Below are 71,138 nucleotides of genomic sequence, written 5' to 3'. Positions count from 1 at the left end.
CTTCGAGGCTAACTCAATCAGTGTAAAAAAAAATAATTAAATTGTTCAATAAAATAGGTACGAGTAGAGTAGTTTTTGATTAGAAAACAGAATAGAAGTAGTATAGGAAATAGAACGTGCCTGTCCCCAGAAAGTCTCTTCGAGATTGTTGGCTCTGTCTACCTCGTAAGGGATAAAGATGTGGTGTGAATATGTATGTCCACCCAAAACATAGTCAACCTGTCAACAGACTCCTCTGAATAAATAAAACAAATAAATAAGAAAAAAATAATTGGAAAATAAGAATTTTGTGAGAAATCTCCATCAAGATACAAGACGGCAATGTTTCACTACCTACTTGAGTGGAATATGAGATTTATAGGTAATCTCGATTTACATAAGTCTTGAAAGGAAACAGGTTTCCTTGTTTTGGCTTTGATAAGTCGGTAAGGCTTATCAATCTATACTATAGTTTCGAGAACACGCATCGAGTTGATACTTTTATAAACTTTATTTTCCTTTTAGTTTATACCGTTGTCTCTGACCATTAGGTTTGCAAATGGTTACTGTAACAATAGTTTTTTCGGAGTATGTATTAAGTTGCTAACCAATGCCCACGGTGAGGGAAAACATTGTAAAAAATGTGCATGTGCACATTTAGGCAACTTGGACATGTAACCATGATCCAGTGTGAGTTAGGTACACGTAGTTTCCCCTACAAGTTGTTTGTTGCTTCGTGTAGAACCTGACTTATATTATCCAAGACCGTGGTAATAGTCGGAACTTGGATTCTTCTTTAGAGAAGATGCAAACAGGACTGACTTCAGAAGGATTATGTATACAAGTGTTGAGTCATTACTCATAAAAATTTTCATAATAAAAAATAGTGTCGAATATACTTTAGCTAACGCAATTTTTGTAAGAAGTCGATATGTTACTCATATTTCTACTGATCATTTCAATACTTTTTGTGTGGTCAAATTAATCTTAAAAAAGACGATGTGTCTTTTCATCTTTCATGTCTTTCTTTTCGATTTATTTGACTACTAGCTCTGCACGCGACTCCGTCCGCGTGGAATAGTAATTTTGGGCATCATTGCAGCCCTCAAGGGTGAATAATATTCGCCGTGTTTTTTTCACATTTTTCATTATTTTTTCGCTCCTTACAGCTGCAACGTGATGTTATATAGCCTAAAGCCTTCCTCGATAATTGGTCTATTCAACACAAATAGATTATTTCAATTCGAACCAGCACTTCCTGAGATTAGCGCGTTCAAACAAACAAACTCTTCAGCTTTATAATATTAGTATGGATTTTGACTACAGTTTTGTCTATCAGTCTATGTATTATAATTATTAATAGCTTTTTATATCGATTTAAAAATGACGAAGTTCCATACAAACCTGCACCCCCTATTTCATCCCCTTGGGATAGAATTTCAGGATAAAAAGTAGCCTATATTCAAATCCAGGTTACTAACTATATCTGTGCCGAATTTCATTCAGATCCGTTCGGTAGATTTTGCGTGATGCGCGTACAAACATACAGACAGACAGACGGACAGACAGACAGACAAAAATTAAAAAAAAAAATTGTTTTGGCTTCTATTGACCCTAAAAAGACCCCTTATATTTTTTTTTCTTAAATATCTTCAATGTACAGACAAAGTTCAGTTACAGTTTTATTATATGTTTGGATTAATTCGAACAGTTTGACGTTTATTATCATTTGAATTTGTGAATGGTAAATGTCCATTCAAATTATAATGTGTGCGTAAGTCTTTGTGAATTGTAAGACATATTTTCCATATTCATTTTTATCACATTTCTACTAATTATAAAATCTCTTAAACTAAAAACTTTTCAGTGATATCTATAGTTTACTATTTAGTGATTCTAACTACTAACTAACGGAAATAAGCTGAAGCAACCTTTGACAAACAAAAAAAAAGGAGGATAGTAAAACCGCAGGAATAGTAAAATCTTCATGTCGCACAATTTCTAGCACGCCGCCGTATTAAGTTAGCTTATTAAGCTAGCTAATCAAATAATCTGCGTAAAGAATAATAGGAAAATGACAGGACTTTCAATATGCCCGTATTTTTAACCGAATTAAAAAAGAAGGAGTTTTCAATTCTATCTTAATTTTATATTTATTTGTTTTTTAAATCATTGAACCGATATTGTTGTTTCTTTTTTATGTTAGTTAACAAGTATAGCAACATCGAGATGAAGTGAAACGAAGGGAAACTCATTAAATTTCTAAACATATTCAGACATTTGAATGTGAAATAACAACTAAAAAATATAAGTTTTGATGTCGTTAAATTTGAAATAGATGTCTTTGTTTACCATTTTTGAAACTTGTATTATATAATACACTATTCAATACTCCTGTTTTTATAATTTCAGCCATAAAAAATCACACTATTTTAATTAACTACTCCTTTATGACTTATACTATTGAGCCAAATTTTTCTTTAGGTTTGTTGAAGGTTATATGTAATAACATTCATTTCTCAACTACGATCGTTTAATAATTATTAATCTAGGCGTTTAGCTATTGATCATAATCCAACCTTGTCATAGTTCGTTCTAAAGTAATAATAACATCCCTGTGTATAACAAACTTTGAGTCTATTAGAGAAAATGAGGGGAACTTTCGGAATAGCTTCGAACATGAAAAAAATATAATACCTAACATCCACTTATTTCTTAACGCTCGCATGGGTTTATAAGATTCTCAAAATTACTTACCCACTCGCCAATGTTCTCGTCGGACACTTATGTTTTTTTCAATTTGCACTTCGATAAGGGCCAGGTTTCTTAACTTTGTATTTCTATTGCTAAGATACGTAATTTCATATTTATACAACTTTTTTGGAGTACTTTTCAATAAATAAATAAATGACGACATCCACATATTGACTGACATACCAACTGACATAAAAATTTTAAATTTGGCCTGTAAGTACCCTAGGTGGTGTAAGAGAGGACTATCTGAAATTTCTGCGGATATAAAACCGGTTAGTTCTATTTTTGGGAAAGAGGCGTGATTTTATGTATGTATGTAGTTCTATTTTTCGTTTTCCGTGAGCGAAGCTGCGGACAAACTTATTGTAGTAAAAAAAATCAATTCTTATTCATAACAACAAATATAATCGTGTTTCTAGCAATTTATTTATCAACCAATTAATATAACATTTTGGAATAAGCGAAACTAAAACTACTTATTAAAAAAAAGATGATTACAAACTAAAATTTAATTTACAAATTTTACAGTCCCTGCATAGCATCAACTTGCGGGAGTGTGCCCAAAATGCTGGATGTGCATTGCCATTTTGAATGTCTTTCTTATATTGCAGATTTGTACCTTTCATTTTGGTAAGAAAAAGAAACATCTAAAAATTTATTTTGGTCAAATACATACAAAGCCTTTGAAAGTATAGGTATCTTTTTCAGTGTAATTTTTTTCCTAATATAATCACATCTTTGGACTCTAAAGTTTCGACATTTAACCACAACCGAGTTTTAAGAGATTTAACATGGCATCAGAACGGATTTTTTTTTAAGAAGATTTACGTACGCAGTCACTAAATGCTTGTGTGCTGGCAAGGTTCGGGCATATTTGTCCGGTGCATTAGTGGAATTAGTAATCTCATATTCACGGAGCTAATATATCTACTGACCGCCTAGATCTGGGAATTAATCAGCGCCAGCCGGCGGGTGAACAAGTTACCAACTACGATTTTGCTTCTTTGGTTAAAACTATGAGATTATCTCTATTTGCATAACTCACATGTTTACTTACGTTCATAACCAATAGTTAACTTATTTTTACACAATACCTTTCTTTATTTAGAATAGTAGACTGAGATGGATTTGTGGCTACTTTATTTTTGGTTTGTCCTTTGTATTTCACATGAAAGTATTATTATAAAAAGTCTTAAATTTATTGAAAATCGAGATTGGGATTACTAGAAGTGACAAGTCCTTTTGGTTAAAATTCAGATTTTTTTTACAAAACCATAAAGCATCAAACATTTTTAAATATTGTATGTAATAAACTGAAGGCTGTATCTTTTAAGCTCCATTTTATAATTTTATTAATAATAAACTTTGTTTCCTTTAATTTATTTAATGCTCCATGATTGACAAGCTACACAGATTCCAAAAAGGCAAAGCACGTGTGCTTAGATTCCCTCCTTAGGTCGGTAATCAAGGGGGCTCATTCGATTACCTCGCCTGACTCGCCTACATTCGAATTACGTAGCCGCTTTTTATCTTCAATTACCAATTTCACCTAATCAATGTGAGTAGAAGTAAAACAAGATTTTTTTTATATATTGCAAAGGTAATATTTTGGTCATTTTTGACATTAAGTTCTTTTGATAATAAAAAAAAGTACGTGAAATAAACAAATCAAGAGGATTTATTACATTGAATAAGTTCTGCCTAGAAATAATAGATATTTTAATAAATACCTACCAAAATAATTTCTGGCAAATATCGAGCTGATCCGCAGACTTTTAAAGTTTAATTTTTTATATTTGTTTTTCACATTATTAAGGAATTACATACTATATTTATGTTACTATATATATATTATATTTCTAAACTTTACGGTTACCGCGCGAGGGTTACCCGTTGCCTTTCTCAATCGTTTGCTGAGCGCCTTGTAAAGCAAAGTAAAATTTGTTTAATGCTCTTTCATAGTTTTGATTAGGTAAGGTAATTTAATAAGGCAGACAAAATGCGTACCTAACTGAAAATTCAGTCCGTATTATCGGCTTATTTTGTTTTCTCTGCCGGATGATATGCTGATACGACTGCGATACATGCCGAATCGTAAAACAGGAACTCATTTGTTCCTATTCAGTTAACGAACAATGGCCAATAAGTCCGCTTGTCGGACGGATTCAAACAGCTTACTGGGATTTTAGTTTCCCAACCTATTGTTTGTGTTCATGAAAATCTATCCAATCCCAAAGTAGTTTTGATAGAGAATTCAGCATGATCAACAATTAAAAATTATACATGTATACCCACTGATAATGGATATCTATCTAATTTGGGATATTATTAGGTAACAATACTTACTACCGGAGATCCCATCTCAATCCATCTATCTATGTCTAACCCATAAAGCTCTGAAGTATACGGTAGCGATTTAATCTATCATCCATCCATACATTTAGATTTGTAGTATATACGATGACTAAAGACGACAACTATTACTATTTTACCTAAAATTTTTTAGACCATAACCTATTTAATAAAGAATAAAAATATTTAAAACAAGAAAGTCAATCATTAATATGTAATATCATGGAAATCCTTAATTCGTCAACGAAGTCCAGTTGTAATTTCCCAAGTTCCCAATTATTTCTGTCGAGGGCAGTAATTAAGCAGCATAAAGTGCTTGGGTACCGTAATCCAACCACTTTTGTGATATTTAAACGAGTTTCATTACGCTTCGGTTATAAAAGCAGCGTTATTACGAGAAATGGACTGGAAACATCACGCTCGACTTCAAATGACCGTAATTGTCGACGCTGAAAATAAATATGAGCTTCAAGAATTTGTTTGACTCCCATGGACGTAAAATAAGTAGCCGATGCCATATACTTATCGTACGCTGTCTGTTGTTTAAGCTTTTGTAAATTGTTCAGCGTAATAAATATCACACGGTTTTATAGAGGCGCGACAAAATAAAAATAAATAAGTATGTATAGTAATTTTTTTTTATTGAAGTCATCATTATCATCTACTGGTATTTTTTCTACCAGCTACGCTATCGCTAGGTGTAACCCAGTGTCCATCTATGACTACGATTCAAATAATTAAATTTACTTATATTTTTGCTTGCTAATCCTGTAAAAATCCCTAATTGATCTATCCTAAGCTTACGACAGTAGTGAGGTATAACTTTCAAGCTTGGATCGCCGAATAGTGTAAGATGTAAGGTGATATAGAAATAAACCCCGTTAAAGGCTGTAAGCGTTTTCAAACTGAAAAAATAAAAACGAAAAAGAGCCATAAACTCGTTGCAAATCTAGCATAAAGCAATCGATATTTGAGCAAACTACGATTATCTTCAAGTTTAACAAAACAAACTATTAATGGGTTTGTGGTTTGCTTAAAAATAGGTTCCATTATCGCAGGCTAGATACGATATTAGCGGTACATTTGGTGCGGGCGTATGTGGTCTCATTGAGGCATTAGCTCCGACAATAAACATAAATATTTTTGCCTCGTTATACTGCCCGATCCCAGTAATTAAATTCCACCAAATCGCACAAATCTTCAGCCGCCCTTCGGCCGCACACCGTTACCCTGCCTCCGGCTTCTGTAAACATACTCCTGATCATACAAATACGCATGAAAAGGGGAGGTTTTGTTCGTGTTTTTAAGTCTACAATTTATCGGGTTAATTTGTAAATAGTCGTTTTGACAGGTAACCTTTGTGCGCGACTAAATTGTATTTCAAAAATTTCCCCTGTAAAGTAACGTCGCAAATACGAAAATAGCAACTGTTAAAAAATAAAATCCTAGGCTAGGTATAAAATTTTTATCTTCAAAGAGTAAATGGTAACCATCCGAAGTTCCCTCATTTCTAAAATAAGTAATTTCTGCAAAAAAAAAGAAACGAAAATGTCTAAAAATTCTGCATCGTGCGCTATGAAAAATAATACTTGTGAAATTTAATCACTCTTGAATTCATCTCAGCCCCCCACACGTTCGTTGTAAAAGTTGCCGTCCCCGACTCGTTAGCGTCTTCCTTATTATTTTCCCGACGACTGTAATCTGGCCTTTCAGCTACTTCAAACGACTTGTTCTTTTTCTTATGTGTAATTGAAATATATTGCCGTAATATCCGCCGGACCGGCTGTACCTCTCGAGCACATCAGCTTGAGTTTTCATTACTTGGCGAAGTGATTTTTTTCTTAAGACAGAATAATAATTCATTTTGGTACCCCTGGCCAATGCCACTTGGAAACTTCCTGCAGATAATAAAAGTTGGAATTCGTGCGTATTCTGATTTGTTCAATTTCGTCCGGAGAGTAGATGTTTGAAAGAGCGTTATAGAATTATTAGAGTGCCTATGTAATTGCAAACTTGTCGTCGGTTTGGGTTAACTTATTGATTAAAATTTTAAAAACTTTGAACACAAAGTCTCCTGTAGAAATAGATAGGAATAAATAATACATTATAATATGTGTTTATCCCTTACACACAGACACAGAGCCAACAATTTCGGAAAAACTGAAAAGCCCGTGAATGAGATGAATGATCAGATAAATATGTTGCAAACATAGGTGTAGATTTCGTTTTATTTTTTTGGTTGTCTATCTTACTAAATAATGAAATACGACGCAGTCCAAAAAATGGAAAATTGCGAACACGATTTCACTTGGTACTTTCATGGAGTCTTATTCCGTGCGGACTCTTGTGGCTATCAGTTCGTCCCGTCCACTTCCAGTCCGCATCCTCCGCATTGGTTATTTTCCCACACTCACATTCTGATTTATTGCAGAAAGCGGTACCGGCTATTCGCCGCTAGTCAAAATACCGACTTCTTTACGACCAACCCCATATATTTTATTGCAGATCGATACTGTTAGCTTGGATACCTCCGTAATTTTTATCTACTGATTCTATGTTATATAAAACCTTTGCTATATTTTCATAAAATATATTGCCTTGCCAGTTTTTCATCACTTATTGGTCGTTTTTGGCTCATATGTGTAGAGAATAAATTGCGAAGTAGGAATTTTATATCGTGTGTTTCGTGAGTCAAACGTTGCAGTAATTACTTTAAAAGGGGTTCTTTTAAATAAATGCGGCTGCATTCGATGCAAAGTTAGAGTAGAATATACCTTAATGGCAGGGTAAAACACCCTGTTATTGGCAGTTATCCATGACTGGGCGCACGAACATCACGTGACCGTGTCGCCCCCACTCCGCAAGTTTCGTATTATACTATATGTGGCCGAAGTTTTCCTGCTGCTGACCGAAGCGGAAAAACTGCTTGTAGCTTCCGAAACTGATGCTTTATACTTATGGCAAAATATATTGATATGGCTTATTTTATTGGAACAGATTGGATGATTTAGTTAAAAACCGGAATAATGTTTACATAAATTTACATCGACTAAAGATTATTACATTACACAGATAAACTAATAAAATATTGCTTACGATTTTCAAAAAATAAAAAAGATATTAAGAATATTCTTAATAGATTTTTACTACTACACTATTTAGTGAAAATTCAATAAAAGGGTCATGATAGAAACGTGCCATGGGCAATCATTTCCTTATCGTTTAAAGAACCAACTAGATGTTTTTATATGTAACAGATAGGTCGGAAAGGGGTTGATGGATGAGGCTGGCGGTGACAGGCCCAAACTCGCCGTGACACGCATCCTTAATGCTGACGGAGACATATAGTTCGCAGACCGATCGCCTATCCCGGCAGGGTCGACTCGGAAGGTGTCCATACAGAGTGTCGAATCACTTCGACAACTTGTTTTTATTCCCTTTGCATACGTGACAAGTTTTAGCATCTTTGTTATTTTTTATAAATGTATGTATCCTTGAGTTAGTATCTTAAATACATTATAAAAGCTTTAATACGTTATTAATGAGAATAAGTCTTCTTCCTCCGGGCTTTAGTCCCGGTTGCATCCTCACCACTCTGGAGAGGAGCCCGGGGAATGCCTTTGACCCATGGTCAAAGGCATTGACCCTGAATTGGGTGAGTCAGGTTTTTACACGAAGTAATAAAAACTATCTTTAATTAAAACGATACTTAAATTTATAAAAAGTCATAAAAAGGATATAAAGTGATATATCAAATAAATATTTTAATTTCATGTTTTTGGATTTCTGTAATCAATCATAATAAAGATAACCAAGAGATGACAAAAATATAAGAGGCCAAAAGATAGATTCGACATACAATTTCTCTGTCCTCAACCTATTCTACACTACTACAATCACAATAACCGGAATGGAATATTTGCCATTCTCGGGCAATTCATGCTTTGCTCTCTAGTGTTTAATTGGAGCTATAAATCAAGGGCGCTCATAAAGCTTCTCTTACCCAGTATCCAATATCCAGGTGCGACATCATTTCCATCTATCTTAAATGTATTTTAGTTAAAAAATGTTTAATTATAATCGCAAAAAAAATATTTTCAAAACTATAATGAGCACAAGTAATATTAAATCTTACCACTAAGTTATTAAATATTACATTAAAAAAAATATTCTACCAATTATAAAGGCGATCCCATAAATTATTTCCTATGCCCATTTTTTCAACACATAAATGACTGAATGAGTTTGTGCCTAATTAATATTACACATGTTTATCAATTCGTTGTTTTATCAATACAATTACCTAAATATATCTGTTAATTCAATGTCCTTAACGTTTCATTGTTATCCCTACAGAAGTGAAATTAATATCGACTAATAACTTCATGACTGAAAATTCGTGAACTTGAAAATCATAGTAAGTAAATATCTTTTATTTTGTTTATTTATATGCAAATGGTAAATAACTGTTTTATTTAAATTATGAGGTAACAACGTCGGCACTTGTGTAATTCCTCTTCATTACGCAAAATAAAATAGCCTTTTTCAAAAGTAAGGCCCTTACCAAGTTTTATTGTCTTTACAACTCTGAAAGTAAATTACCCGAACAAATTCGCTTAGCGCTAAATCTGGAGCTTATCAGGGCTTGGTCGAGATCCTTAAATTGAGAAGGATATCGCGCCGAGAGTGGCCTCCAGCCGTCGACACCTTGCCGACTGTTCAGATTAAAAAAGTTTAATTACTGTCTTCTCAATCGATCATGGTCAATTGGTTAGGCCGCCTGTGGTAGAAATGTCTCGGATCGGATTGATATTTAAACATTTTGTAGTTATAAGTAGAACAAATGTAATGTTTTTAGATACCTATTTTTAGTTTACTTTTTAATGCACCGTTAATAGACAGATACAATAAGACCAATGCAACATCCATCAATCCACCATCGTATTTTTGATTATGAAACTAATAAACATGTTATAACCCTAGAATTAAAAAATAAAGTTGCAGTTCCAAATAACATGTAAAAATACACATCTATATGTATATAATTATTCTTAATAAAGATAATTAAAATTAGCGTGATTTGACAGTAAAAACACACAGAAAAAAGAATGCTTAAATATTTTAAAGCATTAAGCTTAAATATAAAAGTACAATAATGTTCAAAACGGATTGTTATGCACGTATACGTGCACACTGTTGATTGTTATGCTAAAAATAATATTGAAAGTGCCAAGTCGTGTTATATTCCGTACGGTCGTTAGCTAAACTATTACTGAATTTAAAAATTAATAAAGCAATACCTATTTATATGTATATTATTGTAAATACATATTATTGTGTATCTGTGGCAATATAAAGTTTCCTTTAAACTACAATACTGGTAAAAGCATCTCCCATGAAGTCAATGTGAAATTGGATTATGATAATATAAAAACTCACAAAAATGTTAAGCTCCAGAATTAAATATTAGGTTATTTTTATTACGATAACTTATACCTGGGTGATTCTCCACTATCGGGAAAATCAATGTCCTGAGCAATTTTTAGAATTGTGTGTGGCTATGTTTTTCAAACGATCATTTAATAAGATAGTACAATAAAAGTTCTTTCTAAGCTACCAATTTGTAAATAAAAAGAGATTCCCGATTTTTACGAAATATCTTTTCAAAAACCCCAAAAACAGTCCCCTGACCTGTCCCCATTCCAGATTTACAGTTTCTACCAAGACTTTTTTCTAATTTTGTCCAAAATATGTAGTATTCACAAATACTGTTCTAATGTATGATAAATGAACATAATAAATATTCTGGAATATATTTAAATTTAAGTTAAATAATAGAAAAATTTTAACTCTAAAGTTTGTCCTAACAATTTGTGAACAGTACCCTGTCATGAATAAAACAAACGAAAAAAAATAATCTAATAGAAGTAACATATTGCGTTAGCGTGGAACGGAACGACATAGTTGTGAAGTTCGTCCGTATAACAAGTTTGTGTGACCAGCCGCCATCTTCCTGTAGTGCGAAGCAAGTGTTGAGGCGAACACGTGCCGCGGCCGGATCAAATAACAGTCCCTTGGGTATGTGTTTTATTTTATCATTTTGAAAGATAAGTTAATGAATTATTCGTAATTATTATGTCATAATCTCTTGTTGAATATGATATTTCGCAATTTTTAAGTAGTACAATGCTATTGCAAATAATCCGAATTTTAGGTTAAATAACCAGTCCCCTGGCGACAGTCCCCTGTATATTTGAGCGACAGGGGACTGTCTTATTACACAGGGGACTGACTTTAGTTATTTTTTTCTCAGGTAAACTTCACAATGCCGCCTCAAAAGAAGACTAGGGAAGAAGTATTAGAAAGGAAGAAAGAATTAGAACGTTTAAGATATCAGCGCCTTAAAAATGATCCCCAAAAGAGAGAAGAAATGAAAGAAAAAGAACGTCTTAAGTATCAAAAGAAAAAAGAAAAAGGCTTAAGAAAACTCGTACGAGACATGACTCCACGTGAACACAGAACTGCAAAAAAAAATTGGAAAAAACATTGTACTGATTATCGGGCTAGGAAAAAGACATTGAAGGAAACAACTAATGCTTTTGTGAGAGACAACACTCCAAGTTCAGAGACTGAGATTTCAGCACCTCCTACAACTGACAATTCTGCAAATAAAAAGAGAAAAAGACATGCGAAGCTATTAAGAGAAAAAGCGAATAGAGACAAAGACAATAAGATACTCGAATATAAAAGAAAAGTCGAAAAGTATAAAAAAAGACTGTCAAGACTCGAAAAAACTATAAACCAAAATAAAGATGAAACACCTAACACGAAAATTAACAGAATGATTGATGATTCTAACTCGAGAAAAGAAATTGTGAAAAAAGCATTGTTCGGCGAGGTGATGAATAAACAATTGAAAGAAAATTATTCACAATTAAAGACCCAAAAAGACAAACAAATATTTTCAAAAGTTGTTGCTGGGACATCAGTACATAAATACAAACTATGGACTACCAAAGACAGTGCTATTAACTATAAAATGACAAAAAAATGGAAACCATCTCCTTCTTTGGAAATGCCTAAACGAACACGAATTGACAAAATTTCGAAGAGATGTGCAAAAGTGATTAGAGAGTTTTATGAGGATGACAGCAATAGCAGACTAGGTGCTGGAAAAAAGGAATTTATTACAAGAAATTCAATCAAGCATCAAAAACGCTATCTACAAGATACAGTGCTGAGCTTGTACAAGAAATTTGTAGCTAGTAATTTCAAAATAAGCTATCAAATGTTCTGTCGTTTGCGTCCTTTCTGGGTTGTCAAGCCAAAAGCTCAAGACCGTGACACTTGTCTTTGTGTCACTCACGCCAACATTGACTTAAAGCTGTCTGGTTTACACGCGGCAAAAATATTGTCGTATAACAGCTATCAGAAGTTACTAGAAAATTTATGCTGTGATCGCTATAATGTGGAGTGTTTGTCAAGAAAATGCCTAGTGTGCAATAACAGAACCCCTGCCTACAATGAGTTTGATGACAACAAACCTATACAATACAAGAAATGGGTATCTGAAAAACAAGAATATTTGGATCCAAAATCTAAAAAGCCTAAGCTAGTGACTAAACACCTTAAAAAGACTTTGACGCTGCGTCCGCGAGAGTTGATACATGAATTGCATGCTGACCTAGACAAGTTCTTTTGCCACCAAAGAAACATTGTACATCAATTCAATGCAATCAAACATTTGAAGGAAAATCTTGGCGAAGAAGATATTTTGATACACATGGACTTCTCCGAAAATTATTGTACCAAATACGGAGAAGAGATTCAACCCTTCCACTTCGGAGGATCTCGAACTCAAATAAGTATTCACACAGTTGTTGTGTATCTCAAAAACTCAATACAATCCTACGCCACCATTTCCAAAAACTTGACGCATTCACCCTCAGCTATTTGGGCGCATTTGCAGCCAATTTTCCGAGCAATACAACCTGGAATTAAATATGTTCATTTCCTTAGTGACGGGCCGGTTACACAATATCGGAACAAAACTATGTTCTTTGTTTTGGCCTCGAGATTATCCAAAGATATTCCAAATCTACAAGGATTTTCGTGGAATTACTCGGAGGCCGGACATGGCAAGGGTGCACCAGATGGTGTTGGTGCTACTTGCAAGAGGACTGCGGATGCTGTTGTAGCTGCTGGAGGTGATGTCGATACCCTGGAACAATTTGTGGAAGTCATCCAAGCTAGATGTCCTGGGATTATTTTCCATACAATAAATGACGAAGATATTCAATCAATTACTGATGCCATTGAAAAGACTTCCAAACTAAAAAGTTTTAATGGAACATTAAAGGTGCACCAGATCACTGGAATATCTACTTCCCCAGCAGTTTTGACAATGAGAAGTTTAAGCTGTTTTTGCCCTAATACCTGTCAACATTATAAAATTGGAACAATTAATTACAACCAGAAAATGAAGCTTCGTGTTCAAGACATTTACACCGAATCTGAAACCTCTTCATCCGAGGATGATAATGCCCTTGATATGTTTGAAATCGAACCTTCATATGCGACCAAGCCACGAACTGATAGTCCTGTGGAAGAAATGGAAGCGGGACCTTCCCGAGATAACAACGACAAGTATAATTGTGGAGACTATGTATTAGTTAAGTTGCAGAGTAAACATACTGAATACCGTTATGTTGCGGTCATAAATAAAATTGATGAAGAAGATGGTGAATTCACTGTCACGTTTTTAAAACTCTGTGATAAAGAAGGACTGACTTTTAAAGTAGACGAAGAAGATGTTTCTGATATAGCCTTTGAGCAAATTATTAAAAAGTTGACTAATCCGGACTTGATCCTAAAAGGGAAAAGAATCTTTTATAAATTTAATACACCGGTTAATATTTTTGAACAGTAATGATGATACATGATAATTATAGGATTTTCAAGAGCTGATCTCTAAGATAACTCACTTAAATTGAGACTGATTTTACTACTTAGAAGGTGTAAAAATTAAAATAAGCATAAAAGCAACTGATGTCAAAGACCAGAAATTGAAATTTTAAGACTGATTTAACTACCTGATACTAGTGTATAAGAGAATAAGTCAATTAACAATGATAATTATATGTTGTTTTGTTTCATTGATCTCAATTTAAAATGCAAAATATTAGTTACTAATTGATAGATGTAAGAAGAAAATGTTGATTATAAACCTATGATTCGAAGAACGTTTAAAACGTTTGCCAAAAAATATTTAAAGCAAAGTGAAAGACTTAGTTAATTTCTTTGAAGTTTATGAGAAGTTTTTTTAGTTTATGTTTATTTGTTCTTAATTGGATGTTCAATTTCTAAAATAAAGTTTATTTGTAATGAAAACTATCTTGCTTTTGTGTAAAAATCATTCCCCTGTCATATGTGTCAGTCCCCTGTCATGATTTTTCATTAAATCGTGGATAATTCCTAAAATATAAAAAAAATGAAGTGGTTGTCAATTATATAGTTTAAAGCTTGAATAAATTTAGCTTTCTATGTAGGAAAAACTATCATTTAGCAAAAAAAAGTATCAGGACAGCTTTGTATGGGCCATTTTCCCATTAGTAGAGAAGTACCCACCTATATGTTTAAATAAAAATTTCTACAATTATGTTAGTACGTCATACCTACAATTTTTTTATGTACCTAAGCGTGTTGTAAGTTGACAATAGTCAAGCAATAAAAATGACTATTTCATATTTAAATATCAAAATCAATTACTAAAAACCAATGGAGCTGATCGTTAACACAGAGATCCAGGGCGGCTTGTCCCTTTCACAGGCCCGAGTCCGCGTCGCCGGCGCCCGAGGGCTGTACCCTCGGATTATTAACAGTTATTGGGCTCAGCGGTATAAGTCCGGATTAAATCTGTGTCAATTTGCATTTTATTATGATGACACAGCCCTTGAGCCTTAACTATTAATACGGGTTTATAAGCTTATTTCAATTCCGTGACGACAATTCCAAAACGACACTGAAACAACTCCAAAGGAATCCCAGTTTTACATTCTGCTTCGCCATAAATTAAGCTGGAGTCTCAATATAAAAAGTAAAAGTAGAAGCAACATTCAACGAGTCGCAGAAGCGGTAATTTATGCGATTCGTTGGGCAACAAGCAAAATAAGATGATGATGTGTTCACAGATGAACATGGATCCTTAATAATATCTAAAAATAATACATCTACCTGAATCACGTTGGAGATTCAAGGTTCAACACAGTTGCTTGTGGCATCTTAAATATGCGATAAGTGCAAATATTATAATCGGCATAAGTACTTAAAAACTAGCTTGTGCCTTAATGATTATCCCAAAATACGTTACTGAGCGTAAAGACACATACTTTCAGAACATTCAATTTCATGAATTATTCGGCTTGTTTGGTTTTGTCTTTGAAGATCATTGTTACCCAGGTAGCGTGTTCGCATAGAAGGCGTATGATCGATCATGTTTCGCGAGACGGTTTAAACGAGACATCGCGCGCTCCATCGCTCAACTAACTCGGCTCTATATAGGCCTTAATTCGATTACTCTGAACGAATCGCAGCCTCGCGGGCTCACTACGAACTGAGATGGAAGATCAAAGGATAATCGAAATAACGTCTCCAAGGCTGACTTAAATGAAATTATGTTCCATGTTATTCGCTTCGTCGAAGTAGGTACACGTATTCGTACTTATTTTATGTGAACAGCTTTCAGAGGTATTAGTTAGAAATTTGATTCATATTATTTCAATCATAAATTATCTTCAAAAAAGTAAGTTTATCAAGACTGACATGTTCGCCCAGTTTCATGCTATTCCACACAAAGTTGAGCAGCGGCGGTTCTGCATTTTAATACTTTAATATGCTGGTATGCCTCAAAGTTTTACTTAAATACAACTTGTACATGCATTTGGCTGCACTGTATTTTAGAAGACAACCAGATGTTACTGATTACATTTTAATAAATTATTATAAGGTCTGGTTACCTCAACAATATATTATTAGAGCTGTATTAACGCTTCATTCGGATTGTCAAGACGATTACGACCGTAGGTAAGTACACACAATTAATTAATTATTAAATAAACTTTGTCTTAAGATTGCTGAGCAGCAGTATAATATTGTGAACATTTACATATATGACAGTCGAATAAAAGTGCACCAGCGGCTTTGCTCTTATTTTATTGAGACTCAAAGGTACAATAGGTGGACTTAATGCTAATAGAATTGTCTAGGTCTACTAGTCAATCCTTAGAAAACAGATAAATAATGTGTTAATTCAAGAATATAAAAATAAACACAAATATTTTATCTATATATACATAAATTAAAACAGTAAAAATATTTTGTCTGTACATTTAGTATTTTTGACTAAAAAAGATAGAGGGACTAGAATGAATAATAGAAAGCAAAAATTTTTTTTTTTAATTTCTTGTCTGTCTGTCTGTCTGTATGTATGTATGATCACGTTTATCTCCGAAAGTACTGAACTGATTTACTTAAAACTTGCTTTGTTTACCAATTGCTTTGTTTTAACTCAGAAAAACATTTAAAGTTTGTTTCATCAAAATCGGTTCACTAAAAAAAGTTATCGTCATTTGAATGAACTCAAGGCATGAGTTTTGTTGTTGCCTGCAAATAAGTTACGATATTTAAAATTCAAAGTCATTTATCATTGTACGACAGCATTAATTCTTTGAGTTTACTTTACCTCAAAGAATATTGGTCAAAAATAATTCACTTAGTAAGTTCACATATTTAAGTTAATATTTCATATGATTAGTATATTGATTTATTTCACATTATTGTAGATGCAACTCGAAATTTACGCCGACGAAGTCGCGGGCAACAGCTAGTACATAAATAAGAGTATAGATAAACATACATAAATATTATTCACATAAGTAAGAGATGATGAATAATTTGCTTTCTGATTAAAAAAGAATGTACATTTCCCTTAAGATGTTAATTAGTTGGATCCCTATCATTATACATAGATCACAACTAAATTTAGGATAGCAAAGTATATTTGACAGATATATTTTAAACTACTACAGCTTGGAGTGCTTACATGACAAAGGCTTTATATGCAACTGGAATTTATATTATCCTACTACTATTATAAAGGCGAAAGTTTGTATGGATGTATGGATGTTTGTTACTCTTTCACGCAAAAACAACTGAACCGATTACCATGAAATTTGGTATGTAGGTAGCTGAAGACCCAGAATAACACATAAGCTACTTTTTATCCCAGAGTTCCCGCGGGATTGATAGGGTTTCCATGCGGACGAAGTCGCGGGCGGCCTCTAGTATTTATATAATTTTGTTAGTAGTCTTTTTATAAGTTTTATTTTGTGTGAACAAATACTTACAGTTTACCATAAGATTTTGTACTTACCGTTTTGTAGGCACTTTAAAAAAAAACTCATGGGTGCTCATTTTTTACAAGGTAAAAACAGCATCGAGTACAAATAACCGTCTTATTGATGGAGTCAAGATGATGATAGATTCAATTAGCCAAAACAACCCACTGTGCTAAATAGAGCGTAGCCAATCAATCAGTATCATATTTATTGATTGTTTGTGCAACCCCTAACCTCTGGAGCAAAACGGTTAAGCTTCACTAGATGTTTCGTAGGTAGTTAGTTTCATTGGAGAAAGTGAGTTTTCCATATTAACTTGATCCTTGCATACTAATGGCCTGTAACTTTTGAAACATCCGCAAAGTGCAATTTGCAGTAGAAAACATCCATCTTATGACGGAACACGGTGTACATTTGTAGTATTTAAATAGTCATTTTTAATTTTATTACCTAGTGTGTGCTATGATTATCTAAATCGTTGAATGATTACAAAATGAAATGAGTGATTGCATTTATAATGCATGACTGTCTGAATTACTAATTGTGAGTACTACGTAATTTGTAATCGATAGACATGTACCGACAAATCTGCACCTGATTAATTTAAGTAACTAGTCATATTAAATTTGAAACAATAATTATTAACAAATACCCGAAACTAAGTAAAATCTTTACCTATAAGTGCCTTGATAATTCATTTAAAAAATCCTACTGAAAGTATGTGTGAAAGGGTTCGCAGTCTAAGACTTCGATCATATCGAAGAAACATATATTTTTGAACGAATTTACAGGTTTCCTTGTATATATTTACAAACATTGGTAATTATTAAATAAATAAATATTCAATGAAACAAGTCCCACAGCTGGCAAACAAAAATAAGTACAAATAGTTGTATTAGCAAGTGTAGGCATGTACAGCGCAGCGTACGAGTATAACTCACTTGTTTACGAGGTGCCTGCGCCTTATAAATCTGGTGTTAGGGTAGTTTAAAATTTTTAATCACATTGTTTGCAAAATTATGTAAGTCTGTTTCTTTTTTATTTATACATTTAATGGGGTGGAGGGTTGATATCCTAAGATACAGGATACTTCCTAGTTTAGGTATCAACCCACCATAATCCTTTTTCGTAATACCTACCAATTAAGTTATTTTTGTAACTTTTATTTGTAAACTTTTTTGTGATTATGGTGAGACAATAAACATTTATTTATTATTATTTATTATTATTAGTCATTGATAGTTGAATATTAGGTCAGCAATTAATATCAAAATGAGTCCAGGGACTGCGAAAGGTTCAGCGGGCCTGCCACGGAATCTATTAATTTGCGCTTAAACCGTGGCCATTTTAGGCGACTCGCCAATTATTCTCCCCTCCCCTGGTAATTAAATTCTATGATGTTCGCCAATCTAAGACAGACGCTTTATGATACTCAAATTACGATTTCATTAACCGTTAAAAGACTTATAAAAATGGCCCCTTAAAATTCCCTCTGCTAACGCAAGCAAATTATCACGCCTAACATATAAAAACGCTTAATTTTTAGTTTTTAGTTCGATAAGTCGACCCATTTACAAAATTATATTTTAAAAGGACCTAATGGTTGTGATTGTAATGAAAGCAAACAAAAAGTAGTTCTAAAATAATTTATTTTTGTGTTCCTTTTATAAAACAATTGCTTATAATATAGCTTAGTTATATTTTTAACAATAAACATATAATAGCAATCTGTCTACCAAAAATTCATAGGTTTATTTACATTATTTTTACAATAACATCTTTTATTACATTATATGCGACTTGGACTTGGAATCAACAAATCTATTTTTTTACTGCAAACTTCGTTAAATGCAAGGAATACTGAATTCTATATAAGTTGGACTTATTTTCCTTTGTACCATGTTTCAATTCCAAAATGCATTCTTAAATGTACTTACCAAGTAAAACGGTATAACCAAATCTATTATTAAAGCATGGTACAATGAAATAAAAAAGTATAAGTAATTACATTCCTTATTTATAACTAAACTGTTATCATAAATACGCTACCTACTTCTGTAATAGTTAATTTAATACTGGCGACTCTTATATCAGTGGAACATTATTGCTTTACGAATGAGTTGCTACAATGAATTATACTAGAATCTACCCAACTTCTTTACATGTACACAAAAATATTTATTATCTAGTTAATAATAATTTAAATAAGTTTCATTACACCGTAAGCTTGCTTCACAAGGCACTATTCTAGCGAGAATGTTATAAATCAATGAAGATGATAACGTAACTGCTATTATATATAAATTCGGTTTGTTATCCGAAATCGGGCCTAAAATTACATTTTATGGCAACAAATTGATAACAATAACTTCGTAAAGCAAACAAACAGAAACTCCTACACATCGTGGAACAGTGGTCTAACACGCAACATGCTTAGTCGCCATACCAACAAATTACACAAAAAATAACACTAAAAATCTGTACGCTTTCCCCATACATTTTAAGCCATCATCATACAATTAGCTTACATCTAAATTGGCGTTCATATTGCTCATTAATTAATTTTGTTTTTGCGAACGTCTTAATGTTACAGAACTGAAATAACATTGACATAATGTATTGTATTGTAAATTATGAAATAAAATGTTTTCATTGCTAAACTGTTTAATAGAATTGCATATTTCCTAATAAATAATGACCAGTTCTATCGTTTAAGATTTAGGATTCTAAAAACAATAAGATTATATTTGACTACTACTTTTTGACAGATCAAATTTACTCCAGAGAGAACTGATATCACAGCATTTTGTGTTGATGGAACCTTATCGTTCTAACATTACGCAACCATTTTTTTTCAACACCATGTGTATTGAAAACAAATGTTTTTTTTTCAGACCCAGACTACAATTTTTACCAGCTAGTTCCGAGGCGAAGAAAATTTACGCTAGGTAAATAAATTGTTACTCAGTCGCATCAATCAACAGTTTTCAATATGTAATAGTTTATTTTATTCCAACAACACTAAGCCCATCCTCCCTTTTCCAGAGAAAAAAACATCTTGTGGGCAAAGTTGAGCAGAAGTCAGTCATCCATCAAGCGAGCAGTCTCTGGCGCGCAACAAATCTATTTTAACAGATCATCCCCTCACTACATTATCATTCCCCTTTCACTCCTACTATTGACAGTCGAAAGCTTATTCACTAGAAACTTTTTCATTACCGCTTGTTTGCAGTACAAGAACAAAAAACCACGACATTGCGTAAATTTCACAAGTTTGTGTCCACAATTTACTTGTTGAAATAAATATGTATTTAACATTCTTGTACTATCAAGAAATTCTGCAGCAATAACAATAATATAACAAGTTGAGTTTTAGGTAGTCATTTGTCAGAAACTGCTAAACTGTCCTCAATTATCTTAATCAATCAAATATTAACATTTTTAATGGAATGATTGGTTTTGTACGAGTAATTACATAATTAGCCATTATTCTGTCAGCCATTCTTTTGCATTGCAGGAGATACACATTCAAATTAAATTTTAAGCATTCGATTACAAATATTTGGGCGCGCTTTTTCTGAACCACGTCGGTTCCTAAACTGAAAGAGAAACTGAAATAAAAACTGAAACAGCGCAGTATGAGACTTTCCGTAGTTGGGGCCGGGACATCGGGCGGCGGGCATTGTCGGCGGAATATCGGATAGTTTACGTCAGCGATGCTTGGTGTGCGTAATCGTTCATTAATCACCAAGCTGTGCCCTATCACCGCAGTGAGGCCACTATCTCGTTCGCCATGCTGTTTTGCTGGCTTGATGCGTTTAGGTTTTTGGAGCATTGCTGAAAATTCAAACACATATTAAAATAATGACTCAAAAATGGCTTGTGCCGTGGTGGTAAAGATTATGACAGAAAATTTTATTGTTTCTACCTAAAATCGCGTTTGGTGCTACTGATGGATTGCGCTATGTGTACTGTATAACTGCTTATAATTATGCGTTTCAGTGGTGAATAGCGATGTATTAAATAAAGTTCCCCTATTTTCTCTGTCTGTATGTATGCTTTAATCTCGGAAAGTTGTAGACGGATTTTGTACCTGTTTGGACTGTTGAAAAAAGGATTTTCTGTTCCGGGGTAGCATTTATAGATATAAAACATATATCTATAAATGCGAAGCTGGGCGGGTCGCTAGTATAAAAATTAATTTACCAAGCTTTATTTAACTTAACCTAGTGTAAAATGTTAGACAATAGCGCATGTTTATAGATTTCAAAAATAGGCACCGGGTAAAACACGTTAAACATTTTATGACTCTTCATGGTTTTGGGTAATTACGTACACACAGCTATTAGACGTTCGTTCCTGAGAGTTGTTAAGTTGAAAAGTAGTAAATTGCTTGTAATAAAAAGTGTTTGGTACGTGTAAGTAAAACACATGCCATTCGATAATTCTGTGAGAAGCTAATTGTATTGCGGGATTTTTATAAGGTGGCAGCTTGTGACAGCTTATAGGTACGTCTATTGAAGTGAAAATAATTTGGTCATAAAATGTGTCAACTAATTAATATATCAAAATTAATATTAAAATTTGAGTTTCATATTACTTAGGTAGTACAAAATAAGAACTTCCCAAAAGACTAAATTAACTTCTGGCCCGGCCGGGGTGCAAACTGCCAAAATAGTAATGATAGCAAGCGGCAGTATTTCAGTTTTATAAATAGCTCACCATTTGCCGAGACTCCCAGGCTTTCATAGCGCTCTTGTATTTCTCGAACTCGTGGCACCAGTCCGAGTACACTTGCTTGTACTCCTGCGTCTTGCTTGGTTGGGTGCACCTGTCGGCAACACAACATGTTTTACGACTGCCCTACGAGGTACTTATTACCTTGCTTAACTTAATCTAGCAACACTATACCTACTTATGTATCAAATTAAACTAATACTGGATCATTTGAATTTGGGTAAAATTTTGGTCCCTATTTTATGCAAAAGTATCTATGAAATAAAATGGGTTAAAGGAAAAAAGGATAAAAAAATATATAATGCTATTAGGAGAACATTTAAGTAATTTCATTACAGCATTTACCTAACGTTTTATTTTGTTAAGTTTTGGTCTAATTTCATGTTCGGCTAATTTTCTGCAGACAAACACGCTGGGGATATTATTAACCAAGTTATAATAATAAAATATCAAACGCAAAACCTATTTTGCCAAACTTAATAACTCATCTCATCATGTGGACTACTTAAGTGATTTAAAGTGTCTGGCAGCTGCTTATATTCAAAGTAACTACCACTAACCCGTATTAAACCATTTGCATAATGTTTATAAAAGCTTTTAAATTTATATGCTTGCTTTTTAAATATACTAACTGAAAGTTAAAATGAAGTTACTTTTTAGCTTTATTATATTATTATTTCATATTAGGATAAATTGTTTATTTGCTGGTAATGAAAAAAAAATTAACTTCTGTACCAACGGTCAATTAATTCAAAATTACAAGGCAAAAGTATTAGGTATGATCTAAATATACAATTATTACAGTAGCTCAAACTCAAAGAAGAACAGGTTAATTAAAAACAAGATAAATACAAAATCAAAGTAGTTAGTCTTGTAGAACTTAGTATTATTCTTTGGAATAACATATAACTAACCCGCTCTGTTCTTTGTTGAACTAGCGACCTTCTATCAAATACACTATCCGTGTCTATGAAGCTGTGAGTGTCAAACTGCAGTATCACTCGTAGAGGACACCGACAGTGGCACTAACCCACACTCTGAACTCAGCAGAGGTAAACTTACTATCAAACTAATTAAACAAACTGTGCGTACCTGTGTACATCGATGTCCAGGTTGTAGGAGGCTGTGAGTGTCGGTCCGTAGTAGCACTCGTAGAGGCCCCGGTCGGAGTCGGACACCGACAATAGGACTAGCCCACGTTCTGAACTCTGTAGTACTCGCTCCCAACTACGAAAAAGAAGTAATTAATGAAATATTTCCAAGGGAACAAATATTTGCCAAAAAATACTGAATAAAGATGAATCTCGCATTATTTAGGGTATAATATTGAATAGTTATTTATAAAAGCTAACTTTTATAAGCTTACTGAGTACGCTACTTACACTCATTGAGGTGTAAGGGTAATAAAAAATTTAAGTCAGTTTATTAATAGTAAGCTATTTTATAGTAACCTCGTACTAATTTCTACATACATACATAAATATAATCACGTCTTTATCCCATTGCGAGACAGACAGAGCCGACAGTCTGGAAAACTTATTTCTACTAAAAAAAAAACTATGTATTCTTAAAAATTGTTTACATTTTTAATTTCATAATTACAATTGGTTTTTTAAATCTTTATTTAGATTCCACTGGAAATATGTAAGTTATCTGTCTGTTATATTTAGCAGAGTTCAACCTTTTCTTCCCACTTAAAGAGAGTTTTGATGAAGGTAATCTTACTTTTATTTTTTTACTTACTCACTTGCATCAGCAAATGAAATATTCGCAACCAGACCACCCAGGTCTTAAACACGTATCGTATTATAACCATTAATAAAACAAGAGCGCCGCGCCGGATGGATTGCAATACTAAAATAATTTAATTCATAATACGAGGGAACATCTATGTATGTATGTAGAACTACGCTATACATGACCTATTATAGTAGGTATGTTCTTGCCTAGTTTGAATTTAATTAATTCAGTCACTCTTTATAACTACAGAAATTCAAAACATGCATTTATGAAATGTAAATTATTTTATCAGAAAAGATAGCAATATAAAAAAATATATAGCGGAGAACTAACTTACTTAAAATTAATTTTATATCTTCCTTTCTCCCTGGAATGATGGTACCAGACAACGAGCTGGTCTTTTAGTGCCTCTGGGGTTTTCGCGAAAGCAGCCAAATGGACACTTTGGCCATAGCCGGCTCGAACTGTTCGCAAGGGCGCGCTGGCCTCGCATATTGATGGAGTAGAATTCGTGGCGTCGTGGAGAAGACCAGGAGTGTAAGGGCGACAAGCCCCAACCTCTTTGTCCCACCCACAATATGGGTCTAACACGCATCGTAGACAGCTGTCGTACCTGTTTTTAAAAAGACCGTTTTGTAGATACCGACTTTGCGGTCTAATAAATTAAAAATATCTTTGACAGTCAACAAATGGCTCCGTAGATGTGGCTCTTGTTTCCTTACTTCTAATCTAACACTTACCGATGCGAGCAGGCACGTAATGGCAACTGTCTCAGTCGGTTGTCCGTAGCTAAGTATAGCGCGTGTGTCCTCCTGGAGATGGCAAGTGCCCGCACTGGTTCAGACCCTGCTGCCCGCCACACGTCCGCCACACGAGAGCCCCCGCCAGCCCATTGCACTATTTTGTACACTTCGCCGGCACCTTTCAAAATTATCATGAGAATTAGTCTCCAAACAGAAGGTTCGAACAGTTTTTGGTTATGGAACAGATCTCTATTTTTCATAATAAGTAATATTTGGATTTTTAATAGAAAATAATTGGAATACATTAGCTAGCTTCGTGTAACTGCACATTCTATCTAAACTTTCGAAAAGCAGTGTGCAGTTAGATTAGGAAAGGATATTTAAACTTACTGGTGCCTGCATAAAATATAGTATAGGTGATGTCATCAGTCAACATGTCCACGAACTGGCGGTCCACTACCAGTGTCGTAAGGACTAGGTCACGCTTGTAGAATGCCGGGGCATCCCCTTCGTGCCGCACTGCCGAGTCCATTAAAGGATGTGACCTATTGAAACAGAAATATTAAGGTATAGTAAATACTAAATAGGAATAATGTAGGACTCAGACTCCTTTTCTGGACGCAATTGGGACATAATAAGAAGATGATGACTAAAATGAGGTTTTTTGTCGAAAATGTTAAAAAATATTTATAATTATAAAATAAAATAAAAATATATATGTATTTTTATTGAACTGCATCTCAATATTGAATATTGTATGCGAATACCCTTTAATTTTTTTTTAATTTCATTCTTATTCTAGATTAACCTGTTATGGGAATATTCAGTAATTTTACTAAAAATACACGCAGGGCAGTCCACTCCAAGTGAAAACAATGCGCTAGCCGAACCGCGCGCCATTGGTTTCCAAGTACTGACATCATACGTCCGATGCCATCCTCGCACTTAATGCCCCGTAAAGCTTTATCGGAGACTAACAGCGTGAAATTCCAATAAAAAGCTTTTTGGCATCTTAATTTCACATAAAGTGCATTAAACTTCAAACCCATTTCGGCGATCGTTAAAGCATTTATGTGTGTGAATACTTACAATTTTATGTGTACATAAATAACTTTTGCGGGAATGAACGCTGAATATTTCTTCGTCTGCAATGTTAACTCCAAATTGGTGATAAAAATAGAAGGGGAACAAAGAGGCTACTAACGGTTTTCGCAACACGTCATCAATTAAAGCACGCGAGTGTGACCCAATTAGAAGATATACGAGTCGCGAAACTAATGTGAGGTCTTGTTCGGATTAGCACGAGGTGCGGGCGCTGCTCAAATACACTGGTTTCCTAATATCAGCAAAGCAAAGTATATGTATGTATATATAGCATAAACGTGATACGACGGATGAATTAATCTTACTGATAGGAAACCCATGCGTCTATTCTGCCCTGTACTCTTTATGCCTTAAAACTTAAGTTAACCAATTAATTTGAATTCAGAAACCTTCGGGAAATAAATGGGAATAAGTCAAAAGAAGATCAAAATTTTGGATATAAAAGGATTTAGTAAAGAAAATACATTTTCTTTCTTCTAATTTCTCCAAAACATGTGAAAATTGACTGCAGGGGGTAACATCGCAGCAAAATGATTCAGAATTTTCAGAATTCATCTTTCAAATGAACTGTTTTGAACACCTATTTATTGCGATTCAACTAAATATAGAATGGTTTTGTATTTATATTAAAACTTGAAATAAATGTTATAATTTTGAAGCCTTTGAGAAACCAAATTAGATAGTGACAAACTGCACAATTTTTTTTAAAGTTAACAATTTTAAATTTCAATTGTATAAAGCCGTCAGAATAATGTCTGCAAGCCGAATATAGTTGAGTGTACAAATGAGTGAAAGTGTAGAGAAAATGCTTGATATATTTTAGCTTCCCCTGCCGATATCGGCTTCTATTGAGCTAGGCTCTGGGGAACATTTACTTCATACTCCTTTAATTAAACTTATCTTTTTATCGTATATTTAATTGTTTGGAACTGAGGTCTTGAATCCGGAAGCGTTTGAGAAAGACAAATTTTATTGGCACGAACAGGTGGTCGTCATTGTTATAATTTTTTTATTGTCTCCGTTTCTTTTTTAATACAAAAAATTACATATTTTTAAATCAGGATTTGTCTACAATTGTTATTGACACTTGGCCAAAGTGACAGCATCAAGAAGATTTATGATTTAAATCAATCGGCATTATTTTCGTGACTCTCGTCTTTACCTTATGAAATTAAGTACGTTGTCTGGCAACGCCTCGGTGTTGTTGACACAGGACCCGGGGCGCGGCTCGGGCACCCTGGCGCGGAGGACCGGCAGCCAGGCAGAGTTGGAAGTAGCCTGAGTACCACAAAAGTTAAATTATATAAGGGCTTATCTAGATGTTATGGCTTGATTTATAAATAAATCACAAAAGCATGTTTGAGTTATTTAGAAATCTAAGTTGAGTAACTCTTTAAAAAAACACCTTATGCAGTGAAAATTTATTAATAAACGTATTTCTACTGTCAGAATAGAAAATCCGTAAACGTTCAATAGTACCACTAACGCGTGTATCCCTTACGCAAGGTAAAAGCAAACAAAAATCTTTGTCTAAAGGGTAAAAGCAAACAAATGTAACTGACCTGCTCCTTAAAGCGCCCATTGAAAGCTTCTTGTATGTCTTCCATAGTGTAGGTACAAATAGCAGAGCCGACGAGCCCGTCGCTGGCCCCCGTCGTAAATGCCGCGTAGAAGCGGCTAGGGTCGTCAGGCATCTGGTACACGCTTTCTGGTGACAACCAAACTCTATTCAGCCGTAAAACATAATTAATAAACCGTTCAATACTTTAGCAAGTGTTCTTTATCAATGACTAAAAATGTTAACGTCAGACCTAGCATAACAAAAATTCTGCAGACCAAAAATAAAAGCAATAACTATTTCTTCGAAAATAAAATACAATAATGCTAAAAGATATTCACGAGACTCTGAACAAAGATTTAAAATAACTTACGAATTTCATCAAAATAGAAGGGGAATTCGCCAGGTATACTGCAGTTCAATCTGGCTTTTAGGTATGTCGCCCAATTCTGGCTTAGTATATGTTTGCCGCCCGTGTCGTGCTTACAAACCCTGGCCACGCGCGAGTAGACCGCTTTGCCACAGTTCATGAACTCCACAGCCGTTTCCCGAAAGAAAAATAAGACGTACTCGCCGACGTCAAAGGAACCGACAAAGTTAGTTTCTGTAGAAATAAAAAGAAAAAAGCATTTAGTTTTAAAGTTTTCAATAAGTCTTTTTAGTAGTTTCAAATAATTTTAGAGCATTGACTTTACAATTGGTGTAAATTTTTTGTGTTTGAGCCAAAATGTGTATATGTTGGTACTAAACAAAATAATAATTCAATAATTCAAAAACTAAAAAAAAGTTATTTAGTAACATACAAAGTATCTACAGTAATATTTTTTGTGTGCGGAAAAAAGTACTTAGCTTTCAACAAATGTCGACAAGTCAAATAATTTTACTATGTCATAAAAAATCTTGTACAGTTAGCCTTTATGTCCTAAGTTTAGTGCTCAATTCAACGATTTATGTTTGACATACTGAAAGTGCTTAAATTACTCACTGTCTAGCCACTTCGAGTCGTATTTCAAGGTTCTCTTGAAGTTGAACTTCTTCTGGCCCGTTCGCAAGTCGAACAGATCATTTCGGAAAATGACTGGATCTGCTTTAGTGAATTCTGCGTTGGTGCCTGCGTATAGTGCGGGCAGGCCTCCAGGATTGCCCTTCGTGACCCACACAGCCGTACTATTATCCGCCGGGTCATATGGACATTTAGCCACCCCGTGACCCACGCCCGGCACGTACTCGTGTCGAGGTAGATGTGTCAGGTTCAACTGTGACCAATAATAATATATCATGTGCAGCCCTATCAATTATACGACAAAGACTGGACGTCAATAACAGGTTTTGTAAATAATAGTTCTGAATTACAATTAAAAAGATGAATAATTAATTCAAAAGGTGGCACAATAAAACACGTGTAAAAGTTTGTGTCAGAAAACTTTTAACTAGGTGCTTTTATAAATACAGCTGACCATGACCGTAGAAACACTAACAAACTGTGAATATTAGAAATCATCATCGAGCTGACTAGCGTGACCGAAATATTACTTAATTTAAAATATTCATATTTAGCCTAAGTCATCTCGCTACAAAACATTTTTTTGTTTTGGTTTGTATTACTTGGTGCCATATGGTTCCCGGCACTGATAGAAAAAGAATACGACGACTCTATCTTATTTCCATTGATGTCGTGTAAAAGGCGACTAAAAGATAGGCTTGTAAACTTGGGATTATTCTTTTAGGCGATGGGCTAGCAAGCAACCTGTCACTATTTGAATCTTCTATCATTAAGCCAACCAAACAACAGCTGAACGTGGCCTTCCAGTCTTTTCAAGACTGTTGGCTCTGCCTACCACTCAAGGGATATATATGTCTATAAGACATGATTTTATGTATGTATTAATTAATACATACATATATATACCTTCATATAGTCACGTCTATATCCCTTACGGGGTAGACAGAGCCAATAGTCCCGAAAAGACTGAATGGCCACGTTCAAATGACTAAATGATGGAATTGAGATCCAAATAGTGACAGGTTGCTAGCCCATCGCCTAAAAAAGGATCGCAATTTTTTAAGCCTATCCCTTAGTCGCCTTTTACGACATCCATGGGAAACAGATGGAGTGGTCCTATTCTTTTTTGTATTGGTGCCGGGAACCACACGGCACATTAATTAATTAAATCCAATAAATTTAAATGCAGTTACTAGAACTAGGTTTACTAAAACTAAACAATCCAAGTATTTGGCTAACGTAAGTATATCAATATTGAACTTACATAGACCACCCAGTCCTTAGGGTTATGGGCATTAGTCCCACACACGTACAACCTCTCTCCATCGCCCAAAGGTTGCAGCACCCTGATGTGATTCCTACATTCGAAGGGCTCCGACTTGCCCTTACTTACACATTGCGCTACATTACTTGCTTCAAGTAATAATGCATCACGCTGAAAAATAAATCAATTTTAAAAAATTATAACCATAAATTCAATGTTATCTCTAATGGAGTAAATACTAAATCTGGATTAAGACATTGATCGTAATTACGAAGAATAGAGTTCATAAATTCATAATTCAGTTCATTGAAAGGTATAACTACATATTAAATAGGAAGAGATAATTTCTTTGAAAATTCATCTTTATGATCTCAAAAAAAATATCTTGCTATAAGCTAAAAGTTTTTTTAATGTTACCCGGAGCAAAACGTATTACCTCTAACATTATTCACACTTTTTTCACATTTTGAAATAAAAGATCTTTACATGGTAATTTAAGCAAGTACCATTTAAACAATTTTAATTCTCCAGTTTTTCCCTCAGTATAAAAGGGAAGTAAAATTTGCAAGTATAAACTGCAGTGCTTACAGAAGAGTTTTGCCTTTGAAAAGGCTATGACACTCAGGTGGGGAAATGTAGGAAAGCCTTATGTGAAAGAAAGATGCATTAAATATCCAGTGTAGCACCGGAAAAGTGGCTTTTAGAACCTTTCGTCCTAACGACCGCACAGTTAATGTTTTCTTTATGCTATGAGGAAAATAGTTTCTAAAAAGAAAAACTAAAACTTTCTTACCTCGCAATGTGATTGACTAATGTCTGTCATATTTAATTTAAATACTCGATCCCTGCAACAAACGTAAATGTCAAAACTAAATATAAAAACAAAGAAAACCAGCGAAGTTGATAAATTTGTACGCCTTTTTTCATCTCCGAATTCGTGTAACAATGGTAAATTTTCAGCGAAAAGAGTCACTACAGAAAATGGTCTCCTTTGCTACATTTAAATTGTCGGAAATAAAAAAGTGTTGCAAGAGTAACTAGACAATCCGCAGCGAAATGGAACGAATGCCACTTTTTGCGGCCGGAGGAGCATATGCGCAGAATGCGACCATCCTATTTATTTTATTTGCTTCAAGTCGGTGTTCAACGAGCCGTATAAATTACGCAGAATAGCCCGATGCTCCGCATTATACTACTAAAATAATTCTAGTTCTTTACTTCCCCTTTATACCTATTTACATTGCAAAGATAATAACGTTATTTTTTTAAACTTTATTAACAATACTCTGTTTACATAATAATGTATAACAAGTTTTGCTTTAAGATCGGAAAACGAGTTCAAATAATTGTGTTGTATATATATAAACCACATTTGTTGTTATTAAATCGTTTAAATAAAAATTAATTTAAAAATGTAAAATAATCCTTGACTCTTATTTATGTTCACTTTTAAACTAAGAATAATAAAGAAACTCAATTTTAAAATACCTTAGTTCGTATATTAAGTAATAATTTTTAAGAAAAATGTCGTTTTGAGGGACCGCTTCTAATTTAAATTTGTGTTTTTTTTAATAAATTTTTCATGTCCTTTTTGAATAAACTTAATAATTTATTTATATATTATTTAAGAAATGTATATCCTACTTTTTTGCATCAGGGATTAAGTTAAAAAAACTCGCTCTATCAGGTCATCAACATTCTCTTTCAGTGTTTTCACATTTCTTTCAATAATTTGTTCAACATAACAATTAAACTAGTTGACGCCTAAAAAGAGAAATTAAAAAGGGCAAGCTAACAACAAACTTAAATGTTAACAACATCGTTTGCGTCTACGTCTTGTTAAAGATGCAATTCACACTTTACGATTAAACCTATCAACTACATATGTCGCCGGCGCAAGACAAAAATAAATTTAAAGTTTTATGTGTCCCAAACGGTCAGAGTTAGTAAGCGGCTTTTACAACAGTTCACTGCAGGATTTATTGACGGTGTCGTATTACTTAGGCCCGAGCGATACAGGCATTGGCTTGTGCATGATGCCACTCCGCTTGCCAGACACTGTTTTTGGTACTAAAGTAGTGCAACTTATGTAATAAATGTTCTTTGAACATTTCTCGTACATGAGGGTTGCGCCAAATGAAAATAATAAGACACTAATTATACAGGTGCATAAATATTGCCAAATCATATAATTATAATGTTACAAAAAAGGCCAAAGAAAGTAACAAATAATTGGAAAAACTATTGCAGTAATACTACTCGTATCCGCACACTCCTATGTGTGGTTTGGGCCGTGCATAGGAGTGGTTACGACTTGCTAAGATATTTTACTGCCTGCTACAGGTCCCCGGGAAAGGCTAAGAATTATAACGTTATTGTCGCAAATACAAAGGTTTTTATTGCGATTGTTCTCGAATATACGTAAATTATGTATTGGTTTATGTGGGTTATATCTCGATGAGTTTATGATGCGGGTGTGATATGTATTGCGAGGAGAAACAATGCTTTGAATCAGGCTTGATAACTAAGTGATGATAGTAATCGAATTATCAGAATTTACTTATGTGCATTCTGGTTTTTCAGTAGACAAGTAAATATAACATCTAATTATGAGTAGATTTTATTACAAAGCTACGTTAGCGCATGTTTGCTTCAGTGCTCAATGTCCACTAGATTTTTTTTAATTAGAAAAATGTATCGTATAAATCGAGAAATGGCTTTAATTTTAAGTAGATAATAAAGTACTATTTATAACAACCGGTATTTTAAACGTGTAAAAAATATAGAAATCCATATAAATTAAGGATTCTCCGATGGACTATCAACCAAATAGCACTTTATTATGGTCGGGAAAATGGCCAAAAAGAGCAAAGGTATTTGTAGTGGCCCATATCAATAAATCTACCATAAAAAATGGGATGACTGGGGATACAGTGGCCCATTTCTAACTCAATAGTCACCTGAACCTAAATCACTGGAACAATAGACTTTGTCATTCATAAATACAGATAATTTTTTTTTTGCTATAACTATGTTCAAAGTCTCATATACAAATTCAAAATTCAAATTCCAAATTGTTATTCATTACTATAGGATGCTATATACCGCTTAATAATTGTCAAAACGTATGGTTTAACAACATTGGTTGACGTCAAATAAATACTTATAAACTAAGTTTACTGCCGCTTCCAAGGCGTCAGTGCAGAAGAAGCGGTAACAAACTGCACTGCAGCATTTTCTTCAACAACGTCAACTTCACAATATTAATTTAACTTAGAATAGAATGTGGACAAAAACATTGTTCAGATTTATATATTTATGAGATTTAATATTGAAAAATATTTATATATATATTTTATGGATTGTCAATTTTAAAGAGATAGAGAGAGAAAGATTTATGTACAGAGTGTACTGAATTTTGATTTAAGTTCAAATCAAACTACAATTATTTACGAGGTTCCTGTAAGTAATATTCTTCAAAGTCATAGAAATGGGATATTAATCCGATTTCTATGCTCATAATATTATTCTCTTTTAAAAACGTAGCTTTTACTCGCAGCTTCGCCCGCAAGAATTTAGCGTTACAGCTGAAAACAGGTTATTCTCATATACCCATATCCCACGGGAACCATAGATTTTACCAGGGTAAAAGATCCCTTCTCCAAATTCTTAAATATGTACAATCAACATTTCTAAAAGATTGTTTCAGTAGATAACACGTGTAGAGGTAGGTAACAAACAAATAAACTTACTTTCACATTTATAATATTAGTTGGGATATGATAAGTCTTAGAGTAGCATTACTTTGTTATTATTATAAGTCGATAAAATAAGGATTAAATCATAGCTATCATATTTGAATTGTTGTAACTTTGACAATGATCATCGCACTTTAAAATATTTTTGGTTTTGCATTAGTATTAACTACTTATTTGAAAACTTCAGTGATGATCTCTGTTAATTAAGCGATTGTTTAATATAAATGATTAAATATTTACTCACATAGCACCAACATAAAGCGTATTGCCCTCCTCATTTAAATAAAGCGTGCGGTAAAATAGACTGCCACAGGAAAATTCTCGTATGTGATCTGCAAACAAAGAAAAAATAAAATTAGGTACAAACTCAATAACTGAATTATTATTATTCTCCTTTAAAAGCTGGTGCAGTTTCTTTATCTTGTAAAAGAGTAGCTACGAGCATCTATGAATGATGCTTTTCTCATAGACTATAGATGTAGCGGGTTAGTGTGGAATAAACCATTTATTTTTATATGCCTTAACGGTTTAATTATACATACATACATATAATCATTGATTGATAATAATTATTTATTGATGTAGTATTATAAAAATATTAAAATGAGTAAGTGTTATTTAAAGAGTACCCGAAACCGCCGAGCTTGCATGAAGAGAGTTTTGAATGTGGATGAAGCGAAGGAAGTATGCAGAGATCGTGGCAAGTGGAAAGATGAGTCTCTGCCTACCCCTCCAGAAAAATAGGCGTAATTTTATGTAAGTAAGTATGTTATTTGAAAGATAAATAATATTTGAAACAAATTTGTGAAACTTTCAATTTATACAATTAAATTACAAAAAGAGATTTAAATATTTTGTGCGCTTATCCATCTAAATTTCTAATTCTCCTTGATTTCAAATGCACGTAGCATTCGCAATTCAGATCTTTAATGTGTCTTACATCGATATTATATAAGGTATAAGTGTGATTTACTTCAAATACTCGTATCACCTCAGCGTTAAATAAAATAACATAAATATGACATGTAAGTAGGGTAAACAGTTTCCAGGTTCAGTCAATTAAATATCTAGTACTTACATATTATATAGCCTTTTCATTAATGACAATAACTAGAATCATTATGATAAATTACATTATTTCACAGCTTCGTAATAATGTTTTTTAACGTTACCTACAGTCTAATAGCTTATTAAGCTACAAGGTTTTATTGCATTACTACAGCTTAGAAAGTGTGAACACTTCCAACGGAACTATTACATAATTTTCTATTAGCTTATGTCCATACCATTTTCGCTATCACAGTAATTGCGAATGCATACCAAGAGTTATGGTCCGCGCTGCAGAATATGACATGTTTGTGGTGCGTAGTAATTTCAATTGACACCCACACTTGACCAGGCATGTATGTATTTGCCGTAACAAAGTCCACGCGGTTGAATACCGCAGCGATTACAGCGCTAATGAAGGCATTGTTTGAATATCTAACGAACTGTGCACAGCGATTTATACGCCGAACCCGAGAGCGCGTTTGCGCTAGTCTAATTAATAATCCCGCGATTTATTAATTCCTAAACGTTCGCAGCCCTATTTAATTGTACTAGCTGTGAAGGCAAGATGTGGTAAGCGCAGCCAATTGTGTCTTCCAAAAAGTCTATGTAGTATATGGTGTATGGACTCTAAAAATTTAGGATCTAGTACAAAAAAGGTAATTGCACGGGGCAAATAGTAGAGGTATTCTCCGAATATAAATTTAGCCTGCTAGTTCTTACATGAGTCGGTCAATCAATACCCTGTATACATGAAGACCCAGTGAATAAGTAAGGAAACAGATAAGAATTTCATTCGGCAATCAACATCAATGAACACTCAATACCTTCCAAAAAGTGTCTATTTGCTAATACTAAAAGCATGTTTATTTTAACACTTAGGGCTGCAATTTCAATAAATTAATTTATACAAAATAGGCAATGAGGCGATGCGGTTAAAATGTAAATCCATAATAACGAGGTGAAGTATCGCGGCGCTGGCACTGACGGCCGCATTATGCAGATCGCATCGTCGGTTAAATACCGCAACAAGTAAACTGCCGAAGCCGACTGTTTGCGTGGAACACGACCATCATCCCGCCGTAATCATTTTAAAGCCGATATTGCTGCTATATATTTTGATGAAATTTTCGCGTAGTTTCCGCAAAGTATGTAACCACACGCTTCTTCGAAGAGGACGTTAAATATGAATAAATATCAATAGAAGAGCTAGTGTCAAATCGTCAGCAGCCGACAATAAACAAATTACTCAACTATTAACGACATGTAAAGCGACTCGCATGCTCGTTTGGTAATGAAAATATGCAAAGAAGATAATCTAGAAATAATGAGAAAGTTCATCCAATATTATTGTCCAGGAGATCATGATACTCGCCAGGAGTATCATGATGAAGAAAGAATTTACGAAATAAAATAGTATTAATAACTATTAATAGATTAATAACTATACATCTCTCACCGAAAAATCCATATGCGTAATGAAATCAACTAATAATATCAACATAAAGTGGCCTATATTACTCTTAATATTCTATATATACAACCTCTCTATGAATTTATTTCTCCCCACGGCGAGTTTTAACCCAGTGTTAAATAAAATGGGAAGGATTTTTACCAAAATGATCGCTCCAATGTTTTTATAAATATCTCCAAATTACTCTAAATGCGGCTGCCGATCGTGGCACGTGTACCGAAAAGCTAGTTCTGATCCACATTCCCAAAAGGTAACGCTTTTAATTTGTTTGTTAACTTAAACTATATCTCACTATTAACTATATTTAAAATGAACAACAATGAACTTAGTGACGCACTGGTCAACAACAGCGCAAGGCGGCAATAGACAGCAGTAGTGGAATGCCGTACATTCCAATAAGACACAAGTGTAAGCCGACTGCTGCTGTCTCGGCAGCTGCGAACCAGACTTGTTTTGTTTTCTCGCATCTGGACTACTCTATGGGATCGTCCCACTTAACATTAAGATCATGTGATCATCATACAATCGGTATAAAGGGCTGCATGTTACTTCAGTAATTGCATCTTAAGAATAAGTAGATAACTTGAAAGTTAATCTGCTGTAATAATTAAAAAGCTTGAGTTTAAAAGTTATCTTGATGCTTTTCATTAATAGCTGCAGTATAAACTATATCAATTTAATAACGCAATTTTCAATGATGAGAGAGAGATAAAAGATAGGATTTGTATAGTATCAAAGAGTTCGTGAATAGCCCCACTGGCTCTTGTTTCTAAATACCATAAACCTAATCTTATTCAAACCATGCATGCACTCACCAACATTTATTTTATTGTACTAAGCCTCTGAATTATTTTTAAAATATTGCGTTATAAACTTCCATTAAAATACTGTATCTCACAGCAAGCCAACTCCTAAAGCCAGAAGTAAATCGGACGGCTGCTGAGCCATGTTCAAATAATGTCTGCGTATTTACAAAGAGCTCACACGAGTGTCGGCGACTTACAGAGAGAGTTGTCTGTGTACTTAAAAAGAACAATTCCCGGTAAACGTTTTACTACAGTTTGCTTTGCAGAATGTCCCTTAACATTTGTTTGAACTCGATCAAAAGTCCGGAACCGGTTTCTGTAAGCTGCTTTAGATCATCAATTATAGCGCCAGCGAGTTTCGTTAGTAGGGTATTTTTTTCTTCGTTAGTTTCTTGGGTTGGGATACGGTGTGTGCTGTAAATCACCCAATGGTGACCGCCCACCTTCGCCGATATGTATCGCGCATCGGAAAGATTGTAGCTTGTTCTTATTTCTCTAACTTCACATTTCACCGTTTAACAAAACGAATGAATAACGGCTATGTACATACGCTTTGGGGTTAAACATATATATATTTTTAAATATAAATCTATTTAAATATATATATATATATATATATTTCTTAATAAGCCATTCAATTCATTGTATTCTATGTCAATATTTAAATTAATTGAATGTTTTTGTAGTTATGTAAGTATTGTATTATTTGAATGCTCTAACGGACGTTAAATAGTATTTATGTAAGTTTAATGTAAATTGTAATTCATTGTAAGTTCATCTTAATATTTCTTTAGCGAAAATGTAATCGTAAAAAAACCAAAGACATTAATTTAAAATATCAAACACTTTATATTACACAGAAGGTATTCTAATCGTACCATCTTTAAAATAGAAAAATCATTGTGTCCCTGACATTCCAATAGCTAAACTTTACGGCCGCAGGTGTAAATGAAAATTGGTTTTCCGATTTTATACTCTCTGCCAGTTAAGAAAAGTATTAGAAATGATTTATTACTATCGATAAAATGACACTACTAAAGAGTGACGGTTCAATATTAATTTTTGTTCACTTTGTTCTCTTTGAAATGTGAGAAAATTAAATTGCAGCAAGGCGCTTCTTGTAAGCGATGAGAGTACCATACATATACATAGTTTCTTCCATTTTCCCAGAGGGATAGGCAGAAAATCTGTTCGCCTACCACTATCTCTGCATAACATTAATTGATTCATCAATCTTTTCGTGCAGGCACGTAGTTTATCTGCCCTTTCGCCATAACGTCCCCTTTCAGATCAAGTTCTTCCAACTTTGTTCCCTCGCTATGCCGCCCGTTGATGTTAGAAAAAATGTATTTTAAATAAGAAATTGAGTATTCTCATTTTAAATTCTGTCGAAATTGCGTTGTTTTTACACGGATTTCGGCTGTAACAATTACGACGCCAAGGTAATGATGGTCTGCTTTATTCAATTACCGACATTATACCACTCTGGCAACCACTCTGAGGTAGAGGGGTTGCCAGAACATAATAAAAGCATGGGATACTAGCATAAAACATTTGTGATTTTCAATTTTACGGAGTGTAAACTGTGTAAGTACTTATATTTTACCGACATATACATCATTAACAATAACTTTTTTACCCTAACTTACATCTATTTAATGGTCCTTATTTAAGTAACTTTAACATCTGAGATAGAAATAGAAAGCTGAAATTGCTTACAGAAATCTCAATGAAAATCATATTCTTTAGACTTCTGTGGTGTTGTTAGTGCACTCGTTGACATGAACTTTATTGCATGTATTGTAGAATAAATTATCTTGAACATTAGAACATGTTCTAAAATTCTAACAAAAATGCTAACCGAGAGTCACCAAACTACAAATAGCGAAGTGCACTTTATCTATTAAGAAGATGTCTGTGCTTTTCAACTAATAGAATTTTTAATCAAGTTGCTTGCGGCGCCGCCGCGGCACGAGCACGCCAGATTAATGTAATTGGACGACGCCGTCACAAAGGCAAATTGTAATCCCCCTCTTTCATTATATGTATACCTATATGCCATGCCAGTAATATAGCACCTAGACAATGTGTTGTACCTACACCGCGTTGCAGCGCGAACGGGAATGCGATTTATTTACAAAGGAGAAAGCTTTGCTAACAAACATTTGAATTGCGACAAAGCCGACATTTGCATAACGTCATCTTCACTGCGGCGGCCGTTTGACCCACTGTCGGGATGATATCTGCGCAAAGCGTGGCCGATACGGGTCGCAGCCGCAGTTCAAAACGCCCCCTTGAATCGGCCGATTGCAGCACAGTCGTTACGAGAGCGAAGTGTCGGGACAATTAAGTTGAAGCGGCGATTGTGAGCGGTGCCAAAGCGGATGTAGGTCAGTGAGTGCAGAGTGGACCAGCACCGCTGAGGTGACGGCAGATTCGGCACCGATTGTACTGCCACCGTCGCACCCTGCCGCCTAAAGACTTGGCATCATACGTGAATGGGAACGTCTAATAACAATGCCTCCGTAATCCCGCTTCGGCAGCTTATCAAGAACAATGACAATGTTTTGCACTGTCTTAAGAATTGAGATCACGCATTTAAATATCAGATTTACAGACAATTGAAGACGCCGGCACAGTTAATTCAGCAGCCGTATCTTACAAAAGTCGTTCACCCCATAATAAATCGCCGATTCACCATCCCATTAATTCGACTATAATATATTCTATTAACAATAAACCAGTAATCGAAAACTACTTTGCATTCTACTTTGATATTTGAGATCGAATCCCCTCTCATTTGATCCGCCTAACATTATTTTGAACATAAAATCTTATCTATGAACTCCTTAAAGATGCATCCTAAGGAAGACGTCGGCGTCTATCTAAACAAGTAGGGGAGATAAGGCGGTTTAGTGCACTCTCTAATACGGCGTGGCCCCTGATGCACGATTTTCAAGGCTTTAAATCCACCGTTATGTCGAAAGGCACTCCATATAGAGTGGTTTTGTTATATTGAGCTTAAACAAGCACAGGGCGACCAAATCCGATTACCCATTTTTACCGGAGTAGATTTTTTCGTTAAAACTCTATGCAAAGGCTTATCTTTTGTGGAAACATTTAGGTGTGAATACGATGAAAGAATGTTTATCTACAGGTTTCTGTACAGGATCTATTCGTTGGGAAAATAAGTTTTCTATGCTGATATTATTTCATTCATTGTATTTTCGTTATCTATCAACAATATATCTTTTCACAGCTTCTAGTACGTAAGTATGCTAGTAACCACGCTTATGGTACGCAAGTAGTTCGTAGTAGTAGTACGTAGTTAAACTTACGGAAACATGTGCGTACAATTTATGAGTATTTATTATTCTTGTTTTCAAAGTAGGTGTTGTATTTTGCTACTAAGCTTGCATAATATGGAAAAACGGCATTCATTCTTTGTCCTAGCTTTACAAGCATACATTTTCATGGAACTAGTTTGTAGAGAATGATAAAACTGTACGTGCTTCATGCATACAAAAGTGTACTCTGTCGCTCCACATTAAAGATCTTTATGTAGGAAGCAACGTTTTTACTTGGTGCAGATATTTTGGATAGTGTAAAATATGAGTGCGGCCGCCGTGAAATGAGCTTTGGGCTTCCTGTCAACCTATCGTGGTGCACTCTTGTAAATTTAGATTTAAGATACACTGGAATGTTATTATCAGCAAACTCTAAACCGTAACCTACAGCAGTGTCTTTCTATGATTATTTTTGCATTCCTATACTAACCTCAAATTATATTTGACCTGCAATAAGTAACGTAAGTACATAAGGAGATATAATTATCGTATTGGGGCAAAAACTAATAATTTCTCAGTTTACTACTATCCGTCAGTATAATTGGACTTACTGTTAAACTTAAATCTATAAAAAGATATCAGGAAATCGCAGGATATACACACAACAGTACTCCAAGTTATTGGTAAGGCAATATATATACATTTTTTATTGATTTAAAAAAGCTATATTTAGTGCATTGAATTTTGAGAATCTTGAAAACTCGTATAGAAAATTTACAATACTAGATCGGCCATAGTGATACAGTGACAACCACAGCACCCGTGGCTCTACCAACCTTCAATGTACTTGTTCAAGTGAGACAGTGGCAGCTCCTTATTATTAAAATGAGTCGAGGGGAGGTAAACATGCCGAAATGGGTGCATGCGGCTAGAGTTCAGCACACGTGGGCAGCCAAGCGTGTAGCTGATAGCCCTGAGCTGTCGCTGTGTCGCGGAGCGCCCCTTGCCCAATGTTGCCAACGTAGCGCAGAAATAATTTAAGGCATTTTTAAACTAAGTCAGTACTCAAAAATCGAAGTCTGATTTTTACACCCGTTTTTGGAAATCTTTCAGAAAATTACCGGAAATTTAAATATTTCAGGCAGTTTTAAAATTGAATTGATTAAAAGCGGAACAGAAAGTCAAAACAAGAGATCGTCGAGAAATAATTTGAGAATGATGATCTTTGATGTTATACTATATGTAATAAATGTTGTTTAGCGCTTTTTCTTGTGTTTTTATCAAAGACAGTTGGCAAGAGTGTCCTCATCCGGGTCGCTCCGCTCTGTGCAAATAATGCTGAATAAATTATACCCGCACCCGTACAAACACGTGCCTCGGTTATGATGCTAAAATACACCAATATAAACTTGTTTTGCGCAAAGAAATTCGCAGTTTACTAGATTTGAATGACTTTACCCAACCTAAATAAACCCAGCGACAAAACAGAGATGTCCCAGAGATTTGAAGGTTGTAAGGATATGCTATTTGAATATCCAATCCATTATTTTTGTTGTCCTTTTTACGACTAGATTCTTTTTAGAGTTTTATACTTTTATAAAGATATAATTAATTCATGTAGGTAAGTTTCTACACTAAAACATGAGCCCTATTCTAATTTGACTTCTCCGAACTAACTGAACACTGTGTTTAGATAGATAATTAACCGTAGTAATTTTATTCAAATTTAAATATGAAATCCACCCACTGCAATGTGACTCCCAGTAGAATAACTTTATTTCATAATCCATTCGGATTCCGAGTAAAAGACGGGAAACAGATAAAATCCCCGGTGGCGTTGCTTGATAATTTTAGATTCAGCAAAAATAATAAACTTTCAGTAAAGACATAATACCTTGTAACATTTTGTATTTAAAGACTATTCTACTTTTATATTGTTGGAGTGAAGTGTTTTAATGACTTTGATTCAATTTTGGACTCAACATATCAGGAAAAGGTACCACCATACCTGTAACATTGCTTTTTACGCTTCTGGATCGTGGTATACCCAAGGGAGGACATACCTAGTAGACTTCGACATATGTTTCCGAGTGCATTGCTGGCTAAGAGACAGAGAAATGTTTAATTACAACTGAGTATTTTTGTTTATAAAATATTTCATTCGTGCTATAAAAATATTAAATAAACAATAATACTAGCTCGTGTAAACCCCGAGCGGGAAACTAGTCAATAAAGGGTGAGTTAACAGGTGAGCAGGAGTGGCGGTGTAACACAAATGAGTTCAATAAGCACGCATGACGTAGTAGGGCGCCCGCGAAACGGCGAAATTCCATCCGCCAAGGATGCGCTACTGAATACAAATTCACATGTACTCCAATTATAGGAAAACGATTTGGTAAGAATATTCTTGGCAGACTTGCAAATTTCGTCTCGAATCAGCAAAATATATTTATTTTGTTGGGAGTTGGAATGGCCCCGCGATGAGTTCGTGACTTTCCTTTTCTGGAAGAGCCCAACTGCCCTCGGGAGGGCAAGCTTCACAATGTAGCGTCTTGTTTTGTCATTTAAATTTTAAATTTAGATTAACTAGAATTAAGGTTTTGTAAGTCCGCCTTAAAATATTCCGCAGGATTTTTTTCATATCGTCTTGAAAATGAGAGGTCGTTTTTCCGTTATATTTGAGGTAGCTACTCTGTCGCCAACGGCAAGATAAAGACTAAATATGATTAGGTAAAAAAAAATTTTGTCACTACAAAAATATAAATATGTAACGCGTGTAACTGAGCTTTCATTGTAACTAAAGGTAGAAAATCTCGGGAAGTGTTAATTCGGAGCTTAACCCTTTAATTTTTGCAGCAGTGCGCCAGCGCATTAATTACATCCCGCCACCGTCGCGTTAGTCCCACTCCCGAGTCCCGCCCGCGCCGAATCCCGCCATTCCCGCATTTCTCGTGCTAAAAGCTATCGGCAATTACCGACCGCGCCACCTGAATAACAATGACTTTTTTATATTTATCGACGCTCCACAATGTCAATATGTTATTGACATATTCGAGAGTTTTACTGCTTTGAATATTAAACTTTTTTGGAAAAATATTGGACCACAGAGTGTTTCACAGCAGAATCTGAACATTATAAATCTTCCCTATTATTCCGCTTTATTCGAATTATTTACTTACTACTTTCAACAGAGTAATTTCGTATATACTTAGTATAATACATATATTGCGCGTACTAGCTGTTGCCCGCGACTTCATCCGCGTAAATTTCGAGTAGAATCTACAATAATGTGAAATAAAAAATAAAATACTCAAACAACACAAAATAAAATATTTTAATAAAAAAAACTATTTTGTTTTTGTTGGGGTCGAACTTGGACCGCCAACTTCAGAATCTCACGCTCCAACCACAGGACCATCGAGGCCGCTACGATGGTGGCGAAATTAAAGTAGACTATAAAAAAATTTTTTCACGTGAGAATTACGCATGTTATGTGCGGCAAAACCAGGATATTATCAAACTGATTTTCCCTTATATTTATATATATTATAGGTAAAATGCTGTCGAACAATGATAAATGACTTTTAATTTTAAATTTCGTAACTTATTTGCAGGCAAACTCATGCCTTGAGTTCATTCATAACTTTTTTTAGTGAACCAATTTTGATGAAACAAACTTTAAATGTTTTTCTGAGTTAAAACAAAGCAATTGGTAAAAGTTTTAAGTAAATCGGTTCAGTACTTTGGGAGATATGCGTTCATATATACACACAGACAAAAAAAATTTTGCTTTCTATTTTTCATTCTAAGTGTCCCTCCATTTTAGTCCAAAATACTAAATGTACAGACAAAATATTTTTACTGTTTTATTATATGTATAGATTTTGCAGACTGGCTTTTAAGAATTACTAAAATGGGAAAATATACAAATAATGGGGACTTATCCTCACTTATGGGTAAAATTATAAATTAGAAATTAAAATCCTTCACATCAACGAATATTATAATACTGAAACACACGACCCTCACGTCAGCGTTAACAAAATATTCAGCTGTAGGTTTAAAACAGCTAACACAAAGTTTATTACAATGGATGTCACGTGCATGAGACACGTACGATGGGCGGACACAAAAACGAGTTGTAATTTTAATTAAAACGTCACAACTTTTGAACAAAACACACATAATACGAGTTAGGTTATAAGTCTCATATTTAAGGTTATAAAGGCTATCTAAAGTCCTTGAGTAAGTTACTAAAAAATAATGTATATTTATGTGAAGTCATATTATGGTGAATATGGAATAGAACTGATGAACAACTCAAACAAATTGTGTCAATCAGCAAAAGTGAGAAATTAGTCAAGGTTGATGCAGGCGCGGATGTACCCTACATTGCCGACCCGAAACACGTCCCAAATCCCAACACTTGGCAAAGCGGCCGCGGCCCTAATACAGAGTTTTAAGTTTTAATTACACCACTGCCAACTTATGCTGATCCAGCTTGCTTCACTCGTGGTATATTTCGCCCATATTAAACTTATGATTAAAATCTAAAATGTACATATTTGTTATTATTATCTGAAAAGTTAAAACAAAAACTGTTTCTGGAAAATCCCGCGGGAACTATAATATATACCGGGATGAAAGGTAGCCTGTTTCCTTCACGAACTCACACTACTTATATGTATGTAAAATGTTATGCAGATCGGTACAATAGTTTAACTGTGAAGAGGTAATATTTCACAGAACTTTCGCATTTATTATATTGGTAAAGAATACTTGTTTATAGAGATAAGAGTAAAATCTTTTAATTTAACTAAAGAGAAACATCAAAAAATATGGAACAAATTCTCCGGCTAAACAATATAAATTTCAAATCAAAAACCCAATCCACACCACGAACAAGAACAAAACTGTGAAATAAATAGAACCGAGGTCCGACTCGAACAATTTCGCCGGCGATAAACTCGAAAGGAGCGGTATTTAAATTGAATACGCCGTAAATAAATGCTAAATGAGACAAAGGACTGTGAGAGAATTCGCAATCTAAACAAGGATAAAAGAGGTAATGTATCTTTAATGACATTGCATCGCGTAATCATTTATACACTGAATACATGATGTTACAACAATAAAAATATATGTTTCATAAATTTCAGAGATGAATTTTCTTTTCATAACGTATTATCATGACGTAAAATTAAGAACTAAAGTCTTTTTTCGAAGAATAAAAATTATATTGATGAGAAAGTAACTAACTTTTACTGAACCCACCGAAAGTCCACTTACGACAAAATCTTAATAGGTATAATACACTTCTATTAAATGTAAAGAATAAATAGCCGCTTAAATTTCATTAAATATGCTTACGATTGGCCTAGATAAGACCGATCGTTTATTATTCATTGAAATCCGATACATTACCTCACTCATCCGATATCACTAATGCCGCTGAGAAGAACCAACAAAAAGCTTTTAAGACCAATGTGAAGAATATAACTACCGCGTCCAAGACTTCAAACAAACATTTTTTAATGTTGGTTTATTTGAATGAGATTCTTTCAATAACAAATGTTATGAAAACGTTTCTTTAATCAATAAAAAAATACTTTCTCTTGAACAATTATAAATCTTCTATTAACTATCTAACAATTGCTATAATAAGATTCCTAAAGTAGATTTTCTTAAACTAAGTGGAATAGAATGTATTATAATTATTATTTTTAACAAGTACACCTACATTTCTATTTCCAAATAAAAAATCCTACTACTCCAAAGGTGTTATGAAAATGTAAGTAGGCATTGGTATATCATACAGATACAAATAAGTTTCTTATCACTAACTGACATATTGATGGACGCTCAATTAAATATTATAATTATAATCTATTCATTCGATTGGAACTCACAATATCTATAGTCAAAGTGCATCCAAACTCGTGTCTGGTTTAACCTTTAAGTACTGACGTGGGTGTCTCATAGACGGCGAGTTGACAAAAATTAGCCTTATTTCAAAGGTGTTAAAGATACCCCCGCGCCCTTCCCTGTAGCTTCGGGGTTGAACACGCTGATTAATCAGTCGAGCGCTCGCGAGCGGCGCGACAACATGTTCGGCTCTGGAGCTGTGCAGTGTCTCTCAGACGTAAGGTCAGTATTAATGTTGCAGATCTATTAGACGTCAGATCATGATTAGTGTGTGTCTTTCTAAGGGTCTTTAAGACGTTACCTCATCATTTGTCGTATTTTTTTAGATGGATCAACCAAGTACATCGAAAAGTAGCCGCAAAAGAAAGAGAGTGGTTTGTGCTACTAGTGAAGACTTCGAAAATACTTTACAATCTTGGATAGAAACGGAAATTGAGGGCGATTTTAGCGATGTTGACGATGATCAGGCAGACCCAGATTTTTTCTTACAGATCGATTGCCGAGAGTTGCGATTGTCAATCGCACGCGTAGTTGGTCCAAATAAGCCCCCGGAGCCTGAAACAATACCCCCTAAAAATACAGAAGTAGCGAGAAAAACCTGTAAAATCTGTCATCAAGACTTAAAAGGCGTACTAAGTACAATTGCATTGAATGCCGCAAGCCCATTAGTCTTGGTTGTTCAAAAACAATATGCGTGGACTGTGTAGACAAAAAGTAATTTGTTCCTAAATATTTGCGTGATTTAGAAAAGCATTTGTAACCTAAGCAATATCAATACTAAGACGGATTACAAAATGTAAGAATATTGCCAAAAAATCCAAATAATTCGATTGTAGCTAAGATTATAAGATACATGTTTATTAAGTAAGCGAAATGAAGGTTATTTAATTTGTACCAAATAAATACTGATTTTATATGAAAATGTTGTTGTTTTTACACTTCCTAAATAGAATAATAATAAACAGTTCAGAATAAAAGTAAATAATGTGCAAATAGTAAACAGAAATAATCCTTTTCGATTGTTTCTTAAGCCGTCTGAGATACGTCACGTCACCATTCATGATGTGACTAAGTCACGTCAGTACTTAAAGGTTAATGAAAATAGACCATCAATCACAAGGTGCGATAGAGTCGTTAACCCTAATGAGATGGTACTTGAACGAGTTGCTTTAAGTGGAGTAGCCAGTAATAATTGAGAGCAGTCTTTATGAAAGTGATACAACTATGACATGTCAGTGATAGCGGGTCTGTTAGTTATTTATTGACTTTTACATCGTTCTTTTCGTTTTCCTAAATTCATATTAAAAAACAAAAATTATCAACAAGGGTCGATTACGATAGTACCTACGGACACAAATTTTGAGAAATTTATGACACACGGTACTTTGACAAGTATAATCCATTTAAGATAATGTTTACAGGAATCCCAACACACCCCGCGTACCACTGACGGTGGCCGACTTCAAAGAATATTGATAATGTAGAAATACACTTTCATGTCCAGGGAATATAAAAAAGGAAATTAGGTACAAAAACTTCTTGATGTGTGAAGTGTTATATACATATAATCTTTCCTTACATGTGTGGTAGATCAGCCGATAGTGCACACGTATAGTTTGTTAACAAAATATCAAATCTGAACATTCCTTTAACGGTGGGTAGCTACTGCGACAACTACAAAAAGTGCCTAATACTCGTACAACTCATAGGTACTTACCTATCATTAAACCTTTTTCGAAATCTTAAATTACATGGGTCTCACTCAGCTCATCAAGATCTGTCATGATTAAATTGATGGCGCCTAGGTATCTAGATTAGAATTTTGGCTTCAGTTATCATCCTCTTGACATTTTTCCCATTAGGGGATTCACCTTTAGGAGGAAGCTGAGGTACCTACTTACATATATGTCCGATCCTATAGACTTGGGATATTCAGGTTTTTCCATAAAACCTTGTCTCTTGTTTTCTTATTTCCGCGTCCCTGTAAACGTGGAACTGGTACGAGTACTACTTTTACTCACCTAAAAGGTTGACTTTTAAACTATTAAAACCGCATGATTGGCGCATCGAGTCGTGATGGACTACAATATTTTTTGATTGTCTTGAGTGTTTATCGATAATTCTGTGGAGGGAAATTTTTGTATACCAGTTTTTAAGATTGGTCCAACTTAAAAACTGCATGTAAATCGAAGCAATAGTTTTTGCGCGATGCGAGTACGAACATACAGACAGACAGAAATTTTAACGTAACATCCATAACACAAATCCCGAACTTACTTTAAGGTTAATTTAATCAATGGAATTTTTCCCGTATATTTTCATTTAAATTAACTAAATATTCATAATTCAGAAGAGAGTTATTAATACGTTCAAACTAGACTTCCGTACTATCGGTATTTGATGCCGGCACCTCCGGTCGCGCGGGCGGAATCCCCGGAATCCAGCAACTTCGGGATTGCCGGGGAACTTTTGACAAGCTCCCAGACGCCACTCACTGTTTAGACTGCTTATGACTATTTTGGATGCTTCGTAGTTTCGTTTGTTTTGTTTGTATTCAAATGTTCATTTGTTTTGTATTGTTCAGTGATTGATGTGGCATTTATAAAGTTTTTTCTTTATTTCCCGTTGTAGGTAGGCTATTGATGAAATATTTTTATTTCTATTTGGCTTCCACCCTAGGTACACTCGTTGTAATGAGTATGCCAGTTAAACATGCCTATCTATTTTTTATCAAGTTTAACTTATGAATATTAGGTGCCAAAATCAAAAGAGCAACGTAATGAAATAAAAGCTCTTTAAAAATATTCATGTTTTTTCTACATCCACTTATAAAGGAAATAATATATACCACAGAACATTACCACTGTACGGTTTAACAATGCTTTTAGCGAAAACATTGCAACAGCCGCTTATACTACTAATAAAAATGCACGTACTTATTTGCTAGTTTCGCGGTAATCCTCCCAAACATTATTTTAACCTACATTCTGTGAGGCAGGCGGAGTTTCGGAGGCTTTCACAGAGCGGACCGTTTAGCAAAGTTTAAATAGTACCTACGACCAACATACGCGTTGCACTCGGGCTCGCTTCATGTTAATCCTTCAAAATAAATAAACAAGAGCCGTATCGCTCCAAAATCTGCAAATCCTGAAAGCAATGCTGAATATTCTGTTGGCATGGCAAGGACGTTTTACAAACTAAATATTTAGTTCGGCCTTTTTGCTAAGCTATAGTTTTTTGTTTAGTGTTTACTATGCATTGATTCAATTCAAATTGGCATAATATAATTTAAAATTATATTGCGTTAATATAATTTAAGTTTTATATATAACTGAGGCTAGTACGAAGAGCGAAACCCTAAAGGATAGCAGTGGTTAGTGCAACTAAGAACATGCAAAAATGAGAAGAGATGTAACAGTAATCTTTTGCGTAATGAATTTGAATGGAGAAATATTTTGTAATGCTGGTGTTTGTACTCATATTATGCTTAAATTAGGTGTTGTTAGTACTTATCCCAACAGGGTAAGGAAACAAAAAGTTAAACTAAAAAAAAAGATGCAGAAAGTTTCACATCGCATCCAATTATCTTCTCCGTCGATTAAACTCTTAAAGTAATTACAGCAAACTGCAGCGAAATTAAATAAGTATTATCTGAATGGGTACGTAATAACGACTGCACAATGTTTAAATGTAGGTCTGTATGGCTCTGGTGTGCTTATTACTGCGCCTCGCGACTATTGTTGACATTCATTACTAAAATAGTATCATCCTAAAACTATTTCTGTTTTTGTTATAAACTGATCCTGATCTCAAAACCTGAAGGCAAATTATTTGACATATTGTATTGACGATCTTGATGATAGCTAACCTTACCGAAAGCAATATTATTTTTAATCTGGCATAATAAAAGCAAGCGAAAAAGACCTTATATTAATTAAACCGTAAACCTCAATACACTTCTGACGCACTTCTATTTAAGAGAGATTAACTAGACAAAAGATTAGGCATCTCATAAAAATCTCATTTCAAAGCGTTTTATTCCACCATAAAAATAAAATTTTGAGCCAAACCTCGTCTAAGTAAACGTAAAATAGGCGTTTTCATTAACAATTCTTTTGAAGGAACTGAGAATCCGCAAATTGAATGCGGAGTAATAAATGGAGCCCTTGCATCTCAATGAGGCCCAAGACGCACCAAACTGATTGATTCGGCCACCGAAATTATTGTGTCCTGTTTAAAATTCACAGAACCACTGTTGCCTTCATTTCTTCTACGCGGATATTCATTTTATGTGGTTTTAGGTCAACTAAAATAGTTTCAACTCTTAAAGTAAACAAATTTTACGAAGCCTCCTCTTTGCATATTAATTGTATTCTAATAGTACTACATAAATATACGTTAATATTAACGTTATTCACTGCACTGACTTTTAATAAATAGTAATAAAATGGTTTCATAAGTTGAATAAAACATATGTAACAACATTGCTTTGATTCCATCTACTGAAAATAAACATCATAAATTCAGTAAAAAATTGTGTCACTATTTTAAGCAACCGGTGTCGGGACAAAAAGTAGGTCAAAGCTGAATTTTTATAACAATTTATTTTTCAAAACAAATGAATGATGAAATAAAAGTAGGTAAATTCAGTGATGGAATAGACAGCAATAATGTGATGAAAAGAAGAAAAATATCACAGCAGATGAAATAGTTCTGGAAGCAACTACACAGCCGCAGGATCTTCAGCGAATATACTGTAAAAAGCTTTAATGAACTAATGTATTCTTAATGAAACTCCGTCGAGGCCCGCACTCACTTAATGCCATGAAATATACATGCTTTCTGGCTGATTTTAATTAGCGAGTGGAAGTGAACACCATCTTGATGCTCCCGCGGTCGCTATTTTTAATCTCGCTAAATTTAAACGGCTCGTATTGGTAATGTTTACTTGCATTAGGAAAGGCATCAGAAGACTATTTTAGAATAGAAATGGCATATAACAATGTTTACATAATAACCTATTTTTACAATGGTCTGTTCTGAATCTTTCTCAAGTTCTTGATATAAACTATCTCAACAATAGTCAGTATTATACTATTATATTATATAACTCGATAAATATATTACAAAATAAAGCCGGTAAATTTATCCCGAAACTCGTATGAGATCACAGTGTCAAGCAAGACAGATGAGAAAATAAATTCTAAGGCTCACACAGAAATGTTTTGTTGAGAAGCAACAATCTGCCACGAGGCAATATTAAACATTGAATAGAGATCATAAATGGAGTGATATTTTAGCTCGCAAGTTAAAGTGCGCCAGTATAAGGCGGGTTCCCGCCAGTTTCCTTTCAGAGTGTATCGTAAACTATAGATGGCCAATTTATGGGACGATGCTGTAACCCATTCCGCTGGGCAGATTTATGATAGCGGTCCCTCACGACTGCGGCTATCTACATGGTCTCATCTAATAAACCTATCACTGCCTTTGTGATAGGGCTACGTCAGACGTCATACTTGTAAAACTTGACATTTATTACGGGACTAACTCTATTGTAGTTATACTTGTAGATATTTTGGAATATATAATATGGAAACATAAAATTTGACTTCGATATGATTGATAGGATAATTTCTGCTTTTATTATTATAGCTATATACGTACATTTTATCATCCATAAATTTACCTTCAGGTTTCATCTCGTATAAAATCACCCAATGTTTCAGTAAAATTGTAATACTTACTATAAAAATAATGATACTATTAGTTTTTTGCTTGAGTGTAGAACTCAAATGTCATATACTAAATCAGTAAGCTGTAGTCAATCCGCCAGAGAGGAAGGAGGGGGAAGCGGAAGCCGTGGTCTCGACGACCGCGAACCACCTACGTTCCACGTCGCTACTCGTTCCAAAGCAATTTCCCACCTCATTGTTCTAAAATTGCGTCCCAATTCGCTCCACATTCCATTCCATCGGACGATTCATAAACTATCGATACCTATGTCAAAACATTTCACATAAGACAATATCAATATAACCAAAATCATATTTCATACTTTGATTAATCAAATCATACCCGTCCTAATATTAATCGTATTAAAATAAATGATTAATCAGAGAAGCCTCTACAGATAAAACATATTTCGTAATGAATGTAAACATTAATCACATGTCGCTATATCTTCATTACTGAAGCAAATATCAGAAAGCGACATAAAGCGTGTCATAAATAAAATTATCGCTCTCACCGGTCAGTATTTCACAATTTAACTGTAACAGCCGAAGTCATTTTTCGAAAGGTTTGATAAATCCCGTTAAGCAAAAAGCTCAAAATGTCGGTATCATAAATTCTCAAATGTCAGGCTAATTGAATATTGTCCACATTCACAGCACTGAAACATTAATACCGTCAACGCACCCAGCCCAGTCAAATCGGTTTCATTAACATTATATGATAAATAAATTGTAATTACGCTCACGCGGAAACATATAATTAACAAAAATAAGTTGTATTTATGATAACTTGATATAAAACCAGTGATGTATGTTTCGTTACTTTGTCAACAATCGGAGGTATTCATCCCAGAACGATGCTGTCAGCAGTGCTTTTGTTCCTCACTAAATAGAAATCCATTTTACAGATCAATCGAGTGTACCTATGCAAGTTCGAATGACAGCCAATATATCGGCCTATGAATACAAGTGGCGGGATCACGCTAGAAATACCCGACGGAGGCGAGTGAGCCTGCCTTATAGCAAAATTAATTTTGTGCTGTGATCGGCGAAGCGAAAACCTCTCGATAATCATTTGAATCTCGGGTCCACCGGAGAATCCTTTTGAGGGTTATAACTACTAACTATTAATCATAAATTAGGATTAGATTACGTTGATAATTTGGACTTACATTTATTAAACCTCTACATCTCACTTGTAATTATTGAAATAAAGTAATAAGAATAATAGTGTTTTGTTGTTTTAAATACATGTGTTATCCCTTCAATGAATAAAAAAATTATTAATAATCTCTTAAGGTGAATGATTGATAGCTTCTTTTTGTTCATAGAGATAATATTTGTTGCTACAAAGCACTGCAGTACAGTAAAGATTTACGATTGCAATGAAACGTCAAAGCGCGTCATTTTTCAACATCAATATCGGAGCGGCATTCAGCTTGTGACACATTAATTTGGTAACGGGTGCGAGGGCTGCAGCCTCCGACCTCGGCTGATCGCCTTTTCATACTCCCGGCGGTCCCGGTTCGCCCACTGCTGCTCTACTTGCTAATTTGTCTGATAACTAGGTCGGAGAACTCTCCAATGGATATAGATAGGTACTTCATTTTATGTATTGATTTAAATCACTAATTTGAATTTGTGAAGATGACAAAAGATTCACCTTAACAATTATACGCCGTAACTTAAAAATTTAAATAATTTTGTAATCAAAATACCAGAGAAAATATTACAATAAAAATATGAATAATGCCGGTGCTAATATCAAAGAGACACATTTCACAACAAACAACGCGAGGGTCTGCAACATTTTCCGCATGAAATCCCCGAGGTGGGGGCGCTGCATTCGGAACTACATTTTAATCCACATATGATTAACGATATGGCTTAATCATTTGTTTCTGTTGGTTTGTGAAAAACCATCGAAAGTAAGCTGGTGTCCCGGCGACGGAAGCGCCCCGCAGCGGTGATTAACGACGTGCCTCGACTGCTGACTTGAAATGAACCCTATTACTTAACGAACTTATCGCCTAAGGAGTAACTCCTAATTGCTGACTTTTAGCCACCAATCTCCAGACATTTAGAGTGCTATTTTTTGTGTTGATTGGATTTACAATAATTGTTGAGGAACTTTATTGTAAATCTGATCCATATATAAAATTAATATTTTTATAGATCTGAATATTGGACGATAAAAGTAATTCCATCAATCCCAATTGGTATATTTATATTTTATCGAAATCTCTCCTTAATAAAAAAATATTCTTGATTGCTTTAGATTTTAAATAGCCGATTTTAGAAATAATATTTCTTGTTTTAATTCATTTTTCCCATCTGACATTGATTTACTAGTTGATTTAAAAAGTTTTGCTATTTACTTAGCTGAGAATGCTTCTTAGTGAAGTTATATACGTTCAGGTTTACAAATAATTCTTGGAACATTTTGAAATATAATATAGTAATATTTTAATTTGTATCGTAATGAATACTTATTCTTATCATTTTCTTGTTATCATTTTCCTTTTCTCTTACCAGGTTTTGTTGACAATTCTAAAAATAAAGTTTAATAGAGACAAAAATATGATATAGTACCTCAACTTACGTTGCGTCGTGAACAATGTCTTCATTGTTCAAAAATAATCCGCAGTATAATCGGATTGTTTATTACCACTATGTATTGATCAAAAAGATCTGGCTCAGCTTCGTCCGTGTGCAGTAGGAGTGCAATCAGCAGACCATTGTATCAGGCTGTACAATGCTCTAAAACCGCCATTGTAAATTCAATAAGCAGTGTCGAAATAAAGAGATTTCTTACTCTTTGTGGGTGTAATTGATGTGTGTGGCTGAAATAAAAGCGATGATAATATTTTGCGGGTCGAGTGGTTCGCAGCGATGCACCGTAGTTGGCGTCTTACCAAAATGTATCAAAGCTAGATTTATGTGCTCCGGCGACGAAGGCCCGATGGTATCGCCCGGGCCTCCCGCCGCCCGCATCGCTCCATTGTTGCACCGTGGGAATTGGATTTTGCACGATATTCCTTGTCAAAGAATGACAACAACACAGTCACAGGAAATTTAATAAACTGTACATGCAGCTCACCTCGAACAAGTGGAGATAGCGAACTTGTTCAGATGGTGAAACGAATTTTGTAACTTGTTTGTATAGCGAGGCAACTTAAACAGTGAGTAAAATGTAAGCGATTTGATTTTTTCAATATGTTAGAAATATCAACACCGAATATCAATACTGCCGGCCTGGCAACTGAAAAAAAAATGGCTTGAATACCCCGGAATGTAACTCTCACATCTACTTAAATTTTATTCAAATTTCTGTACTTTAAAAGAGTAATCAATGATTTCAGATTTACTTTATTGATCTTGTTACGTTTTAATTAATATAGTCAACCAATATAACATCTTAACGAATAAGGTATCACGTCTAAATATAAATCTATTAAAAAAGGAGGTCACAGTATAGATTAATTTAGTTTATTTGTCGCTATGCAGTAATACAATGGTACAAATACAGTACCTACCCTCTTATTCGAATGAGTATTGAGCTTCAAAATCAACCTACATAACAATAGGATAAATTGGAAAATAACAAGATGTTTAATTTACCGTTCCCCGCATTATAGTTTACATTCTTAGAAATCCTACATTTCTATATTTCGATAGGTGCTTTAAAAAATTAAAAAGTGAACCTTATTTTTACAACGATAACATTTTAGTGGCGAGTAAATATATTTATTTGCCCTAAAACATCAAGTGGGACCTGAGTGGACTGACACCTTAGTGGGATTTACCGGGGCTGCTTTGCAATCCTTTTTAACGGACAATTAGGTAAACCCAATTTTCAATGTCCTTTCCAAACAGTTAAAAACTAAAAAAAGGATAAAAGTACAATTCTTCTCGTGAGATTTGAATCCACATATAAACCCCAACAAATTTACTACCTCTCCAAATTCTGGTAAAAATTCTGACATCTTCTTATTTATAATCGCGAAAATAAATGGTTTTTAAATTTTTCGTGTTTCGTCGGGGCGTTAAATTATGCGTTTATCATTTCGGTATGTTTACAGAGGAGCCCGCGGCGGGCAGATTGAAATGACTGGAGCCGTGCCAGCCGGGACCTCCAAGCGATGACACGCAGTGTACTTGGTTACTTGGACCATTTATTATAATAGTAGGTATTGTATATATACTAATAATACCTATTATATAAGTGGTAAACAAACATTTACGAACTCTCCGATATTCCTTGACATATATGTAGTTACATAAAATCTCCGCACTCTCTTACCTAACTTTTTGTTATTTGTACGGGCCGGTGCAAGCCTTTTCGCAGACCACATCATTATATTATCTACTAGCTGTGCCTGCGACTTCATCCGCGTGGAAAAGTTATTTTGGGCATAAATGAAGCTCTCAAGGATGAATAATTTTCTCCGTATTTTTCACATTATAAGAATTACGAATGAGTGTGAGTGTTATTGGTATTGTAAACGTCATAGTAAAGAAATATAATCAGAAATCTCCGAACTCCTAAGCTATTAGGAATTACACGTGTTATTGTGAGTCAACCATAAAAGATAGACTTATGCTGTCTTGGGATATTTTTTTAATAATTTTATGTAAAATATTTCCGTTATACATGGTTTCACTGTAGCTTTAACCATTAAGGCTGCACACGCGACGGAAGTTTAAAAAATCAAGTAACTTCTCCCGTTTTCCCAACATTTCCTTTCACTGCTCTGCTCCTACTGATTGTATCGTAATGAAAAGTATACTATAACCTGCTCAGGAGTATGAAAAATAACTGTACCAAGTTTCGTTAAAATCCGTCAAGTAGTTTTTGTTTCTATAAAGAACATACAGACAGACAGACAGACAGACAAAAATTTTACTGATTGCATTTTTGGCATCAGTATCGATCACTAATCACCCCCTGATAGTTATTTTGAAAATATATTCCATGTACAGAATTGACCTCTCTACAGATTTATTATAAGTATATATATATATATATATATATAGAAGAAGATAGAAGATAGATAATTAGCTTGAAAGGTTTATGTTTATAGGCACACCTAGCAATATAATGGAACAAAAATTTGTTTGATTTTTAATGTCGTTTAAATGGTTTAGAGCAACGAAAGCCAAACTAGTTCGCATCCGCGACAAGACAATCTTCTCGTATTGCCGGCTGTTTATCACTTCCGCTGAATTACCGCGATCGCGCCAACAATAAACACGACATCCGCAATCTCTTCTATTTGCGGCCAACTTTACATCGACTTTTGACAAAACAAAATAGAATCGACTGTACAGTTAGTTAAGAACGTTGATATAAATCGTTTATATTCTTATTATTTATTCAATTACATTCCTTCTCTATCTTTTACCTCCATAAAGATAAGGAGAAAGATAAGAAATATGCCTTGTCAACGATAATGAAAAGGGGCCACTGTACCGGACAATTTCTGATCTTTCCCACTTCTGGATCGTGGTCATAGGCTGACCCTGGTTCCCAGAAAGGACGAAACCAGAATAATTGACAAGAACTAAAAATGCTTTTAAGACTTCCTGCAGTGAATCATATAGTAAAGTTAAGATAGTTTACAGAAATTACGAACCTGTATTTTTGGAAATTAGTACCCACTTGATTCTTCTTGATGCACGAAAATGATACTAACATGTTCATTGCATTTTATGACACACAAAAAGCATACATGATTAAATTAATTTAATACGAGTACAACGATATTTCCATAATTATAACAAAATTATTGTGTTGAAATATACCAATAATTTTAACATGATATTTTGTTCTTTTTAAACATAAGTTATCGTAATTTTAAAGTACTTTTGGTAAACAACCCACATATCAAACGACTTCTGAGGGGTTATGTAATTATTATTAGTTATCAAAATGACCTAGTTTATTTAGCTGCTCCCTCTTTCGTAAAGTAACATTTTATGTTCATAAAATGTTATTTGACCGGAGATATTTCGCATGCATTCGCGGAATAATGTCGCGAAGTTATTCCTGTGCCGCAAACGTCCCGGCTTCCGAGAATTGTCTGTGTAAGTAACATGTTAACGTTGGATGACGAGGAACACCGATCATACGAGTGTGAATAACAGTAATTATAATATGTGCTATTACGCATCTTGTTTCTTATAAAGAAATAAGTGGTATGGTAATAGGCACTTAAGGGCTGGTATAGGCAATAAATACCTTTTGTTTTTAAATGCTTTTTAATCAGGTATATAAAAACCATGCTGTAAAGGTTTACCAGATATTTCAGATGGTAATTAGTATAAAAACTATCATTAGTATGTAGGACTATCGTCAGGTTGACATAATGTTTCATGTGATATTACCAGGCACAGTTAAAAATTAAAAATAGACCTCAATTCAATGGTTTACTGAGAGTTAAATTTATTTGACAGGGCACTTTTCTAGTGAAGCCAAGTCACCAGAGAGCTTCAACTCAATTACACTAGACCTTCTGAGCCGTGCTGAACTTAATAAAGCAATATTCACTACAACACTAGGCTATGAAGTTCAGCGCGGCGCAGGCGTCGGGTTCGCTTATATTCGACTTTATTTGCGGCGTTTGTTTCCCGCGCCGCGTTGGACGAGCTCCAACGCTTTACACAATCATTCCACTCAACTAAGCGTTGCCATAAACACACGCCGGCGGGTATGAATTGCTCAAAAATTGAAATAATTGCCAATTTATTGTTTGGAGCAGTACCATGACTCGTAATTTAGACACCACCAAAAAAGATCTAAAAATTTCACTTAACTTCAAATTCTTCAAGGGGTTTGTTCATTATCTGCTCTTTTTGTGTTTATAGGTAAGACTATTTTATTAGTTAATCTGTCAAAACAATCCATAAAATAATTATTTATTTGGCACCCAGTCAACATAGTAGCTATTATTAATATGATTGTTGTTCATTATAATAATGCTGAGTTTCTTTTACATAACAAACTTTTGCCTCTTTATGTCGGACCATAAAACAACACGTCTCATATTTCACTAGTTTTACAACCAATCGGCGCGGAAATAAACTCCAATGCTTGGCCATCTAATGAACCTTTGACCGAGAGCATATGATCAAATTGCTAATTTTAACTAACAATAAAAACATTTAAAGGTTTTTGTAAAAATTTGTTGTAAACTATCCAACTAAAAAATATACGTAAATTCTTTGCAACATTTTTTATTTTTAGTTGTAAAGGCTTTATGCGCGGTACTGTGAAAACACGTACATAGTTTTCTGATACATATCAGGCCATATGTAGGTCGCTCAATGCATCAAGTAACTTTGAAACAGATAATAATACATCTAAGAAAATATTTGCATACAAGATCAATGAACTCAGCAACAAGATTCGTATCTTGTAGTTAAGTATCTAAATAACGATAAAGTGTTAGGGTGGTCAATAACAAGCCTATTGAATGTGTGTACAAGTATTTCTGGCCGTGTATCAGGAACGAGGCTTGAACATGGCCATACGTTCCCGGAGAACCGCGCTTGTAGTCGTAAAGTGTCATGTTACTGTTCTTATCGGTTAGACAGCGGTCCCAATATTTGAATACCAAAGTCAATAGTCACCGTCCTTGTAAATAAGGTAATCATTTCCATTAGTACAAGTAACAACGCCGAGAGTAAACATGTAACGTATTATTTGAGAGCTATTATTGCTTTCGTGTGTAGCTGTAGAACAACAAAGGTGTAGAATATGACTGTAATAAAAGATGGTAATAACGGCTTGCCTGCAGGTTGTGTTTGGTTGGTGTAACGCAAACATGAGTGTTTTTCCCCAAATTATTTAATTGTTGGCACGGTAGTGGCTATTGAATATTCATGAGAGCATGCGTTGGATGCGGTCACCAACTGTGACGATAATCTTCGGTTTGAACATGTGTCTGCCTGCTGCAGTAACAAATGTGCAGCTCCTTTCTAATATTAAATAAATCTAAATTCGATTATATCTATTTCCGATGCCTATGTCTTGTTTTATCAATAATTTGATAAATGTTCTTCCTTTGCAACATGGTCTTTCCAAATTACATTTGCTTTAATTATTTCTTAAACTTACTTGTAGTTGAAATATTTGAAAAGCTTTTTACTATCTGCTCTGTTTATCTAACACCGAATAGAATTTTACATACATAATGTAGTCCAAGCTTCACAGGTAACAAAATTATAAGAGACACAAATCACACAAAAGCAAACCTAATTTTGAAACGCAAGTGCACCGCAATTACTGTGGCGTGTTGCAGTTCTCGTAGCTAGAGTCGGGGCCGCGTCAGTCAATCGGGCTTGTCTGTCGGGTCGGTTTACATTGCCGCGACTGCTTGCGACGCGACACGACCAATAAACCTCGATTAACACTGCTCCGGCAATACAAACAATATCGGTTAGTTTCAAACTAGGCGATTTATTTAGCGAGTGATAGTAACATAACCTAACCTAACCACATTTAAAGGACAGAAGTTGTAGCTTCGTAGTGCAATGGTTGACATATAAAATTACATACTTTTTCAAATGTCTGTATTAATACTTACTATATTATAGATGGTCTAGCTTGCATTTAACTAATTGTGTGCCCAGTATTAAGTTAAAATAAAATTTGACCTCCTCCTTGACAAATTGGTCCTACAGTGTTAATGTTTTAATACTATAAAACCATAGAAAGATAGTACCCACTAGGCTCTGTATTATCTGCAAATAACAACTTATTTATATTAAGTTATTCTCTGAAAAAGCGTGGCTGAAATGCTACAAACATACTTGCTGCAATAATCATGAACCAGATTGATAAATTAAATGCAGCAAAATTTGTCTTACTGATGAGAAATGTTGAATACATTTCTAGAAAAGAAAGTAATCAGAAATATGTCAATTTAACACTCGTGTTTTATCTCAGATAGAATTATCTTGAACATTTTGAATGATATCACTTAAATATTTAATGTGATTCTTTGAAATTACTTGATAATAATTTTAAATCTCTCTCCTTATCCATCCATTACATATGTGCCAATGTTCCAGCAGTGAGCTGGAAACATTACATGGCAGACTATTTTATAATAAACACTATCATTTCGTACTTAGTCAATATAAAGTTAATTTATTGATATGTAACTATGTTGGTGGTGTGTGGAGGGAGAATATCGGACAAAGCAAAATGAAAGATTCTTGATAATTATATCTTTTCACCTACTTTGGTTAGGCGTCAATTGGGTAGGTACCAATAGTTTATTTTCTTGGCTTGTGTTTTGTTCTGACTATGAATATCTTACTTCCTTCTTTAAAATCTAGTAGAAAGATTTTAATAGAACACGGGTAAGATATAAACTAAAATAAGTTACAGAAGGCTTACGGTGAATCGACTTTATCAAAAACTCGTGCTTATGAGTGGTACAAAGCGTTCAAAAGCGGTCGAGATGTGATGGAAGATTTGCCTCGCTCTGGTAGGCCATCAACGTCTGCAACTGAAGTTAACATCGCAAAAGTGAAGGAAATAGTGACTGAAAATCCTCATTCAACTTTGAGAGAGATAGCCACCGAACTTTCTGTATCTCACGAGTCGATCCGTACCATTTTAACTAATAATTTGGGTATGAAACATGTTGCCGCTCGGCTAGTCCCAAAAGACCTGAATTTTTTTCAAAAACTCAATCGCATGAGAGTCGCTGAGGACATGCTAGAACGAGTCAATTCCGACCCAACATTCATGAAACGCATTGTTACTGGTGACGAGACGTGGGTTTACGAGTTTGACATGCAAACTAGTCAACAAGCTTCGGAGTGGCGCCTTCCAACTGAACCGAAACCGAAAAAACCACGCCAAAGTCGTTCAAAAGTCAAAGTCATGTTGACTGTTTTCTTTGACTATCGCGGTGTTGTGCACTCGGAATTCTTGCCGGAAGGTCAAACGGTAAATAAGGAATATTATTTGAGTGTTATGCGGCGTTTAAGAGAGCAAATCCGACGAAAAAGGCCAGATTTGTGGAAAGAAAATTCTTGGATTTTGCATCATGATAATGCACCTTCGCACAAGGCCATCATTGTGAACGAATTTTTAACCAAACACTCAACAAATACCATCGAGCAACCACCATATTCACCAGATATGGCTCCAGCCGACTTTTTTCTTTTTCCTAAACTCAAATTACCACTTCGTGGCACCCGTTTTCAATCGGTAGAAGACATAAAAGAGAATTCGCGGCGAGAACTGACCTCAATTCCGGAAACAGCGTTTAAAAAATGTTTTGATGATTGGATTATTCGTTGGCGTAAGTGTATCGTTTCTAAAGGAGCATATTTTGAAGGTGATAAAATAAATTTGGATGAATAACAAACAGTTTGTGTATTATTGATCTTTTCCTGCTACTTTCTTGACAGAGTAGTATAGTACTTTTTATCCCAAAATTCCTACGGAAGTGAAGTCCCGGGGCGCAGCTAGTTTAATCATAAAAATTATTGAACTGCACAGCGAATTCCCTGCTAACCTCGTTCTTAAGATAATCCAATCCACTGCCGTGGGTGTTTAGGCAACGAATAGCGGTATCTAATGCCTTTATATGGGCTCATAGTAAATAGGTTTATATTAAAGTGTGATAAGATCAAGCGGCGGGCGCTGTCAGAACGATTGCTGGCTCTCGGCTACGGACCACACGCCAAGCTGACGCGAACACTCATTGTTTTGTTTTACATTCACGATGAAATTCCAATCGGGATTTTCTTGATAAATATTTATTTTGATATATTTATTTTGATTAATATTTGAGTTTCGACACGCCTTGTAGTGGACTAAATATTTGGGACTCCTGCTGAGCTGTATATTGATTTTGTAATTAATTAGTAATTTCAAGAATTGATTTCACTGTTTTCAAAAAAAACTTCACCTGAAATGTTTTTTTTAATGGGACATTCTTCCATTTTATTGAACCGAGTCATTAAAGTCACAAACATTTAACTGTACTGTGAGAACACTAATCACATCTAATTGCCAACAATAGTTAATAGTTTTGACCTTGCCGACAGCTGGATGATAAACGACTTGACAAAACTTTGATGGACTCCAACACACATCTATAATACCGCATAGAAGAATTAAAGAAGTGGTTGTGATTTACGACTTTTTGTACGATTAAAAAATCGTGTGATAAGCGTGTCTAATCTCCGGGGCAATTACGGGATTCCGGCAGAATGATGTAGCGCCAACGATATAATAAAACTGTCGAGAGTCGCTTATATTCCGATTATGCCAGCTCGTTTATAACTTAATTTAGCCAGCCGCGCGGCGAGTCAATTACCTGCGCGAGCGCCAGCAGAGCCGGTTTGCACTGATCCTCTCCGCTCTCTCACCGTCCCCCGCGGCTATCAGACTTGGGAGACATAAAATATACTCAATACAGAAGAATACTCACTTGATTTATAATACTATTAATTTGCTTTATTTTTGTACCGGCTCACTTCAAATGCAGATTTGCAATAGCTAGTCACCTTAAGTCATCGACCTCTCTTTGTACATACATAACTTTTTTCATATAAACGTTGTGGAAAGATTCAGATCTATTATTAACTATAATTTGCCTGAGGTTCGTCGTCAATCATACGTATTTTTTACGCCAACTTCTTCTGCGAAGCTTACGAATTCTTACTTATGTGTTCCTATTCGTTCGTGTTATTTATTATTATTATATAAATATTAAGATATTTGATTCAACAGATAGGCTGTTGTTGTTGATAATAAATTCTCCTTGGTCGTATATTTATGCTAATAACGTTAGAGTAATTAGTTCGAATGGATAACTCAATGCTAAAAGATAATTGCGCTCTATTAGAGAAGTCTGACGCTGAATATATATGAAAAGTCTTTGCAGCTGTTAGAAGAACGGCGATATAATGAAAAAGGCGCGACTGAATATTTTAATTTGATGCGTTTTTCATCCCGATGCGTGAGTGAGGATTTCACGTTACTTACTAATGACGCAAAACGGTATCGACGATTCCTAAGGAGAACACTAAGCACTTTCCCATGAAGAGACTTTACATGTGTATTTTAATAACACATTCTACACATTTATGGAAATCGCAAAACTTAATTCTGGAATGAACATAGTTATTCAGAAAGTAGCAGGAAATCAGGTTAATATAAAACTCGTCCTGAACGACCGGTTCCACCAGAATTAAAGTACGCATTCAATACCACGGCTTTAATAAAAAAATATGAATCACCCAGGGTTAATAAACTAATGAAAAAAAAATATTGCTAACAAGACATCGCTAATATGGGGGTAGATGGTTTAGGGCTGTCAACATGCTGTTATTCACATTTCGTGCGTGAGCCCCGTTTGACGGTTCCGGCGGGCAATCGAGAGGGCAAATAAACACTAGATCGCGTGCTGGTGGATATCACAGCCCTGCGGACTACGACTTGCACCACCCACTTTCCGATCATGATGACCTGGTAGAACCGATTGGCCCATAAATAGCTTGCAATAGCTCTTTGCACAGAAAGAGCCGTTTAACTATTTTGTTAGCCGTTATGCAAATTCTCTACTTTTCTATTCTATACATATTCCCAGTTGCAGCAATTAAAAGACAGGCGTTGGTGCCAACGACTAGTATAAAACTAATTTAGTGACGAACTACTAGTTTAAATTTTATTTGTTTGTAATATCTTTATTGCATAGAAATTTACACAGTAACAAGAAAATAGTACATAGTTATAAAAGTCTCAAATCACTTTTAATTAGGTATATTTGAGATACGTGATTTAAATTTGTGAGATAAATATGTATATCTTAATAGCTTTTCAATTACGATAATATAAGGGACCATTCATTTAGAACATAAATTTGTATCAAACTACAACCAAAACCTTTTTACGAATTTTGTAATTGCCTGCTAATCGTTCGAAAGTATTTTCTCTTTACGACAGCAACAAAGTCCTGAGCGATAGCTATCGAGCTTAGAATTCAAACAGTCAAGCAACTAAATAGCCTATTTAGCTATAACATTCAAACCAATAGATTCATTGTTAATTTGACATCGAATTCAACTATCTCAATCGGAAATTCACACAACGGCCTTTTTTGAACAGTCGATATCTGTTTCAGTTCAGTTGCTAGTAAATAGGAGTTGTGGTTGCATTTATTTAATAATTATTAAGTACGATTTGTTATTAAGAATTCTTTCTTAGACATATAGATTACCTTGATAGAATAAACCAAAACGTACATATAAATTGACAGTTACTAAATTTCGTTAAAGTAAAAAACTTCTATAGCACACGTAGCACTCGTAGCAGGCCTACGTTATGCTATGGATCTTTCAATTCATATTTGAATTGAAAATTAACCAAAACCTTTTGACATGCCTGCACCGAAACAATATGAAAAGAAATCCTAGGTGATAATAATAATGTGTACATAACATCAAAAAATTTATGAGTCATAACGACCATTCAATGTAAACCGCGGTACGAACCACGTAAAACCGTTAGTAATTGTTAAAACATTTACGAGCAGTGAGCGGTTTAGTTTACATACACGTAGGAAGAAATTGTATGACTCACCTCTGTGGTGTCTGACCCGGTGGTGAGACACCGGCCGGCAACACGGCTGTTCCTGGTACGCCGTCCACGAGTCCGCCAACACACCGACCAGCATACACCACAACACCCCCGCTGTCCACTGCACGCCTGCCATCTTCAGGTCGTCCTATCTTCCACACATCCGACACAACAACTATACGTCAACCATACACCCGAACCTCATTATCCGCTAACAATCGTCCATCTGATGCACCCGATTGTAAACCTCGAGTCAACAAACTATTCCGGAAAACTTTAACAATGTTTATCTGTTTACATTACGCGCTCCTAAACCGAAACTAAGAGATTACGCTTCCGTTCGCATCATTCGAGTTGAACGGACTTCAGTGATTAATCACCGCAATCGCGCCGCGCGCTTGTTATCTCATATCAAGTTATAATCTGTCCGTGGGGTTACTTCGTTCTCTGATTTATTAGTTGTGAAAGAAGTATCGGCGCGATGTTCGTAACGTAGTTTCGGCGGGCGACCGGCGTGGCGTGCACCACCGGCATCGCAATGACGAGAACTGAGGTCGAACCGCAGCCGTACCCGTACCGCGCGTCGGCCGACGATTCCACTTCCGAACTTCGGCTTCGGCTCAGAACGCACGGCCGGCCGCGGCAAAGCTCTATCTCTGCCCTTTGACTTGCCCACTGCGGTAGACAAAGACGGCGCGCCACGATGCTACTCAAGCTCCGAATGAAAAAGCTCGCTCGCTCTACTCGTTTAAGGAAAAGTTGTAAGTTAAAAAGTTTTGACAATTCTGTCGATGCGGGGAGATCTCTGCGCATTGACCCTCCGTATCGTTACGAACATATTGTAGAAGGGGATGCTCTCTATAATGCGTAATAAATTTGCCTAATTTATGTTTTCGTTAGAAATGTTAGGATACGCATGAGGAACTTTTATGTCTATCGACACGCAAAAGGAAGTAAGTAGTTTATTTTTCTTTGTTTGTGTTTTTTAATAAATTATATTGTTTAGTGTGAGTCACTTGATTTGAATGTTGAATTGTTGAGGATTCAAAATTATATTTGTGTAATTAAATTTCTTACTTAATAATAATGAATGTCCCATTTTATATTTAAACTAGATCTTATTGTCGTGTTCGCTACGAGTTCTTGGTAACCGTTTTAGACTTCATAATATTTAAAAAGTTTAATAAATACCTTGATAAGTACCTATTTATTATATTAAACTTTGAACTGACCGTGATTAAGGGCAGAAGGGGTTAGCTTTATCAATTACTCAACTCTCAGCCTCTTCGACCTTGCAGAAGTAGTGTTTAAAATAATGTTAGTACAGAAACACACTTATACATTTACGTCATCAGTTTAAAAAAAAATGTGAAAATACTAAGTGAAAAATGTTTCATTCATTAAACACCATAGTAACATGTATAAAAAATATTAATACTTAATGCAGAAAAAGTAAAGCAGCATCACGACGCATCACGGAGCTACGATGATGCAAATCCGACTGAAATTCATCCAGATCTCTACGCAGCATCAAGGGCGGGATGCGGATGGAAATATCACAGCGCACACCTAGTATTATCTTTTACTCATGTGTTTATATATTTTTATATTTATGTTTTAACAGCATAATTATTATTTTGAAGCGCTTACGCATCTTAATCAATCCAGGGTGCAGTTTCAGCAGCAAAATTTTCTCGTACCCTGCGTGTTTCGGATTTGGTCCCTGCTATCATCACTAAATTCAGGTACTCGTATACAAAACCAAGCCATCATTTCAACAAAACAGGTAAAATATTACAAATGTTCACTTCTATAGACTCTCCGTTTTATTATGGTATATCCAGTGCCCACTCGTCTGGCCTTTAATTAATCTTTAATAATTTAATTATCTTCTCACCCCTTGCGTATAATTTCGACAAATTATTAACTGAATTTGCGACCTCTGCTTACTTACTTAGCAACTTTGATTGCGTCTCAACATTGCTTATTGACGCCTTCTTTCTTTAATGTACAGGATTTGCCGAAATGGAGTCCTTTATTTTAAAAGCATGAACTCTGTTAAGATAAATCTTAATTAAATAAATATATAAAATAAGCATAATACATACCCTAAAATAAATTAATTTATAGCAGAATTTTGTGTAATACATCGAAAAGGTTTTTTTGTTTTCATAATTCCATGTAGGTAAGTTACAGTTTATTGGGCTTTATTCATAGTTTGATAATATTATCAATTTGTGCAAACCCTTAATGGCAAAAGGTAAAGCATATTTTATCGTCCGAACTGTAAGTTATACTAAGAACCCTGAACTCGGTATCACATTCATAAGAAGCACGGAGAGATCTTAACGTCCCAGCTCCATTTTCATCAGTTCTTCAAGTTTTTCAATAAAAACTTTGGACGGCGTCCGATTTACATACGGTATGGATTCATTTATTTTCCGAAGGTTTTTCGCGTAAAAGCGATGAAGGTTTTTGGTATCCATTAAAGGAGAAAGGTCGTGGCACTTCAGCGGTCGATTCCTCCCGACGTCAGCGAATGTTGGCCATTAAAATTACAATAAAACTTGTGAATTTATTTCTTCCGAATAGAATAAGCTTTAACCCTACAAGGCACGATTTTTTTTTTCTTTTCGAGTAAAATGTATGTTATATAGTTTACCACTAGAAGTCCGGGAAAAATAATAAAAAAAATCAAAACCAAATATTTACGTAGAAATATATTTTTTTTATTTGGTTCCCGCTGAGGTACATTGTGCCTTAATACTACTTTTTGGCATCGAATCAGTACAAATGGACTACCCCACTTTGATTAATACAACATGTTTTATAATTATCATTGTAAGCCCTTAAAAAGAAAAAAAAATATAATAAACGAAATAAAATTATAACAGTGCTATTGATGGAAATTCCGAAAGCAATTTTTATCTTTATAGAAGCAAAGTTCCACACGACATTTTTCACATGTAATGAAAGTTTTGCCTTTGCATCCGGGATATTTACAGCGTTGACGTTTCAAACCCCAAATAGGATAATGTTCAAACCCATCACTTCTGACATCAGGAGGAGGCAGGATTGCAGTATTACGCTTAGTCCTTTTCAGCTCAATTTCAGTAGACGCAGATGATGGTCTACCTCTTTTCTTGTTCATCGATAGACCAGACATACAGAGACTTTTTGCAACTTCAAACTTGAAGTCTCTCAGTTTTAGAGGGGTTGGTGTCCCGTTCTGCTCTCCAACTCGTCTGTATAGCAACCAACTATTTATAACCACAACATCTAGAAGGTGGTAAAATAATCTCAAATACCATTTTCTGGTTCTTATTTTTATTTTATATTTACCCAGAAATGAGTCGAGCAGATCGACACCTCCCATGTGCTGATTATAAATTTTCACTATTTGAGGACAATCAACATAAATATATTTTTTAGCTTTTTTGCAATATCTCTTCACTTGATGTACTGGCTCTCGTCCCACAAACGATGATGAGAGCACAACTGGCTTGTTATCGTACCACATTATAGTAGCAATCTCTGTGTCATCAACATTAGCCACCCATTCCTCGGAGGATCCCCTATCGATCTTATCTTTTTTCAGATCTTTTAGAGATGGTATGTTTAGATCTTTTCCCAACCGACCTTTGTTCAGGGTTCCCAATGATTGTATACCTTGTTTTGACAAATATGAAATTAATTCTGGCGATGTGTAATAATTATCAAAGTATAATTTATATTGTTGGTCTCTGGGTATGAACCTTGCTAGACGTACGACAATATTTGCGCTTGCTCCTAAGTCTGGTTCAGTTGAGGATCTAAGATTAGGATCATTCTCCATCCCCGAATAAATTTCAAAGTCGTAAGCAAACCCACGATCATCGCAAAGTATGAACAGCTTATACCCCCATTTATGTGGCTTGTTCGGAAGGTATTGTCGTAGAAAATTTGAAGCCTTTGTCGCACACATCTGCTCATCGACTGACAACGCTTCTCTTTTTGGTATACTTTGACACTTTTTCTTCAGTGTTTCCAATAAAGGCCTGATTTTGTGTAGACGATCATAGCCTGGCGAACCTGAAGGTGGTTGCAATGAATTATCATTAAAATGTAAGTACTGGCAGATTTTTTTGAAATAATTAATTGGCATTGTCTTCATTATCAACGGTATGCCCAGTTCACTTGCCCAATACATTCGTATATTTGGCAGTGGTGCTAAGCTCATGGTCAAACATATACCTAAAAACTTTTTTAACTCTGACACTGAAATATGAAATGGCTTCGAAACATTTTTTTGGATGCTAAATTTGTACATTTCTTCTGTGATGTGTTCTAATAATTCATTATCAAAAAACCATAGAAAATATTGTAAGGGTGTTTCAAATTGTGAAATCGATGGCGGTAAAATTGTGTTTCCAGTAAACTGAGGCAGAACTGGTTGAAAAGACTTCTTTTTCCAGATGAACTTCCTTTTTTTTCTTTGAGAGCAAGAGACCTTGGTTTTAGTTCTGTTAGATGTGGCAATACTCACAAAAGTCGAAGATTGTCTGGCTGTTGGTGACGGTTGAACAATACCTGCAGTGGGCTCTGAAATTGCACCCGAAGTACTGGGTCGAGGGCTTGGTTCATGTCTGTTTTCGTGACTTGTATCTTCATTAGTAGAAGGACATTGATTTGCTTCCATGTCATTAAGTGATTCTGGCAAAAAGCTAAGAGTGGATCGTAATCTTTCAGTATCTTCATCACTGTCGGCTGCAGAAGAATCTTCGCCATCTTCGCTACCCGATGGTATAGTCAAGAAATGTATAATTTCTTCCTCAAATAATCTTTTTCTAGCCATAATCTAAAAAAAAATATATATTCGTCAGTAAAATACCGATAGTACGTATTGGTAAAAAGGAAGACTAAGGCTTAGACTAAGTTAAACTTTAAAAACAAAATCGAACATTTCACATAGCCCATTTTGAAAATAATAAAATAATTAATATCTTATCTATATTCATTTCATCATTATATCAGCCATAAATGTATACTGCTGACAATAGGCCTCTCTCTATAATTTCCACTTCCTCGCGTTTTTAAATTTAAATTATTTAAATTAAATTTAAACCTTATTTAAATACAAAAAATAGTTATTGTATTAATTTAGTATTGTATCAATTAAACAATCTTTGACCGCTTAATTGAAAAAATAATTATTAATACCAATTACCCTACCAATTCGGTAACTTTTCTGTCACCATAATAACAATGATGCGGCAGCAAAAAATAAGTTCGCATAAGAAAATGCTATTCATCGTAAAATCCTTGCGTTAAATAAACAATATGTGCCGATACGTATTCAATTTGTTTTGAGCGACGAGCGCCAATCCTGACATAATTGTGCAACGATAAACAATGCATCGAATGCAAATGAAATAATCATTAGAATAGACACTTCAAATTCTCTCCAGCAGTGCAAAATTAACATCTTTGTGGCGTTTGCCCCGAAGCCCGGTATGCCTTTGACCATGGATCCTGGATTGGGTGAGTCAGGTTAGGTTAGATAAGTTTTTACACGAAACGACTCCCGTCTGACCTCCGCTACCTTACCCGTTTTGGATCGATCATGGTTACCCATCCAGTTGCCTGAATGTGCAGGTTTCCTCATGATTATTTCCCTCACTGCATCGGTTAGAACCTGGGAAGTTACCATTTAACGATATAATATTGAAGTTCATTTGTGCTGTGCCTTTTCTTCTTGCATATGTTTTTGTTAGAAGCATATTTTTCCATAGACTAAAAAAAATATTTTTATTTTAAGACCGTCCAGCCAAGACATTATTATTAGCCATCCGTTTTTAAGGGACTGAAAGTCCAAATCTTATACTTTTATAA

At 34.7% G+C, this 71,138-nt stretch overlaps 2 protein-coding genes across 2 annotated transcripts; both read right to left on the bottom strand.

The window, feature by feature from the left end:
- Positions 1 to 19,131: 19,131 nt before the first annotated feature.
- Positions 19,132 to 65,802, bottom strand: LOC106131354 (semaphorin-2A). Its single transcript, XM_013330439.2, has 14 exons — positions 65,271 to 65,802; positions 33,632 to 33,719; positions 30,423 to 30,474; positions 29,630 to 29,800; positions 28,348 to 28,618; positions 27,736 to 27,966; positions 27,367 to 27,512; positions 26,967 to 27,082; positions 25,091 to 25,245; positions 24,698 to 24,878; positions 24,295 to 24,570; positions 23,310 to 23,444; positions 22,203 to 22,311; positions 19,132 to 21,317 (listed from the first exon to the last, which is right to left on the bottom strand). The coding sequence occupies exons 1-14, from the start codon at positions 65,401 to 65,403 to the stop codon at positions 21,243 to 21,245; spliced, it is 2,139 nt and encodes a 712-aa protein (XP_013185893.2). The 5' UTR covers positions 65,404 to 65,802; the 3' UTR covers positions 19,132 to 21,242.
- A 903-nt stretch (positions 65,803 to 66,705) lies between these two features.
- On the bottom strand, positions 66,706 to 70,871 carry LOC132901851 (piggyBac transposable element-derived protein 3-like). The gene is made up of 4 exons (XM_060944741.1): positions 70,854 to 70,871; positions 69,837 to 70,104; positions 68,271 to 69,338; positions 66,706 to 66,836 (listed from the first exon to the last, which is right to left on the bottom strand). The coding sequence occupies exons 1-4, from the start codon at positions 70,869 to 70,871 to the stop codon at positions 66,706 to 66,708; spliced, it is 1,485 nt and encodes a 494-aa protein (XP_060800724.1).
- Positions 70,872 to 71,138: the final 267 nt, after the last annotated feature.

The sequence above is a fragment of the Amyelois transitella genome, chromosome 6 (assembly GCF_032362555.1).
Source record: "Amyelois transitella isolate CPQ chromosome 6, ilAmyTran1.1, whole genome shotgun sequence".
NCBI classification, from domain to species: Eukaryota; Metazoa; Arthropoda; class Insecta; order Lepidoptera; family Pyralidae; genus Amyelois; species Amyelois transitella.
The sequence above is the reverse complement of the archived record's forward strand: the minus strand, read 5'-3'. Positions and strand labels throughout refer to the sequence as shown.

Bases quoted from the DNA above. Each gene is read 5' to 3' on its own strand.
- LOC106131354 (XM_013330439.2), bottom strand. From the start codon at position 65,403: ATGGCAGGCGTGCAGTGGACAGCGGGGGTGTTGTGGTGTATGCTGGTC. The intron at 30,475-33,631 runs GTGAGTAAATAT...CGTTTGTTGCAG, and splicing joins ACGCTTTATGTTGGTGCTAT to GGATCGAGTATTTAAATTAA. The intron at 27,513-27,735 runs GTAAGTTATTTT...GGTTGTCACCAG, and splicing joins CTTCTATTTTGATGAAATTC to AAAGCGTGTACCAGATGCCT.
- LOC132901851 (XM_060944741.1), bottom strand. The intron at 69,339-69,836 runs GTATTGTTCAAC...AACCACCTTCAG, and splicing joins AATTTCAGAGCCCACTGCAG to GTTCGCCAGGCTATGATCGT. The intron at 66,837-68,270 runs GTAAATATCCCG...AGATAATACTAG, and splicing joins GGGTTTGAAACGTCAACGCT to GTGTGCGCTGTGATATTTCC.